Source organism: Glycine max, chromosome 7, assembly GCF_000004515.6.
Source record: "Glycine max cultivar Williams 82 chromosome 7, Glycine_max_v4.0, whole genome shotgun sequence".
NCBI lineage: Eukaryota > Viridiplantae > Streptophyta > Magnoliopsida > Fabales > Fabaceae > Glycine > Glycine max.
In genome coordinates, this window is record NC_038243.2 from 18,336,543 (window position 1) to 18,408,631 (window position 72,089).

The following is a 72,089-nucleotide window of genomic DNA, read 5'->3' on the forward strand; positions in this document are numbered from 1 at the left end:
AGGAGGAATTTTCTCATTTCTTCTTTGGATTGCTATTTGATATCCTTTGATTTCCTTTATTTCTCAGAAATTTATTGAATATTTTCACAAAAAATCTGAAATCATCATCTTCTTCTATTTCATTCAAGTCCTCTTTGTCACTTTCTTCTTGAATAGAAGATGATGAGGCTCTGAGTGCAATTCCTTTTTTTTTGTCATTCTCTTCATGTTGATGGAGTATCATAAGTTCCATTTCATGTTCCTAAAGCTTTCCAAAAAGATTTGCAAGAGACATGTTAGTAAGATCTCTTGATTCTACAATTGTTGTTACTTTTGGTTGTCATTGCATGCTTAAACATCTCAGCACTTTGTTAATGAGATCTTCATTAGGAAATATTTTTCCCAATGATGCAAGATAATTAACTATATGTGTAAATCTCTTTTGCATATCTTGCATGGTCTCATGTTGATTCTTCTAAACAGTTCATATTCATGTGTGACAGTGTTTATTCTAGATCTCTTAACATCAGTTGTGCCTTCATGTGTAACTTGTAATATATCCCACATTTCTTTTGCATTTTTACAATTTGAAACTCTAAAATATTCATTCATGCCTAATGCAGAAGTGATTATATTTTTTGCCTTTAAATTGTATTGAACCCTTCTTCTTTCATCATCATCTCATTCTTCTCTAGGTTTTTCTATGGTTGCATTTCCCACTACCATTGTAGGAATGAAGGGACCAATTTTAATGGCTTCCCATATATTTAAATCTATGGCTTCTATAAAGATCTGCATTCGGGTTTTCCAATAGTGATAACTCACGCCATTGAAAACAAGAGGCCTATTAATAGAATTTCCCTCGAGAAATGGAAAGTTAGATGAGGCCATCATTATTCTTGAAGTTTTTAAACTTTAGACAAGAATCCTGCTCTGATACCACTTGTTAAACAACTGGCTTCAATAACTTAATAAGGCGGTGAATTAAGTTTCACAATTTTCCCACTAACAAACTTTAACCCCCCCCCCCTCTTTTAAATGATAGGCTTAAAATGCAGAGGAAGAAACAATTAATTTAACAATGTTCTTTTAAATGCGTAAGATAAAATTGATTGCAATAAAATAGATGAAGATAAGGGAAGAGAGAAATTTGCAAATGTTTGTCCAAGAGTTGTTGAGATAGCATTTGGCAATGAAGTTCTCTTAGAATATCTCTCTCTTGCTTTTTGAAGTCAGACGCACATGTATATAGGCCCTTTGTGCCTTTTCAAAATGGTTTGAAGAAATGTGTCTTTTCAAAAAGTTTTTTCTGAAATTCTTCACTGGTAATCGATTACACAGTTATGTTTTGAAGGATCATAACTTTTTAAATTGAATTTCAAGAGTTCCGTTGCTGGTAATCGATTACACATCAATGGTAATCGATTACAGCTTTTAAATTCAAATTTCAAAACCCTTCTAAAAGTTGTTTTTTCAAAATTGCCTTCTGGTAATCGATTACACTACATGGTAATTGATTACCAGAGCCTTGGATGTCTTGGAAGCCAAAAGCTTGATCTTGAATTAATCTTGAAGCAATGCTTGTTTGATTATTCTTTGGCATCATCAAAATCATGTATTCATACATTCACATTCTCCCCTTTTTTTATGATGACAATCATTATCAAGTGAATTCTTTTCGACATCATCAAAACTTGCATGATTCACATTCTCCTCCTTTTTTATGATGACAATCATTATCAAGTACATTCTTTTTACATCATCTAAACCTGCATGATTCACAACATACTCCGAGCAAGTGGTGGAGCATATGGTAGAACAGGCATAGGAACTTCATCATCTGATCGGTTACCTACCACATCTCATCATCATCATGTGAATGTATGTATACATGATTTTGATGATGCCAAAGAAGAATCAAAGAAGGTTGCTTCAAAGGATAAGCAATGCTTTAAGATTAATACAAGATTGCTTCAACAAACAAAGCCTTGTTTCAAGATTCACTAAAGATCAAGCCTTGTCTCAAAACAAAGTGTTTCCAAGACATGCAAGGATCTGGTAATCGATTACCAGGCAGTGTAATCGATTACCAGAAGACAAGTTTGAAAAATAGCTGTTTAAAAGGGTTTTGAATTTGAAATTTGAACCTGTAATCAATTATCAGATGTGTGTAATTGATTACCAGCAATGAAACTCTTGAAATTCAAATTCAAAATTCATGACCCTTCAAAATATAACTGTGTAATCGATTACCAGAAACCTGTAATCGATTACCAGTGAAAAAATTCAGAAAAAGCTTTTTGAAAAGACACATCTCTTTAAACCATTTTGAAAAGGCACGAGGGCCTATATATATGTGTGTCTGATTTCAAAAAGAAAGGGAGAGATATTCCAAGAGAACTTCATTTTCAAATGCTCTCTCAACAACTCTTGGGCAAACACTTGCAAATCTATTAAGAGTTCATCCAGGAACTTTAATTGTAATATCCTTCTCTTAAAGAGAGAATTCTTCTTCTTCTTCTTATTCAAAGAGATTGATTAAGGGACCGAGGGTCTCTTAAGTTGTAAGGATTCCTGAACTCAAGGGAAGGGTTGTCCCTGTGTGGTTCAGACTTTGTAAAAGGATTTTTACAAAGAGAGTGGAAAATCTCAAGTGGGTTGCTTGAGGACTGAACGTAGGCACAGGAAGTAGCCGAACCAGTATAAATTGAGTTTGCATTTTTCTCTTCCATTATCTCATTTATTTTATCGCAATCAATTTTGTCTTACATGTTTAAAGAACATTATTAAATTGATTGTTGCTTCTTCTTCTGCATTTTGAGTCTATCATTTAGAAGGGGGTTAAAAATTTGTTAGTGGGAAATTAATTCACCCCTTCTTAAGATAACTGAGGTCATTTGTCTAACACATCATCATCACCATCATTTTTCTTCTCACACCACCCTCTCTCATAATGATCATTGGCACCACCACCAACACTTCTCTTCTTCTTCTTCTTCTGATCCTCCCATCACTTTCTCATCTTCTTCTTTTGTGCTAATTCAAGACATAAACTTTGGTGATCCTTTCTCAACCATGAGAGATCCCTTCCTTCTGGAGCTTGACACGCCTTCAGCTTCTGCCCACTTCACTGGTGGTGCCTTGGAATTAGAAGTAGCTGTAACTTTTGGTTCTGTTACTAATAATACTACTACTATTTTTGCTATTGCACACAAGATTCTTAAGGAACATGACAACAACAACATCAGAAAGGCCTTGTAAAAACATATTCTCAAACATGATTCAGATCTCTCCCAATGCAAAGTTACCAGTCTCACCATATAATTTTGCTTAGATTTATATATTGAATAATTTAAGGATTTGATTTGTTTGTTATAAATTTATCCTAAGTAGCTTGAGAAAGATTATCAGCAATGGAAATCAAATCAACTCCATCAGTAATGGAGTTGGTCCATTCCAGCCAAAACATCTAAGGCTACACGACCCTCGTAAAAAATGACCTTATACATGGAAAGCCTGGCTCTAGCCACACCTTTAGCATAGCCAAAGTAAGAGGCTCCATTAACATAGTTGCCTGCAACTATTGAAGATGTGTGAGTTCCATGACCTGAGGTGTCTCTAGTTGAGTTCATGTTGATTTTAACCTTTGAATTTGCTGCAATGACACCCTTGTTGAAATATCTAGCTCCAATCAGTTTGAAGTTGCACATGGAAGTGTTGAAGTCCTGTACTTCCTCACAACTCCCTTTCCATTTGTTTGGAATTTTCTTGGTCATTCCATGATCTTTGAAGCCTTCACTCTCTGGCCACACACCAATGTCAATAACACCCACAATCACATCCTCCCCAAAATTTGAGGCATGCCATAGGCCACTGGAAGAGTCTAGGGAGAGAAATTCAGAAGTGTCAGTAGTGTCTATGGTAACATTTCTGTCTGGATATGCTGCAACAAAGCCATGAGTGTTCTTATTAGCCTTTAACTCTTCTGAAGATAGTACGACACTAAAACCATACTTCGATCAATATACTTACGAATCATAGCTACAACCTTCTTATTAAGAAGCTCTCATTCATTGTCCTTCTCCCCCCCCCCCTAGCTTATTCTCGTGGGTGATTAGCTTGTACAAATCCTTGCAGAACAAATGGTCTTCCATCATCGACTTTCAATAGGAATAATTTTTTGCGATTAGCTTGAACATATCTCCATCATGAGTAACAAATTCCTTCATCTTGAATCACACAAGATAACAGCTCCCTCCGAACTAGGCGAGCTCCGATACCATTGTTGGGAAATACTAGCACTATTTCCCTCTCTGTAGACTCAAAATAGACACTTAATAGAAACGAAAAAGCAAGAATAGAGAGTAGAAGAATGACACCAAGAATGTTTAACGTGAAAAACCCTTTCAATGTGAAAGGTAAAAATCACAGGATCAAGCTAGTAAATATCTCTCTACTAAAAGTAGGATTATAATAACTCTCTCAATACAAGAGAATATCTCTCAACGTCACCCAACAAAGATGGTTTACAATTTCTCTCAACTCTCATCAAGTGTGGTGGAAACTAGAACTATTTTTCTCACTATCACTCTTGCTTTACTTCTCTATAGATGGGATGAGATGGATTGCTCCAACTCTTCACAAGCCTCCCTATTTATAGGATAAGGGTGTGACTTCCTTCAAGAGTGAGTGGTGGATGTCAATAAATAAGTTACATTCACAAAGCCTCTTGTAACTCTAATCTTCAATTTCTTAAGAGGAGTGGTAAGTCTCAAGGTCAAAGAAACCAATTCCAAGCCCTTGGAAAGTATTCCACAACTTCCTACGCATGCTTTGGAATATGCTCTTCAATTTCTCATGTATTTGAATTTACATATTTATTTAAATGTGAACCAACCTTAATTATGGAGGAATTTCCTACAATATTTACTAGTGAATGATGATACTTACTTGCATGAAAATAAAGAAAGAGAGAGAAGAACCTGGTAGGTTGAAGTTGATGCGCCAAACACAAAGTCAGGAGGAACTCATCTTTGTGTAAGGTATAAGCAACAGGAAGAAGAGCTGCCAATGGTAATTGTACAAGACCAAAGACTTTCAACATTAAATGCATATTGTGTGTTTTATGCTTTATGTTTTGTTTTGTTTTATGACAATCAAACTCAATGTTTATGATTCTTTGGTGTTTGTTCCACTTTATTTACAAGTAAATCATCATTTTAGTCAACGAAAGTGTAAGTATATAATGTTATCATAATACATTAATAGTCTCCTAAATTTAAGAAATTTCAAATAAGTTCCTGAAATACACATCTGTCAATCACATTAGTAACTTCTTTTTAAAAAGTGTCACTTTAAGTAATAATATTAGCATATGCTAGATATCAAAATGTTAGTAATTAATTATGTTTAAGAATTTAGATAAAACAAATAAAAATGTCAAGACTTATTTTTAAAAAATATTTTAAGAACTAATGCATGACCCTTAAAAGTGAAAACTGCATGTGATGATATCATATTCTAAGGCATCTAATATTCTCTACAGTTAAATTTTAAAGTGCAGCACAACACGGATCCTCTCCAGATGCGTCCAGTCTTGATATCAACCCTTGTGAAGTGAGAAGTTTAATTGACTAGACAGGTTTGGACGAGTGTTGGAACTGTATTATACTACTATTATTCATGTTTTTCAATTCGAATAAACCCTGGCAATGCACGTTGGACACCTCATGCTATTAAATATCTAACGAGAGAAAAAAAAAATATAGATACAAACATAGGATCAATAATATATTGTGATAGAAAAAAATTAAGGAGGAAATAAAGATGTTGAGTGAATCTTTAAAATAAGACTTTTTTTTAATAAAATTATATGATTTTGTAAAATTATATATCAAATTAACGTAATTTGAAAATTATTAAGAAATCACCTAATAGGTTAATATATTTTTTATTAGTAGGAATTAAATTGTGTCAAACAGTTTATAACATTCATATATTTCATTTAATCAAGTGAATTAGATTTCTTGCTGTAAAACTAATTACTATGCCCTTAATAAAATGCAAAACATGTAAAATAATTTTTTGTAAAACTAATAGAATAAGCCTCTACGATGCACGTTTTAATTTATTTCCCCTTAATATATTGTCAAACCTTTAAAATGATTATGGTGAAATTAGTAGAATAAGCCTGCTGTGTGATGATACACGTCTTATAATTATAATTTTAAACTGAAAAAAGCAATGCCGCGGAATAAAAGAGGACCAAGTGGTGATTAGAATAGTCTCTGATGTTCTGTCAAAAAAAAATAAAAAGGAATGGTCTCTGAGGAAGACCTCGTGTATTATCACCAATACTAATTCTATAACTGCAAAATCCTTCAACATCAAACCTCTATGCTTTTCTTCTGTCTGCTGTCTCCTGTTTTAATTTCGGACAATCAAACACACATGTTACTGCTTTCTTAGGATTCAGTGTTTATGCTTTTGAGTTTTGTGGAATGCAGGAATGGTATATGCTACTTTGTTTGTTTTTACAGTGGAAAAAAATGTTTTCATTATTCATTCCATAATTACGTATTATGTATGCATAATTACGGAATGGGCACTCAGTTTTTTTTGTTTTTTTTTTTTTTTTGGATTATCCGGAATTATAACTAGATCCAAGAAAAAAACAAAGAAACAAAGGGTATTTTTGTTCATTTGGATTTCCTATAGGGTGCAGGAAGCAAAATGTGGGATGCAGGAAGCAAAGACCATTTTAATGTTGTTCAAGGCTCAAGAGTGGGTGGTGGGTGCAAGGGTGATGGTGGCTCGGTGAATGTTCAAGGAGAAGGTGGTGGGATAGAGGAAGAAGAAGGATAGAAAGGACATGTTAGAAAATTTGGTGGTGAATCAAGTAAACAATAGGCTACGTTAAGTAATTTTTCTCACATTGTTCCAGCTTGTAAAGAACAAAAGCAGGCAACTTCTACTCAATCCGACAAAAGTAAACATTTAGTCCTTGTTCTGACTTCTGACTAAAAGAAACCTCACTAGTCACTATTTCTACCTTCTTCATTGACCCAAAAAAAAATCTATTTTTCTACCTTCTATATAAGATTAAGATTGTAAGCAAAGAAAGTTAGAGGGAAATTTGTGTTACCTACAATTGGAAAATTAGCGTAATGGCTTTAGGTCAAATCCATTTTTCAAGCAACAGCTTAATCAAAATTCCCTCAAATTGCAAGTGATGGATTTCTTTATTCATTATTCCCTATTTTAGTAATGAGTTCGATGTTGATGCTGAATTATAGTGGAGGTTTCTATAGCTTAATGATTATTAGTGATTGGCTAGGTTTATTTTCGACTTCAATGCTTTAGGGTCACCCATTCAGGATTTGTTGAGTTGATCATGGATATTGTACATGATAATAATTTGAATCAACACTTTGATTGTTATTAATTTAAGAATGTCAATTTTCAGTTGTACGGTCTGATTAGGTTAGTGCAACCACTGTGTATTAAGTTGTAATGTCAATTTCTTAATTGGAAACCTTTTCAAAGCCAAGATCATGGGTGGCTTTCATCACTATGAAATTAATTTCAAAGCTGTTAGAGCCTCCAATATTAGGGTTGGTTCATTCATTGCTGCTTTGCTACTTCTCTGGAAGGTATTCTCACGTTCTGCCCTCCAACTTTCCCACAGAAACAGCTCACACTTCACACTCTTCACACCCCACTTTGTTAAACCATGATCTTCAATTCTTCATAATTACCTGCTCTTGAAAATGAATAATTTTGTATGTGACAAGTGGTGTGTATACTCGATTAGACCAATAAAAATTGGCTAGCATGCATGTTACTACTACTTATTAAAGGGATTCATTTTTCTTGTCAGTGACTTCACCCATATTGAATGGATTAATTTGGCACGTTTTGAAATTACTAAGATCTGCACAAGGAAAGTATGGGGACTCATTTTTCTTATGTAGTGTATTATTTATAACAGAAAAAATGTTATAACTTCATCATGTATTGAAATTTATAAGCTGAAATATTCTGAATCAGGCAATTAATTATTATTTTCTGATATAGTAAAATAAATCAGCCATCCCCTCAATTTCAAAGTGAAAAAGATTATCTAAGAAGAGTTATTTGGCAAATCACTAAATCATGTATAGAAACAAATTCCTATTCCAATACGGTCAAATTCAGCTATATAAGTTTCCCTTTCAAGGTAACTTTCAAGTACATTCAAATAGTGTATCTCACCTACTTTAAGTCTCCTACGCAATTCAACCCCTAACCCTCTATTTCTTTTTAAGAACTTTACTTAATCAATTACAACTTTGTTTGTTTGCTTTATTTCCATACCCTTTTCTCTCTGCTTACTTCATCTTAATTAAATTGGATCAATTATGTCACTCTTGCAACTACTTATTTTTTCCTCTCTCTCTCTCTCTGTCCCTAAAACTCAATTGAGTACATTTGAACCATCTCTTCCCCTTTTTGCATAAAGGTAAAAGTTCTGAAGAAATCATACAGCACTACAAAGAGTAACATAAATATCAATTTCTACTAAAAAGAAAACACAAGGTCTTTTCTACCCAAATTTTCTAGCATTTAAATATTGACGTCCAAATCTAGCTAGCAAGGATTTGGAAGGAATAGAATAGCAAAAAGGTGAGAAGGAACAATTTTTCAAGATTCCTCTAAAACCACAAAAGGACAAATGGACATACCGGGAGCCAATAAAGAAAAAATGTTGCCCATGCAACTAATAGTTGCTATCAAAAAAACAAAAGGATAAGTTGAGTATTGAAATAAGAACATATTGGAAGCTATCATGTCTCACTCAATATTGGAACAACCTTGCATAAATCGATATATTGTGTGTATAGTGGAAGAACAAGATTGCTGGACTTATTATGTGCTACAGAGAAAGGCATGTTTGGGTAAAGAGGAATCACATCCAAACGTGGTTTGTGATCTTAAGTCTTAACATTCTTGTTTGGTAGCTGTTTGTGTAGAGAACAACATTCAATTGGTGAACATGATTCCTCCTTTTAAATGGAGAATGATAGAGATTCATGATTATATTAGGTGTATAATTTTACTCAAATACCATAACGACTTGATTTAATGTCATCGTAATATAAAAATTTCAGATAATGACTTTTTATAAAATATCCATATAATTTAAAGGGTTCCCTTTTTCAATGCTTATACAAATTCAAATTTTCAAAACAAATTATATTATAAATCTAACTCAATCTTTCATTTGCATGAATTCTGATTTACATTGCAAATACTAGTAAGGGATTCATCAACTCCTATACAATAGATCTATGTGTGAGGCATACACAATGCTTATTCCGTACATCAAAAAGTAGTGCCCAAAAAATGGAGTAAGACACAATTTAGTAAAATAATCATTTGGGACCAGCATCTACTTGATGGTGTAAACAGAACTACTGATTATTGAATATTCAAGGAGTCATAAGAGTGAGAGACAAAAACTTGACAAGAATAGTATATTTCCCACCAAATGAATATTCTACAGGGTCTACTTGATGATGCAGAAACTAGAAAACATGATGTATGGCTAAATGCATAGCTTCCTCTACCTGGCCAAATTGTATGAGGTGCCAAAGATGTTAGCCTTTCAACCCATTCCTTAACCTCCAGTATCTTTTTAGCATTTTTTAGTCATGCCAAAGTATACTATGCTTTAACTTCACTCCTACTCAAAAAATGCATAAAACCTCCCCCTCTAAACCCTTTGTACAATGTCATCATCATTCTGTTGTGTTGAGCACCACTTCATTAACTCTTTCTTCTCACCGTTAAGCTCCATTACTCATCCCCCATGATCCCTTCAGGAATAATGAAGTATCCCAGAGGAAAGCTTCCTCTTCCCATCATTGTCATCACAACATGTGTTCTTGTTTTTGTGGCTATCTTGTATGTAGAGAGGCTCAGTTTCCTCTCTTCCAAGTCCATTTTCAAGTTCAAACCATGTCCTAGAAAAACCACCAAAACAAAGTCTAGTAAGTCTGCTTTACATAAACCACAACATCTATCTCACCTTATCTCATATTATATTCCTTTTTATGTTTTTTGTTTATCAATTTGATTCTAATGCAATGATATCTCATATTATGATTGTCCTAGTAGGTGACAAAAAAGCAGATGAGGAGGTTGTGGTTGTGAATGCATCAACATGGATTGATGACAGGTTTGATTTTGACCCTGAGGAGTGCAATGTTGCAAATGGGAAATGGGTGTTTAACCATTCAATAAAGCCTCTCTACTCTGACATAAGCTGTCCATACATAGATAGACAATTTTCTTGTGTCAAGAATGGGAGGAATGATTCTGACTATCGCCATTGGGAGTGGCAGCCAGAAGATTGCACCTTGCCACGGTAAGTTCCACACTCCAACATGTCAATTGTAATTGAAGAATTTGTTTTAAGTATGTATACTTTTTGGTCATAGATATGTATGTTTAGTTTATAAAACCTACATTCTAAAATAACTATTTTTTGCAGTTTCAACCCAGAGCTAGCCCTCAGAAAGCTTCAAGGGAAAAGGCTGCTATTTGTGGGGGATTCACTGCAAAGAAACCAATGGGAATCTTTTGTCTGCTTGGTAGAATGGGTCATACCTCATAAGCATAAATCTATGCAACTAGGAAGAGTTCATTCAGTCTTCACAGCCAAGGTATTGATACATGCGTTGAATATATTATGGTCAAAGATGTTGACTCAACTCAATCAGCTCTTAAAAACAATACTTAGATGCAGTTTTCGGTGTTGTTTTTCAATTAAAATTAGAATTTTACCTCGGTGATCTGATTAGAAAACAATAACAAAAGCACATGAAATTGCATAAGTTTTTTCCTTAACTTAATCATAGGCTCTACCGGCTCTTAATTATGTAATTGATACTAACACAATAAAAGCTATTACTAGAAGGAATTCTTTCAAATAACCGCACTAACTCTTACACATCATGCTTCTTTTTTGGAAAACTCAAGCTCATTATTTTTGTATCTGTGCTTTCGTAGGCTTACAATGCAACTATAGAATTCTATTGGGCACCATATCTTGTGGAGTCCAACAGTGACATTGACATCATAGATATAAAGAAAAGGATAATAAAAGTGGATGCCATAGCTGAAAGAGCCAAAGATTGGACGGGCGTGGACATCCTTGTTTTCAACACCTACGTATGGTGGATGAGTGGTATTAGGATCAAAACAATGTAAGCTTTCTTGGATACTCACTACTAAATCAGCAGCATAATATGTGTGTCATTCTTCTTCTGTTGTTCATGACAAGCATTCAACAGTCTCTTGCAGCATTTTATCTTTAGCCAAAAGCAAGATAACATGCCTAACCTCTAGTTTACAAATTTCAGATGGGGTTCATTTGCTAATGGACAAGAAGGGTATGAAGAGTTTGACACCCCAGTTGCTTACAAGTTAGCTTTGAAAACGTGGGCCAACTGGATTGACTCAACCATCAATCCAAACAAAACACGGGTCTTTTTCACCACTATGTCACCAACACATACAAGGTCTCTCTATCTTAAGGAAACCTTAATGAAGTTAAACTTTTTATAGCAACAACTTAAGCTATAAGTTAAATGTGTGTTTGGATTCACGTTGAATCATCTAAAATCACGTTGAAATTACCATCTAACTTGATTTTAGGTGAAAATATTCATATGCTTAGTTCCACATAAATGAATTGATTCTAAATCTAAAAAATAGATTTTAAGTTGAAGCAATTTAGGTAACTTATGCATTGGATAAAAAAATTTATACTAAAGTTTACTATTAACTTACTATTAGAACAAAAATCCAAACATAAATTAGATGACTTCAAAATCAATTTTTCATGATAAGTCAAGTGTTGTTCTTTGCTTCATTTATGTCTCTAAGTAAAATGTCTCAAGATTGTAACAAGTCAAATGTGTTGCTTCTCAGAAGCCAAGACTGGGGCAACATGGAAGGTGTGAAGTGCTTCAATGAGACAAAGCCAGTGAGGAAAAAGAAGCACTGGGGCACTGGTTCTGACAAGAGAATAATGAGTGTGGTGGCAAAAGTGACGAAGAAAATGAAAGTTCCAGTGACATTCATCAACATAACACAGATATCAGAGTACAGAATTGATGGACATTGTTCAGTTTACACTGAAACCGGAGGGAAATTGTTGACTGAAGAGGAAAGGGCTAATCCACAAAATGCAGATTGCATACACTGGTGTTTGCCTGGAGTTCCTGATACGTGGAATCAAATACTTTTGGCTATGTTGTAACAAACAAATATATATCTTGCACAAAGATCCATGCCCCTTTTTTTTCTTAACTCTTGTGACATGAACATGTCAACTATTTGGTTTTGTGTACATTCAAGTTGAAATGCCATTTGTGTGATATAAACATACGTGCATCATGAATAGAGTTGACAATAGAATACGTTGTGAAACCAAAAAGGGTCACATTGTCACCATGTTACATTTATACATACATAGTCATCTGACATCTACACAGCCAACCTCTGTTGTCACTGTGAATGCAAGTGAAAGGAAGATCCTGAAATTCCATAGCTTATGACCTATTGTCACAAGTTGTCCCCGTCACTAAATTTATTTAAAATAAGAAAAAATGCAAAACTATATTTTTTGTGTAAAAATCAAAAGAGTTTTTCAATGTGATCTTTGGAAATGAGTTTGGATTTAGGGCATGGTTAAGAAAGATGGAAACTGAATAAATCCCATGACAACATTGATATATCCATAAAATGATTATTTTATAGTAATTAAATGTACAAATATTAATAACTTTAAAAAATTGTTTTAACCCAAAATGAAATAAGAAATTCAATTAAACTAGAGAAGAATAAAGATTTGTAAATTTAATTTTAGTTTGATAGGAAAATTCTCTACTCCACTTACAAACACTTATGTTATGCTTAGTTTAGAGTATAAAAATAGATATGATGAAAATAAAAGAATTTTTTTAAAATTAAAATAAAATATAAAAAGTGTGAATCTCATATATATTCACAAAATTTCTCTTCTATTTTTTTTTCTTCTCCTAAATCAAAGACAGACTTAGGATGATTTTGATTACATAACTATGTGTTTAAACATTTTTTTCAACCACTTTACTCTAAATCGCTTTTACTCTTTATGCTCGGAGAGTTGTGGATCATAATAAACGAGAAGTTACTCCCCCAGTCAATTATAAATGGTTGTGGGTGGTTTGACCGAGTTACTAATATTCGCTAGACGCACGTACCACCTGTATCTTTTATTAATCATTTTAATAAATTACAAAAAAAATATTTAAAGTTAATAATTAACTATTGTAAAATATATAAAATTATTTATCTTGTAAATTTAACTTCGTCTAAATTAAAGCAGATTACTGGTAAAATATTTAGCACATTCATTCTAATATAGTAATATATATTTTAAGAGGAGTGATAAAAACATGTTATCTTTAATTGGTTAGAATGTATTAAAAATTACAATAAATAAATAAAAATTGTGTTTAAAAGAGTGTGTCAAAAAAATATATTCCTAGTATTAGAAATTATTATTTTATCCAATTAGTTAAAAACTAAAAACAAATTAAATTCCTAAAAATATATATTAAATTTGTATAGAGAATAAGAACAAGGTTAAGCTAGTTCTTAGGTCTCTATTTGTTGTTTTTAAATAGGTATTTGGACTATTTTTATTTCCAATTACATTCTTAAACTTCTATTTAGTTTTTAATTGGATCCTTTTGTTTAACTGTTGATTATGAAAAATTAATTGTCTAGGTCAATTGAGTGAGTCCAAAGCAAAGTTGTTATTGAATGTAACGGAATAGGCTTGTGAAGAAATAAAAATAAAAATAAAAATACCAATACAAACCTAAATAGAAGGTGACAATATTAATTTTTGAGTCATTACTCAATTCCGTGTAGTTATTTATTGTAACTACAGTAAAAATTAATTAAAAAATTAAATATTAAAAATAAAGACTAAATTAAAAAATTAAAATAATTCATGCACTCATAAAAATTTATCCTAAAAATCATCCAAATATTTTAGCGTTTCAATATAATGTCAAGAAGTGTAAGCACCAATATAAACGAAACTCAACGCTCAGTTTATGCCCTTTCGCCGCCTTATTCTGATTCCAGAAACATCTTCAATCAATCTCCCCTCGTCTCCTCTCAATCAAGGTTTGCGATTAATTACCCTTTTCAATTCTCAGCTTCGGATTTCTGTTTTTCTTCTCCAGTTTCTTCGCTTTCTAGAAAAGAAAACTTAGGGATTGTTGATAGCTACCTGAAAAGTTTTAATTTTCGGGCGATTTTGCGTTTTTTTATTTTCTGGGTAACGTTGGAATCGCTTGCAGTTTGAAGCTGAGAAATAATCATGGCCGGTGGTGCGAATTTCGTGCAGAGGGTTCTCTCTTACGTGGTGAATGAAGTGGTTGTCAATGGTCTTGCCAACAGGTACGTACGTGATGCAACAACTTTTTAATTTTATATTTTTTAATTTTTATAATTTTGTTTTTGATCTATGCGTTTGATTGTTGAGGTTGTATGCTTCCTTCTCTGGCTGTCGGAAATTTCTGTTCTGGGGATTTTTCAGTTTTTTTTAAGTGTCTCCTGGACAACATGGTTGCACTGTAAGTTTAAGGTGTTTGAAAGGTTTGCTGCATGGGCACATATATTCCTATGATAATTGGTAATATGCGTTTTGTTGTATTAGTTTTTCCTGTGCTGATATTTAGAAATTTTAGCTAGATTTTAATGTGGATTGTACATGAATCATATGGTTGCGTTGTGTTTTTTAAGGCAAAACTTAGTGATCTCTACGGCTTGAGAGCAATTAGTTTCTGATGGGGTGGAGAATATCCTTGGTGGAAAAAAAAATGGTTGTGTTGATTGGAGCAAACATATTTGTTAAGATTTTTTTTATTGCCGACACTCTGATTTTGGATTGACGGACTCAAACAAGAGGAGTAAGAGAGACATGGAAAATTTGGAAACCTTGAATCAACCATATTTGTGCCTGTGCTTGAAAACTCCCCATAGGATGACCCAGCTATAATATTGCATTGATTAGTAGAATTAACTTCAATTTCTATGTTTTGGAAGTATTCATTAATTACAGAAAAGCTTGACATCAGGTTTGTCAATCGTGTGCTATTATAGCATCTTAACGTTGCAGCCTGTTAATGCTACAGGTTGTAAGCATTGCGTATTTTTTTATGTCGTGCCCACTGCTGCAGCCAATAGTATGATTTATGCCCAGGGGTACAACCCATCTTTGCCCTCATTTTCCATGCTTTCCAACCCAATTTTTCCCGTGATTTTCCCTCCCTTTTTTTTTGCATCTGATGGGCTTTATTAATTTTATAGTTGTGTTCTTGTTCAAGATGACTTGCTTCTTTGTTAAATGTTTATGCTGAGTGTTGTTTCCTGTGAAGGCATTTGAGTACAGTTATATATGCATGCCATCAATCCATTCAAGATTGCATCTTTCTAGTTTCTAGGGACTGTTTGATTCTTTTTTGTTTTCTTGTTTTTAAGAATTATTTCAAGGAAATATTTTATAGAGTATAAATATTCCTAAATTTGTTTGATACTTTTTCTGAAAACAAGTTTTGAATGATCAAGGACACGCATCGTCTTCTGAAATGTTTTCCCATTCTACCTATCTATTTCTCTTCAGACATATTCTCCTGGACAATCTCCTCATGGGAGTCTATGTTATTTGAGGCAAAGATTGTAATCCAACTCAAACTGTAAATCTCCTACTGTATGACACGGAATGCTTTTTTCTTTCCACTGCACAACTTTATGTTAATGCAGAACACCCTGTCCTATTGAAAGGCATTGATCCCCCTCTTTAGTACATTGGTGTTGTTCGGAGTTTGTCTGAAGGCTAAGGCTTAGGCTTCATGAAGGTTGGAAACCTTTGTTTTGTTGGCAGCTGTGGGGAACCAGTGATGCATGCAGAGGAAAATGTACTGGTTGGGTGGGTTTAGGTGGGAGTAGAGAAACAAAAACAACTAAAATGTGCTCCCTATTTTTTTAGTCTAAAAGTAATTATGGAGGACAAGTTTTCAAAATAATCAGATAAAAAATATGTGCAGCCAAAAAGATGTTTTTTCATTTTTTGGTTTTTAAAGGTTTTTTTAAGAGAATAATAATCAAGCAGGTCCCTAGTCTCCAATCCATGATATGCTTCAATTATTGCCTTGTGAATTCCAAATCAAGTACACATTTTTAGAATGCTGGTCTATTCAATGTCCAAGGCGTTCCAGCTTTTGAATTATCCATTTTAATTTACACAAAATTCTTTTACCCTTTTAGTTCTTGTTTTTTTGTTTACTGACATTATTATGTTAATGTTTCATTGTGATTTCACAGCCCTGCATTTCAGAGGTTTGCAGTGAGGACATCAAAAAGAATTGGAGATATTTCTAACAAAGGTAATAGGAGCAAAATGATTGTCTTTTGATGTTTTATTGACCATGTGAATAGATCAGTTTCACACTTGTGTTATATATTCCGGCAGCTGTTCAGAAGAGGCAGGAGCTAGCTGAGCAGATCAAGGACATCTCAAAAAATATGGAGGTTGTATGCTGACAAAACTAATATTTAAATCAGCTGTTGACAATGTGATTATCATCATTTAACTTTTCCTTCTTCTTTTGTTGCTTCCAGTCATTCAAGAACCAGTAATTTTGGTATTCTTGCTACATTGCTGAAGTTAATGGAGTCCTGATTTTCTTTAGCCAAAGATGTTGCTGGTGACAAGGCTGGGTGTTTGTAAATTTCTTTTGTTGTAATATATTTTGGTTCTTAACTCGTGATCTCAAAAGTTGGGATGCAAGGGTTTTTCAGTTTGCTTGGTGAACTGAAAACAGGATTAGGAGGATATTATTGCTAGTTTACGATACTATCACTTTGCCACCAATATTAGTTTGCCTTATTATTTGAAACTATAGAGGACGGATTATTACGGAATAAAAATGATACCTTTTACATTCAATTTGTTCTTCTAGGGAATTATATGTGAATTCAGGGCACAAATAGGCCTCTTGCCAAATCATTTGTAAGCGACTTCTTTCACCAGCATGTTGTCTAGAATTGTTACCTTGTTTTTGCATACGTTTCTCATTTAATTTCTCAATAATTTATGTTGGGGTTGAATGTCATTAACTCATTTTTAAATTTCCATTCAAGCTTACTGTCGAAATATGAATCATATGGATCCATTTGAGTTAAAATATTCACACAAAAAGAAAATAATAAGAGTCATACAAATTTAATATTTTTTTTGTAAAGATACAACTAAGATGATAAAGGCACAATTGTGTGAAATGTTTTAAGTGGTGAAATTTTTTGTATAAAGATATTTCCATATGGATCCATTTTGCTTAACTAGTTCCTCTTATTATTTTGTGTGTTAAAATTTTGAGTGGTGAAAAGTGTTGGATAGGCCACTTCTCTTTTACGAACTAACAATTGGCTGAAATGGCCAGGCTATACTTTTTTTTTTCTTTTTTGAGAAACAAGCTTATGTAAATTTCAATAATAACCAAAGAAGCAATATAAAGAGGAATACGCTGAAAAAGTTGGAGACTAGGAAAAGGTGTTACCGGGACATGAGTCACACCATTAGTTTGTCTCCTTATATAACTAATATAAAAGGTTTGATTGATTAACAATAAGGGCTTACACTTATTTAAAATGTTACCTAGCTCAGAAACATCTTTAACAATGCCATTTATTTTATTCATGACAACCTTAGAGTCAAATTTAATTTGCAATAAGAACTATAAGGTTGGTTGGTAAGAAGTAAGAGAAGAAGAAAAAAGATTCTGCTTCTTGTAGCCCCATTGAACTTGTAGCCTGAATAATGATAGAGCATTTTTAATTTATTATTTTTGTATTTTTTTTAGTTTATTTGAACCTTTCTTTGACTCTTAGTTTTTCATCTTAATTCAGTATTTCTTTTAGATAAATAATTGAACTTAATTGATGATCATTGTTTACTTTCAGACTTGTACTTACTTGATATATCTGTCTTGTGTAGGACCTATAGGATGTTACAGAACTCCAAATAGAGCATATGAGTAATCCCTAAAAAGTTAATGAAAAGAGCTACAATTTTGTGAGAACCTTGCCGCTTTCAAGCTCATTTTAGGCTTGGAAGTTAAAGTCTCTGCACTTGGATTTTGTATTGTGAAGTTTGGGCCTTTGTATTTTGTAATTAGCTTAATTAGAGAGATTAGGTGGGTCTAATCAGGGCTTGTCCATTACTTCTAATTAGTTAGAGTATATATTAGTTTATTTAGTGTATTTTTAGCATAATTGTGAAATCCAATTTGGTCCAGTCAGACAAATCGGTCCAACTTAGACCCGGTGGTCTAACTGGGCCAATTCCACTATTGAATTGGTCACACAATTGGATGGTCATGCAATTAACTTGGCCGGTTAGGTCACCGGACCTTAGTTAAACTGGTCCAACATGACCAATTTTACAAAAAAAAAAAAATGGACTATGTCATTTTGATGCCTTTATTATTATTATTATCAATTATTATTTTGAATTTTGAAGTATGGATTAATTTTTTTACTCAAATAATGTTAGTTATATATTTATATATAATAAATACATATATAATTTTAAATTTTTAATATATATCAGGTCAAACTGGGTCAATTACTGGTTGGACCATTGGCCCACTATCTTGATCGGATCAAGTTTCACAATTATGATTTTTAGAGTTAGTTAGTTAGTGAGAGTCACTTTCTATAATAAACACTTTTTAGAAACTTCTAGTACAAGTTTTAGATAAAACTCTTCTTTCACTTGTTCTTTATATTTCTTCATCTCTTCAACTTTATTCTTCTTCTTTCTTTTTCAATTCTCGTTGTTCTTCCATTTGTGATGATCGTTGAAGACTAAACAACTAATCATTTCAATGATTCACTTCAAGCAATGATGAATTTGAGTTTTGGTTAGCAATTTCGAATTCTGTTGTAAATGTTCATCATCTTCTCCAATTCTATTTTCGTATTTATGATTATGAATATGTTTAGGATTGGAAATGAATTGGGTAATTAATTAATTTCTTAATTTGAATCCTAATTACAGATTAATTGAATGATACTTCAATTTGATTTGTGATCTCAATTTAATTAGGGATTAGTTCAATTGAATTACCTCTAATTAGATTGACTGGACCTTCATAATAAAATCATCATCTCTAGAAAACTATGATAATTCAAATTGCTTGAATTTGGTGAATTTGATTGATGTTCCTTAAATCTATTTCATAATCCTGTTAATTTTGTAATTTTGTTTCTCAATTTTAATTGCCTACAAACTGCTCGATGAAATCCCTTGCTCGGATTTATAAGTGAATTGAAGTTCGAACCATATTGAGTTGTGTCTCTAAATCAACCTACCTTATTTCTATATTATAAAATTATTGGAATCCTAATTTGTTTTGAAACGATTCAACATCATTATCAAATAACAAAAAGTAAACTCAAGGTTTCACCTTCTTAGACGTCAAAACAAGGGTTCCTCCACTTAGACCTAGCAACCATTACATTTCCTTACCTCTATCTGATGCACACCCAAAAATCAATACAATTCAATTCTTTGAAGAAAGAGACATCAACATTACATTCCATAGTACCTAGAGGTGGTGGTGTCCAACGATGTTGGTCATTGAAAGGAGTATGATTTTGAAAAGAGACATTATCACTATTAGTCCTAAATCACTGCTGATGAAAAATGTCATGTTATATTTCCTAGTTTTTTTATCGTATTTCCTAAATTTTACAAATTTTTAATTTGTATTTCCTAAATTTTACAAATTTTAAAAATAAAAAATGTAGAATTTTAAGATTCATTGGGTGATTACACGAAGAAAGAGAGAGGAAGAATCTTATATTCAAATCTCTCTTTCTGATAAAATAATAACAATTAATATTTACCCATAAAAAATATAAAATTTATAATAAAAACATAAATTTTGATTCTTCATAAGGCCATCATATGGTTCAAACATTTTTTTGGTAATAACTTATATAAAAATATAATAAAATAAATTTATCTTGTAAATTAAAATTCACTTATTATTTAATTTTTATAAAACTATTTATTTTATTTTAAAAAAAACTCGGTATACATAAATTAATTTTGTTTACGATAATAAATAATTTAATTGATTTTCTTATATGAAAGTATTTTTCGAAAAACTTATTTAATGGACTCTGGTAATGAACCAATGAGTTTATGATATTTTAGTAAATTTTAATTGACAAAAAATATATTAAAAAAAGTGTGATTTGACGAAAAAATTTGTTTTTTTTTTTAAAAAAAAAACATTATTAAATGCAACTTGAGGAAACATTCTCCAACTACTAAACCCTGGTCCTTTGTCTGCGATGGTTTAAGGTTAAGGTTTTCACATAATTCCTCTAATGGCGTACATCGTATCCAGCAAGGTTAACCAATTTCGCTATTCCACGCGCCTTCTCTTCTCACACCTTCTTCGCCATGGCAGACCCTCCACGCTTTTACCACCCTTCTCTTCTCATCTTCAACCACTCCATCACCCTCACCAGGTTCACTTTCCTTTCTCTGTTATTCACCCCTAAAGAGAGCAACAAAAAAAAAAATTCAATTTTTACACATAAAGTCCATTGCTTTGATTCTATCTATCGTTCTTCTTCTCTCACCTCAATTGGGTCAGCTTCAATTCTCATTGGGTGTCACTTTCTGTTGATTTTCTAGGTTGGGAATCAAGGTTATGGAAATGGGTCGTTGGGGTTGTGCCCAAGGCTTCTATCTTCTTCTTCTTCTTCTGATGCTTCTGCTGCTAATGTTAGTGGAGAAAAACCAGCATTGGATTCAGATCAATCTGCAAAAGATGGTTCTGGCAAAGAGAGAGAGTCTGGGAGTGGAGGAGGACAGGATCAGAAAAGTGATGCTGGGAAATCTGTTCGTGGAGGGGTGTGTATCTAAAATTATTATTGTTAGCAATGTGGTTTTTCTTCCTTGAGCATTTTTTTTTTCAGTTGATGTGAATTTTATGTGATGGGGTTATTTGCAGCCTGTTTCTTGGTTGAGCTTTCTCTTGTTGGTTCTCACTGGAGCTGGACTAGTGTTCTACTACGACAGGGAAAAGAAACGACATATCGAAGGTAGATTACTATGGTGAGTTTAGTTTTTTTGTGGTTAGAAATGTGGTGGTGTCGTTGTTAATGGCATGTTTATTGTTTGCTTATATTATTGCTGGTAGTTTAGTTTGTGCATTTTGCAAGATGAATGTATATTTTTATGTAGTTAATTTCATAATAAATGCATATTTTAATATATAAATTGTATTAAATTAAAATTCTTAATAAATAAACATCTTTGAATATATAAATTGTATTTGGATTTACAACAAACAATTTAAATTGTGATATAAGATTATCTTTTATGAAAAAAATTTAAAATTTAAAATTTAATTTAGAAATAAGATATAAAAGAGTAGATCAAAAGGAATAGACAGTTAAGAAAGTCAAGTTTAAAGTTTGAGATGGTTGAGAGAATTCTTTTGGCTTGTTGCTGGAGTAGTACGTGAAATGTACATCTAAAGGAGAGAAGAGAATAGAAGTGAGAATGTCTAATTGAGAGTAGAGAGGGATAGAGTTTCATTATGCAAGTTATGTATTTTAATTTATAAATTTATAATAAAAAAGTAGATATGTATCTTTTTGAGTGGTTGTTAAAAAAATTGTGGCATGTTTCTTTGTGTATTTGTTAGAACATTATTAGCCAGGTCGAATCTAGTTTGAGGGTGAAGTTTGTGTACAGCAGTACAGGATATACAGTGCCACATATTTGGGTTTTATGGGTGGCATGAAAACAAATCAGATCAAATAGTCCTGTTTCCTGATGCATTTCAATTTGATTCTGAGGTACTGTGATGTTTTCTTCTTCCATCTATTGATTCAACTTTTATTGCTGCAGGGATACGTACTAATACGGAGGCTGTTAAGCAGGGACCTTCTGCAGGAAAAGCTGCAATTGGGGGTCCATTTTGCCTTATCAACCATCACGGAAAACATGTAACTGAAAAGGATTTCATGGGAAAGTGGACTTTGTTATATTTTGGCTTTACTCACTGCCCGGATATCTGTCCAGAGGAACTACAGAAGTTAGCAGCTGCTGTTGATAAAATAAGTAAGATTTTGTAGGTGATTTGTTGGTGTATGTCAAGCTAAGTTTCATACTATACAGAGCAAAATATGCTATTTTATTCTCATTATAGTGGCCATTGAACAATTAAAATACCAAGTGATGTCTGAAATAACGAAATTCATGAGATGTACAGGTCTGGAGTGTGGTTGATCTGTTGAGATTCAATGGGATAGCGATGCAAATGACATTGGAAGTGTTTGTTGTTCTTGGCAAAATGATTTAACCAATGGCTGTTAAGAAAGCACATTGCAGTTTTTGAATCTTCAAGTTTTGTTCTTGTGATAATGTACTAATGGTAATCATATCCATGTCTCTTTTGGTTCCTTGCAGAGGAGAAAGCTGGAATTGAAACTGTTCCGGTTTTTATCTCTGTTGATCCTGAGAGGGATACTGTTGAACAAGTCGGTGAATATGTCAAAGGTGCTTGGCATCATACTTCTTAAATTACTTTTATGGTCTATTGTGTTTGTTTCCTATTTGTTTTTCCTGGATGCGGAGGGGGAGGGGGGATACATAGATTGATTTATTATATCAGTTATTGAATTCTAAGGTCATTGTGTTAATTTATACTTTTCAGAATTTCATCCGAAGTTAATTGGATTAACTGGTAGCCCCGATGAGGTCAAGAATGTTGCTCGTGCATATCGCGTTTATTACATGAAGACAGCAGAGGAAGACTCAGATTATCTTGTTGATCACTCCATTGTTATGTATGTAATACTGTTTGTGCTTCAATAATACGGCATTCTGTTTTACCAATTGCTCTTGATGCTGTATGCTAGTAGTCTGTCTATGAATTTGGAATCTTGATGATTGGAAATGAAATTTGCAGATGATCTAATCTTTGAAATATTTCAATGGCAAGGATGAGAGTAGAAATAGTGGAGGTAATCTCCATAAAGTTGTGAATAACCTTTCTTTGAAATATACCCATCATGACTGACTGTTAACTTCACGTGCATGCCATGTACACATGTATATCCATCTTATTTAGAACTTAGAAGTCTATGATGGTCCTAGACATATTTCAATAACTTTTGACCATATTGAATTAATAGAAAAATTGAACATTTCTAATAAATTTCCATTTGTGTTTCAGTTATTAGTGTCATCATACCAGATATTGGATATTTTGGCTATTTGTTTAGCTATTAGCTTGCATAGCCAGATAGTTTCAGTGTCCTGATTTCCCCTATCTATTGACTCTCTGGTTATGCTTATGCATTTGCAGACATGTAATTGTATTTGTAAATGTAATTGCATCTGCAGGATAATATTGTTCTAATGAAGGATGTTTCTTGTTGCATGATGAATACTAATTTGATAATATGGTTATTCTTTCCAGATACTTGATGAGTCCTGAGATGGAATTCGTAAAGTTTTTTGGCAAGAACAATGATGTTGACTCACTTGCTGATGGTGTTATTAAAGAGGTAACGCAGCATAAGAAATAACCTGCACAACCAGGCTATTGATACCCTCATTTCTTTATCGTGGAAACGAAATTGTCAATGAATTTTGGCCTTGTGGTAGTAAACTACACCAGCATGTCTGGTTTTACAAAGCAACTTATTGGTGTCATTGTTTCAATGTTGTTGTTTAGCATTGTGCTTGAATTATTTTTTTTGGTGATATGTTATTGGTGTATTTTGAGATGCAACAACATTACAATTGTCATGTTCAACATGCCTTACATCAGAGGTGGCATCTATAATAAGAAATACCATGGTTTATATTGATGATATATTAAATTACGATCTTTCTACAGGGAAGAGCTTACAATTAAAATGAATCTGATTGGTTTCCTTTCTTTCATTGGTAGCAATACCCTTTTGAATGTTACACTCTCCATCGATCATTTGCATGAATTTATGTATGCTGGTTTAAATGTGGCTAGTTACAAATTTAGGACAACTTAAATTAGCTAAAGTTCGAATAACTAAAAAATGATAAAATAATTTGAAGTCACTGTTAAGCTACGCTCAGTGTATCCTATTGTGCCTTATTTTTCACGCTCATTTATAGCGTTTGATGGTTTTGCCTAGCTACCCCTAACGTGCATGATGATGTCAGCCCCAACACTCTTTTCACCCCCTGCGTTAAGGTTTCCTACTGCTTCTGTGATCCTTCCTTTTCACCTTGTCTGCTTTTAAACGAATTTTACTTTATGGTTGAATCTATCACATGCAAAGCATATTTGGTGAAGCATTTCATACTCGATATGAAAGTTTGTGTCTCATCACTTATACTTTTTGCACCAAATGCTTGGGTATAATATAACAGTCCCCTGGAATGTATTGACGTAAGCCTGTCAATTTTTTATTCACATTTCCTTCTATTTCTTTTTTCCCATGACATGATAGTTGAAATAATCCTAACTAGGTTGACACCTCAACAAACATGAGAGGCATACACCAATCTCACGATGAGACATAAAGCTCTACAAATACCATAAATACTTTATTAATTCTTTCAAATCAGTTTACTTAATTTTTTATTAAGTGTAATTTATGTTTCTCAATTTTTTAAATATCACAAATTTCTCAAAATCAGCTTAGGAAATAAGTATTTTCAGCAACTTAATGGTTGTTTTTTCTTGGAGTACTTAATGGTTGCTTTTATATATATATATATATATATATATATATATATATATAAACCGTCTCATTTTTTTATTATTCAAAAACCGTGTCTTTTTAAAAACAGATAATATATTATTGACCTAATTGCATCTTTACTCTCAACTTTTAAATTTTTGACGAATTTTATCAAAAAAAGAATTGAGAATAAAAAATACAACTGTGTTATGAATAGAAAGACAAAGGGTAAAATTCTTAAATTTTTTAAAAGATGAGATGAAATGCATTAAATTAATTTTTTGAAGTAACATATATAAAAAAACTAAGGGTAAAAGTATTATTAATTCACAGGTTTCTATGTAAGTACTTTTATGAGAAGAAAATAAGAAAAAAAAATCATGAGCTAAAATTAGTTATTCATTAGTTTTTCATTAATTAATTTTTAAGATGTCCTCTCATCTAACTATTTATCAAAACTCGTTTCAAGAATTTTTTTTAAAATTAAATAAAAATTAGGAATATTTTAGTAATTAAATGAAATATTATTATATTTTCATCCAATCACAAACTAATGATTTGCAGTTGATTAATGTAAGAATTTGTACATTCATAATTAAATATAGGATTTTTCAATTAGGGTATTGGTTGAGGAATTTTAAATAGAAAATTTTTATATTGAAATTTACTACATTCAAAATGTGTTGGAAATCATACCAGAGAGACATTAATGACAATTTTTTTAATGATAACTTGGTGCCTTTAAGAAATAAGAAGGTTAAATATATACTTGGATTCTTGAACTTAATTTGTAGATCCATTAGATTTAGAATGGACTTAATTAAGAAGGTTAAGTAAAAAACTAAATTTGGAGCGAGAATCGGGTCAAATAGAACCCGGTTTGAGTCAGCAGTAACTGACAATTGTCTTTGTTTATTCCAACTAGTTTATCACTACCACTTAAAGGATCGATAACCCGTGTCTTTTTCTGTGTATCCAAGGCATCTTCAAGCTCTGAATCTGCAATGGCTTCTCTACTCAACATGGTTTCGGTTCCACCAAGAATATCACCAACCTCACACACCAGAATCGCTTCGCTTCAAGCTCGACCCGTTTTGCCACCCTTTTCTGTCTCATTTTCCAGTAGGTGGCTCACACCACCTCTTTCTGGTTGCTCTTTCAGTCAACTCTTGTGTGTTCTGAATACCCTTTTGGCCCTTCTTTTATTTCCCCATCTTCAATGTGCTAACCAATCATGTTCTAATAGTTTCTTAGCGACCAAGATGGTCAAAGTTGCAGTTTTTATGCTTTTTTGATGTGGCTTGTTTCAGTGGATTTGAAATTCTTGGTGTTTTTATGGACATTGCAGGGAGGAGACTATCAATTAGAGCAACAGAAACTGATACCAATGAAGGTGTTTTGGTTTTTTTTTTTGGTTTGGTGGTGCTGCTCATTTCCCATTATTTTTGTGTTTCTCACAGAATTTTTTTTTTTTGCCCCAATTGGTGGGGTGTTTAATTTGAGCAGTTCAATCTCAGGCACCGGGTGCAGCGCCATCTAAAGATGGTTCAAGCTTCAATCAGCTTCTTGGTATCAAAGGAGCTGCCCAAGAAACAGTGAGTCTACCTCAACTGTTCTGCAATTGCAATTTTCTTTCCATTATCTGATGTAGATTTGTTGATTGCGTAACTACAGTCATAGAATCAGTCTAAATTCAGAGAATTGCAATCACTTGATTCCTTGGGCAGAAATTTTGCTTTTGCGTGCTTGTGTGTGTTTATAGCAGTTCATGGCTAGCCAAAAAGCCTTATATATAGTCCCCTAAGTGATTGGGTAACTACAGTCATAGAATCAATCTAAATAAAGAGAATTGCAACAATTTTATTACCAAGTGACAAGGTTTCAACTTGCAGTTGCGGTTATGATTTTGTTGCTCTATTTGATATTGTGAAAAATTGCAGGCAAATGTCATCTGAAACCTTTCCACGTGATTCCTTGGGCAGGAATTTTGCTTCACAAGTCAACTAAGAACCACTAAATTAATAAATTTGGTGTTGGTTTAAATTGGTTGATGAAAGTATTATGTGTCTGTTTTAATATGTCAAAACGTAATTACAAATAGTGCTTACTATTAGCAGAGTGTAGTACAAGGACAAAGTGGCATGAATTAGATCACATAGTGAACTTTAACTATTTGCTTTTTAGCTTACCTTAGAATAGCCTGGGTTGCTTCCATAAACTTTTTGGGTAATCTCAATCTGCAAAGGCTTAAAGTAGGTGAAGACAATAGGTTTTCATAATGGCATATTTAGCAATTGATAAACTACTTTATATTAAATAGGCACTTCCTTCCTTTGAAATCAAGGTTTGCAAATTTCTGTTAGACACATAACTAACTGGCTTTCCAAATGGCTATTCCGTTTAACCCGTGAAATATGTAAGATACGATTGAACTGATTGAAGGGTTGGGAAAAAAAAGTGCCATCATTTGCAACTAAAATGGTGAACCATGCATGATGCATCATTGGTAAACAAGCTGATATGAATCTAAATTCCTAAACTGATCTTGTAGGAAATTGTCTTTATATTGTTATTTGCAAACTCTTCCAAAAAATTTGCTGACTTCACTGGTGCACTGTATATTAATCTGAATATGTGTCTTTTACAATCCACCAATGCCCATTAATCTATTCTTATTTTCGTACACATTATTGAAAATTTATTTTAATATTTTGAGACATGGTAAGCTTGACTTTGGTTCTAAATTACTAACAATTACATTTGCAAGTTTATATAGCTTTGTAAAATTATGCAGTTACCAGATAACTGTAAATTAATGCAGTTATTAGATAACTTTTTTTTAAAAAAATATTGTGTTTCTTAATTGATTGGGTAATATATGGTGCAGAATAAATGGAAGATTCGTCTTCAACTCACAAAGCCTGTCACTTGGCCTCCGTTAGTTTGGGGTGTAGTTTGTGGTGCTGCTGCCTCGGGTACTAAATTCTATCAACTAGCATAATGTTAAAACTTGACATGCATTTTCACAAAAATGTTTGGTCCTTCATATTAATGTGATAATTGTTTACACATGTTCAAAGTTCTATATTTAATGCTCCATCCTTCATGGTATAGAATCTTATATTTTATTTGAGACAACTTCTTGAAGTCCTCAATCTACTATGATCTCCGGTCAGGAAATTTTCATTGGAATTTTGAGGATGTTGCTAAATCAATTGTGTGCATGATGATGTCCGGCCCATTCCTGACAGGATATACACAGGTAGTGTTTTTTTCTTATTTATATAAAGTTTTGCCAGCTGCTATTGGATGGGAATATCTCACTGACATAAGTATAACTTTGAATTATTGGGTTGTTAATTTTTTAGACTCTGAATGATTGGTATGACCGAGAAATTGACGCAATAAATGAACCTTATAGACCAATTCCTTCTGGGGCAATATCTGAGAATGAGGTATGTTGTAAACCTGAGACTGAGATGCCTTTTCCAGTTGCCATGTTTCATTTTTATTGTTTTACCTTTTGCTCAAAATCTTGCAGGTAATCACTCAAATATGGGTGTTGCTGCTTGGTGGTCTTTCTCTGGCTGGTATATTGGACATATGGGTGGGTACAATACACAATAGTCTCATGGTCGTTTTTTATCAGAAGCTTGATTGGTAAAAGTATTCTCCTTTACAGGCAGGGCATGATTTCCCTATAGTATTTTACCTTGCAGTGGGTGGAGCCCTACTGTCTTATATATATTCCGCGCCTCCTTTAAAGGTAGTTTTTTTTTTTTTTAAATGTCCTGATTTTTTCTTTATATTTTCTATTTCTCTTGCTTATTTTGATCATTTGACCAAGTTCTACATTTCTTTCTAGTTAAAACAAAATGGATGGATTGGAAACTTTGCCCTTGGAGCAAGTTACATTAGCTTGCCATGGTGTGGTATCTTCTACTTCGATAAACTCTAATTGCTATAGATTTAAACTGTTATCGTGGTTATGCACATGTTTTCAGTTAATCCTTTGGTTATTTGTATACTGAGATAAATGAGTTGCTGAGCAAGAATGGTTCTTAGCTTTTATATGCAATATGCATGGCCAATATCTTTTTTTTTACAAAATATTTTTGTATAATATAATTAAAATATTAAGTGGGTGGGCCATGGTGGCATACATTACTACATCTACTTTTCCCAGACACCAGCAAGTGGAAGCCAGCTGCACTACGCCGCCCTTTTTATACAACTAGAGAAATGTTAGCATACTTTTAATACACTATTATCGATTGAAATTTATTGGCAAAACACAATTTTGTAGCTCCTACATATTTAATGAGTTTCACTTATTATTTTTTAATTTTTAATAAATTTTAGTCAATAACAATGTGTTAGTAGCACTCCAACAACAATTAAGCCTTTCTCCACTTGGTAGGATGGGCGACATGGAGCTCTTTTTATAATATATTAAATATTATTGCTTTTGGATGGCATTTTACTTTTGGAATGTGGCAATTATTGCTATAAAAGCATAATTGGGTTAATCCTACATTTCATCAACAGAGAATTATGATTAAACTGATCCTTTTTTATTTACTAATAAGTGTTAAGTTCTATTTTCTGGACTTGCACTGTATCTCAGAAGATCTTGATTGGTTTCTTACTGACAGGTGGGCAGGTCAGGCTTTGTTTGGAACTCTTACACCAGATATAATTGTTCTCACACTCCTATACAGCATAGCTGGAGTATGTAATATTCTACATGGCACTTTGTTGGATATGAATATGATAATATGCCAAATAAGAATGGTTATTAATACTGTTGTTGTATCACATTGCAGTTGGGAATTGCTATTGTCAATGACTTCAAAAGTGTTGAAGGGGATAGGGCTCTAGGGCTTCAGGTCTACTCTATTGTCCTTTGCCTTTCAATAAGAGTACTCTGAACTCATTCATGTTTTAGAAATTCTAATCATGTACAGTCATTAAAGTAGCTTCTACTGACTTTTGTATTGGCTACCTTCTTTGAGTAGTCTCTTCCAGTTGCTTTTGGTTCTGAAACTGCAAAGTGGATATGTGTTGGCGCTATTGACATTACACAATTATCTGTAGCTGGTAAATTTTGATCCCTCAAATATATACAAATAATTACTCTATATACAAACAAAACAGTTAGAAACTTATCACCATATTTACTTAATCATTATCCTTGTCCTTGTTTATTACTTGTAGTTTTGATTTTTGCTTTTATCTTTTGTCTAAACCATATTTGTACTTGGTTATAACCAAGATGGCCATTTTTTATTTTGTCAGTCACAGTTTGTAAAGTTCTATCTAAACTTAGGTCTCAGAAAAACTCTAGCACTGGTTATCATAAATTGTTGGCATCAGCATGACTGGTGATTTCAAATTGACAAGTAAAAGCAATATTATAATCAACACCGAATTAATATTGGAAACCAGGTTTTTAGGATAGGTTACGAGGATTTTGTGCTTTTTTTTCATATGATTCATAATTCAGTATTTCTCATTATAAATCATTATTTTGTAACAAGAAATGCAAAATGGATTTAAATTGTAACATATGGTTGCAGGATATCTACTTGGGGCTGATAAACCGTTTTATGCGTTAGCTTTACTTGGCCTAATAATTCCACAAGTCTTTTTTCAGGTAAGTACAGAATTGCACACATGTTAAAATATTGTATACAATCATGTGACTGCTGCATACTCGCTAAACCGTTCTTTCTAAATTTATGTTAGCATCTCACTGGTTCTTATCATCTTGTGCCTTGCAGTTCAAGTATTTCCTCAAGGACCCTGTGAAATATGATGTTAAATATCAGGTACATATTGACCTTAAATTTAGCTTCTAAGCATAACAAAATGGAGAAGTGGCCAAATGAGCAATGCCCTATGACAATGACATCTTTTTAGAGTAAATTATTCTAAACTAATTGAACACTCGTGTTTGCAGGCTAGTGCACAGCCATTTTTGGTGCTTGGTTTGTTGGTTACTGCTCTAGCAACTAGCCACTGATCTTTGATGTGCAAAAGTTGCCAAAGGGGCATTAAATTCATAGAATAAAGATGAAGGGAGCCACCGGTTAGAAGGATAAGAGTGGCTTCTCTTAGGTACCTGCATTCAAGATTTGTGGCATAGCTTTTGTTGGCCACCCTACATTCAAGGAGGAGTATGACCTAGGCTTGTCCAGTATTGTGTTTTTTTTTTCCTTATCTTGTTATCCTCTTTTCCACTTGTTCAAGTTTTGATTATTTTAGGATGAGAAGGGGTTTCTTTTTAGGAAGCTTTAAAAGACAATAAATTGTACAAAGGGTAGACACATACATGTTATTGTTCCCTTGAATCTGGGACCCTTATGTTTGGCCCATCATTGATTTGAGATGAAAACGTGAAACTTTAGTTATTGTTCTCGACTCTTCATCCGTTCCACCACTCACGTTATTGAGTTCATTACAGAATTCATTTAACATGTATTTACACAACTTACAAACAACACAAAACTTGATTTTATTGCATGATGTCCATTCTTCCACATTGATCAAATTTATACACTACTAAAACATGCCTTGATTGTGTAATATGTATCCGGCCTTTCAATCTCATTAGTTTCTCTCTACCCTCCTTGTTCCTTATATTCTAAATTCAACTTCCTTAAGACCACTCTTAAAAGCTGCTTGATGGAACTCAAACGTTTAAAAATAAGAGAACATGTATTATAAGTAGTAAAAGAGTCTCCAGTGATAGTTTAACACTTCCTACAACACCATCATGATAAGCATGATCCATTTCTTGCCCTAAGATAAAGACTACCTAAGGTTCCTAAACCTAAATTAAATACCTACCCATTCCTACCAAACAGGAGCATCAAAACATATATTTTGTAGTACTAGTCTCCTACACATATTCACTACTACATCGAAACACATATTTGCTAAAGCAACAACATAACACTACTTGCTCAAACATGCTTTATTTATTCTTAAACTTAGACTCATCGATGTCTATGCCTTCTTCTTCAGCACGCTCTACACCAGACTTGTCCATGGTGCTGAGGCCTCCTTTGCGTCCCATTTCTTGGTACCCTTCTCTCCCCATCTGCTCCTTCCTCGTCTGCCCTCCTTTGGTTCCCATCTCATGATACCCCTCTGACCCTAGCTGCTGTTTCCTCGTCTGCCCTCCACGGTTCCTTCCTACAAATTCATTCACATCATAAAAACTCATTTTTTATAAAGTAAACACAAATACTTCAATGAAAAAAATTGACAATTAACATGTATGTTCTTGATAAAGGAATTTAGTTCAATTGGTTAAACAAGATAGGCGAGTGTTATTATAAACGTAAACCCCTTATCCCTTAATACCTGTATTCGCCTGTATCTGATTCCTACATATATACGAGTTATACGAAATATAATTTGTAAAACAACAGATAGATTTTAGTGATTTAGGAATATAAATGCACAAGTGTACTTGCAATCGCTACAAGTGCAATTAAATTGTGATGATATATAGCAGCAAGCTGCTCAAATACGTGACTAGAAAAGCTAATCAACATGCATTCCCTATTATTATATAACCATTGAATTTGAAATTTATGGTTTAAGAAAAGACATATTAAATAGTTAGATTGAAATGGAAACAGATCCAACAACTAGTTCATTTGTGCTTGCACAATTGGTGCGCATAAATTGGGTATTAACCTGTCAAACCGATTGTTAAGGAAATATGATTCAACAATCGTATAGTTTTAACGGGTAAAAAATAAATTAGACAATCAATTCATAGCGATTGGGCATAGAGCGAGAACTTAGGATTTCTCTTCTCCTCTCTCTCTTTTCAGTTTGATGTCTTTCTTTCTTTATTTTTTTAATTGTGCTCTTATGATTATGTGTGAGTAATCTACTTATTTTAGGATTGAGGCTAATGTCACTGAAGTATATAGAGATTGAATAATGATAATTCATCTTATTGAAAGATATACAATCCATGAATATTGTCTTCAGACTATACGGGACAACAGTTTGAAGATTCCATCATCAAATGACTATTTGACTATCTAATGGAAAATTTGAAGACTATTTTCATCTCAAGATCGTTGAACATTTTTCTATAATTGCATAAAACGAAATCAATAAAGTATCAGAGTCAAACTTTGGACACATAACAATCTCAAGTATTATGTTTGACATATAAAAGTAGACATGACAATATATATAATCTTGCAGATAATTAAAGTAAGTTTATTACATAAAAGAATGGAAAAATCTATCTGCTTTAAAAATAGTACAATGACAATGTTTAAAATAATTAAAAGCACGATAAATAGATCCAATTTTCATGATTGTGTAATTTTTTTCGCAATTATAATAATGTACTCAAATTACTTTTCTTTGCCACTTATTTCACGCAATGACTATAAATTCAATATGTTTGCAGAAAAACAAATAACAAATTCAATACATCTAACTATTAAATCATGTGATATTTTCTTGATGATTATGTCTATCTAATTTTAGATAAAAACAAAAATTTATTGGTATGCAATTTTATAATTGAAAATGTTACAAGTATACCAATAAATGCTACTAGCAATATTTTTAGACAATTATGAGTGAATTGAATTTAATTAATTAAGAGAAACCTACTAAATTTTATTATTTACGATAAAATCTTAGTAATAATAGAAAATTTTTAAAAGAGGATATTACTAGCAATTTTTTTCCATTTTAGTGCTAATTTGACAACTGATTGGCCAAAAGGGCAGTATTTTACAAACAAACTACTAAACTATGGCTCTTTTGAATCATTTTACCAAATTGAGGCAGTGAACACTAAAATTCTAATCTGACTAGAGTTTCCTGTTACATATCATTTTTTTTTCCTTAAAAAAACAAAGTTTATTTTAGGTTTAATTATCCATTTAATTTTTATAATTTCCAAACTTTTCCTTTTTAGTACCTATAATTAATAAGTGAATTTTTTAGTCCCTAAAATTTAATAAATAAATTTTTTTAATTCCTGGAATTTACATTTTAATTTCTAAAAGGTGTTTGAAATTCTTAATTCTGTTAGTTAAAGAATTCTAACGATAAATTTTTTTAAAATTAAAATATAAACTTTAAGATTAAAAAATTCATGACCATATACATTAAAATTAATAAATTTAAAAGCTTATAGCTAGATAGTTAAACCTTTATTTTATTAATGTTAGGTGGTGTTCATTTCAGACATTAAATTGTTAATAGTGATATAAAAAAATGTTATTAACATTGCAGTGTCTCACATGACATTAATAAATCAAAATTTAAAGAAAAAACTTAGGTAACACTAAAAGCTCTAATCAAAATGTCAAACGGTAGTTTTCCAGTGTTGTTTGTCTCCTTTTAGTAAAATAAAATATAATTTTTGAGTTTTATTTGGTTAAAATAAACAATAAATAAACACACCCCTTTCTTTTTAATTATTTGATTTTACTGTTGTTATAATTATAATTTTTCATTCACTTTCTATTCATTTTTATTTTTATCCAAATAAAATTGGGTGTTCATAATACATATATTTGTAAGTTTGGATAGACCAACTTATGTGTGAAGGCGTATTCCTAAAAATTGGAGTTGAGTGTTTTATATACGACTATTTTCGTTCCCTTGTCAAGAAAATAAAACCGATAGATATTAATAAATCAAAATTCATTTTTTTTTTAAAAAAAAACTTACGTGATACTGAAAACTATAATCAAACTAACAAATTTTTTGCAATAACTCTCTCAATTTAATAAAATGTGTCAAAAGAGTCTAGCTCCGAAACAGCAAGAATTTTCTGAAGTTGAAAAACAAAGCTAACAATAACGTTAAGCAATAACGCATGCCAATTTAACAAAAAAGTGACGTGTATCAGAGTATGTGTGTGTCTCTATGGGACTAAAAATAAAATACGTATAAAACGAAGCGCGTTTAATATTTGGGTGGTCTCATATTTGAGAATTTTCTGAATCAATGTAGGATAAATAATCATTTTTATTTTTCAATGAGTAATTTATTAATAAATACGTCTTTAAAAGATAAAAATACAAAATTTAATTCATGATATAAAAGGTGTGACAAATATATTTTTTTTCATCCTTAATAAAGTCGCTTACGTGGTACAAAATTTATCACTTACATGATTGTATTGTCAGCATAGGGACATACAAATATATTCGGAAGTTATTAATAAATTGTAACTTATTATTATTATTATTATTATTATTATTATTATTATTATTATGTGTTTATAATTTACTGTTATTCGTTTAGTACTTATATAATATATTTTTGAATTATTTTTTAATATCTATATTATTATTATTTTGATTTCTTCGTCAAACCTTAATATTTACTGTTAAAAAAATTTTATCTTATATTTTATAATTTTATTAAATTTCTACTAAATTTCTTACTTTTAATTTTTAAAATTATTTTATATCCCAATTTCAACTTAAGTACTCTAATATTTAGATTAAAATTAATATGTCAAGTGTTTCGAGTAAAAAAAAAACAAAACGAGCACATGACCAAATTTATTTATTTATTTTTTATAAATAATACAATCAATTATTTTTTTTAAAAAAAGTCACAGGAAATTTAAACTAGATAGAACTAAAGTAAAATTATAAGTTTTTTTTCTTAATCAATAAAATGTATATATATACCTCAAATATGATAAATATGCCTTTATATTGATACAATTTATGTTGGTAATTATTTTAGTGACAAATTTATCCTTTAGTGCCACGTAGGTGACTTTATTAATGGTGACGGATGAAAGTTAATGACAATATATATTTGTCGCACATTTTACACTTCCAAAAATTAAATTTTATATTTTCATCTTTCAAGTATCGTATTTGTGAACGAATTATAGGGACAAAACTAAACTGATTGTTTATCCATCAATGTATTGTATCATATGGGGTCCCATCTCCTATGCCCCTATTTAACAAGACATAAGAGCACACACCAACGAACAATTCTCAAACAGAAAAGCACTTATTCTCATATCAGGGAAGCCAGAAGCAAACATGCCTGTCCCGAATTCCACTCATTTCACTTCAATGAGGTTAGTACTTAGTGTAGTTTTGTCTATAACCAGTGTTATTAGATTTGTCTAGGTCCGGCAAATTCAACCAGTTAGACCGAAAACTGGATTCAAGGCCGAGCTGATACAATTACTTGATCGTTTATGATATTAGCCCAGTGATACGTCTTCAACCCAGCGTTTGAACCGAATAAATCGGTCCGGTTCGGATAAAATTGTTTATAAATTATAACTACTCTATTACCACAAATATGTTGCTATATGTTCTTTCCCATAACCTTATTTGACGATGATTCTAGTATTCTGCTAACTTACCATTTCACCATCTTTTACAAGCTTCATTTGCACACCCTGCTAATTATTTTACCCGATTTCTTCTTTCTATTGTTGACCAATTTGATATTTTTGGTTGTGTTTGTGTTTTCAATCGTATTCTGCATTGAGCTTCATTTATTTCTAGCAAAACTGCATCATAATTCTGGTATGTCTAACTTTTTTTTTAATCTTTTGTCCCTTATTGAATGTTCTTAGGGACCAAGTGGACAATTTATTCAAGGAATTGAAAGAGATCCATGACAAATTCTTAGCACTGATGATTTCCTTGGTTGCAGCAAAAAACAGTGACACGGGAAATTCTTTGTTCGCAAAACAACACAAGCTGATGATGTCTTTGGTTTTGGCCCTTGTTCTTTACTCCTTCTTGGCTACGCTTGGGACAATACTTCATACACATAATTACCGGAACACAAACCTTCTTCTTCCTATCATAACATGTGCTATGCTTATGTTGGGAAGTGTTGTTTCAATTCTGGCTTTGAGTTTCATCTCAAGCACCCTTGCTTGGATGACTTTGGCCATCTGGGTTGGAATATTCACATTGATTGCTCATGAGTATGGTGCTCTTAAAAAAATTAAGAATTGGATTAAGGGTCACATCACATGGGACTAAGGTTGATGCTTCTCTGGAGAAAGTACCATTGGCAAACTCTGATTCTATACTCTGTTCACATGGAGTTAAGAGTTTCTCAGTTCTGTTGTATTTTGTGGTTGTTATGCTTTTTCTTTGTTTTAGTTTGAGTTTGGATCCTAGATTCTTGATTCAGGAAGCATCTGTAGTCGAATTGATGAAAGTAACTCTTCTTTGTAATGCTTAGTCGATTTTTATTTTATCTAGCTCTTTGTATTATTAATGGAGTAAAGAATGCCAAAATGGTTGATTTTGATATTATTTTTTTTATTAATGCTCGTGTATATAAGCTTAACCGTCCTAAAAGTTGAAGAAGATTGAAAAATAGAAACAGAAAAAGAAAATTGATTTTGAAAGAATTAATATTAAAAAGTTGATTTAAAGAAAATAATACTGGATATAAAAGAATTGATTTTATTTAAATAATATAACAGAATCATTGTTGAAGTACAGGTACATGAAATCCTAATCACATATTTAGACTTTCCTAGTTTACTACTGATGCAAATGCCATTCATAGTTTGACATTCCTATTAAATCCAACGTTTCTAAATTTTTATTTGGCAAATTTATATTTTTTAGTCTTTTAAGTTTAATTGCAATATTATGAATTATGATAACCGAATATGTATAAAAAAATGATAACGGATTTGTGTACGTGTTACTGAAAAAATTGTTAGATTTCCTACTGTGTTGTTTATTTTATCAAAATATATCCCAACAATGTTTTTTTCCTGAAGTGTTCATATCATTTCACTAATAAGAACATTAATATAATCAGTTAGATTATCAAAAGTTTTGGGACTAGCATAGAATTGAGACGTCCTTGTAAGACAATTCATTAACAATGTTAAGAAAAAGTTGTCAAATATGATATTTTACACCGTGTGAATGCACCTTCCCATTTTTTTTTACTTAATTGTGATTTTAATCTCCTTTTAATTCATGATCTACTATTTTGATCATTTTTTTTTGCAATTTTATTCTCTAAATTTTAGAAATCTATAATTTTGATCTACTCTTAAATTTATTTCTACATTGATCATTTAACGGTTGATTAATTATGTGTCAGTATTTTGATGAGGTAGAAATTAATATTTAGTAATTAAATTAAATAATTAAATAAAATATAGAAAATAAAAAAAAAATATAAAATTGAGTATTGAATCAAAATGGCATATTTTTAAAAATTTGGAAACTAATATTGCGGAAAAAATAAGGTTCAAACTTGTTAATAAAAAATTAAGGGAGACTAAAATTATAATTTATATTTTTTTATTAAAATCATTAGTCATTAAATATAAATACACAGTGCAGTTCCATTAAACACTAAGTTTAAATTTTATTATTAAAAAAAACTGGCATTTATGGTTATCAATAACTATAGAACCTAGTTTAAAACAAGTCCTCCGAACACAAGAATAATTTCGTGAAGTTGAAAAATGAAAAACAAAAGTTAACATTTACCAATAATGCGTGCCTAATTTACAAAAGAGTTTTGTTCTTAATGAGCTGAGTAATAATGACTGTGATGCATATGTGTCTGCCAGAGGTAAAATAAAATAAAAATATATATATAATGAGTGATTTTGTTTAAACTTATAATAAATAATTTAAAAAAAAATAAAAAGCGCTTATTTAATAAGCATATAGTCATAAGATTTGTTCTTCAAAATAATCAGAAAACTATTTATTTTGAATAGAAACAATTTAGACAAATAAAATATAAAAAACTATTTTTCATTAAAATAAATACACAAATAAATTTAAACAAGTCAATATCTATAAGGAAGCACTTTTAGTACTTGGGGGGCCCATATTTTGAAATTTTGAGTCAATTGTATTCTTTGGTTTCCCATATCATCAGCCTCCATATTAAACATTCAACAGTTTAACACCAATTAACAATTCTAGCTCAAACGGAAAAGCACTCTATCTCATCTTAGGAATAATTAATAAAGTTCAAATATATAAAATTAAAAGAAACAAAATATACATATTCTAATGTAATTTTTTAAAATGAGAGATGTCTCCTGGCTGTAATGTATATCTGTCACTGCTTTCTATTATTCACCAATTGAACATTTTTTGTTTCTAGCAAATTAAGCTGCATAATAATCTAGTATGTCTAACTATTCTAAAGTTCAAGTTGACATTCAACAAGAACTGGAAAATTTCTCAAAGAAAGATTTTGTGACAGTGAAAGAGAGAAATCAATTAACGATGGCCTATTGGTCTGTTTGGCATAAAACACGTTTAAAACGAAAATGTTTAGAACGTTGGGAATAAAGCAGAAAAGTTGTCAAACTTTGATTTTGTTAGTATTTGGCTACTTTTCATTCTAAGTTACCAACAACTACATATAAATACTCTCATCGTAGCTACATCAATGAACCACTCTCATTCCCTCAAACAAAACCGAATCATTTGTTCACTGCTCAGAAGTTTAGCAACTAGGAGTAAAAAAGAAATCAAGAAAGAAAAAACAAGACATGTCTGCTATGGATTCCATTCACTCCACTTCAATAAGGTCAGTAATAATCAGTATATAATTATTACCACTCTATATATCCCAAAAAATAGTTATTCATGCCTTTTACATGCCTCACTCACACACCCTCTTCATTTTTTTTAATTTCCTTTTTCATAAATCTATTTTGTCTTAATGAATGTGGTTAGGAACCTATTCAAAGAGTTGTCAGAGATCATTAACAAATTCTCAACACTGTTGTTTGCCCTTATTATATCAACATACTCTTTGTTCATGAAATAGCCCAAGCTGATGATGCTTCTGGGTTTGAGCATTGTCGTATACTCCTTCTTGGTGATCATTGAAACAATACTTCAGAAACATAACATAAATCTTCTTCCTTTGATAACTTGTGCCATGCTTATTGTTGGAGGTGCTGCTTCATTTCTGGCTTTGAACATCATCTCATTCACTGTTGCTATTATCACTTTGGCCTTGTGGGTTGGAATTTTGACATTGTTTGTGTATATCTATGTTGTTCCTCAAAGAAGCTCAGGGTTGCTGCCTCTCTAGACAAAAGCAAACTCCGTTCACACTTGTTTAGTGTCATTGTTTCTCAATTATGCTTTGCTTGGTATTTTTTATGGTTTCCTTTTTTTATGATGAATTTCTACTCGAGTCAGAAAGAATCTATTATTGGATTGATTGAATAAGCTTAATGGAGGGTGCTCACTGCTCAGTTATATTTCCACTCAAATGTTTAAATGAAGATATGAATGCAAAATTGATGTCAGTCAAAAAATAGAAATGATGGACTTGAGGTAAATCTCACACAAACACAAATAAATGGTAAATCTGACTTCTTTACGGCAGAAATCATGTCATGTAACTCGTACTTAACTTTTAGTGCAAGTAAATTTGAGTAAATGATGATTATAGTTTAATATATGGTTGAATTGTTGAAATTAATTTAGGCATACATTATTTTGATTCACCAATCCTACCGAGGGATTGACCACATTATTTTGCATTGACTGTTCATTTATTGAAATTTCCTGCATTACTGGCCTGACAGGTTGGGATACCCAAAGCATCCCCAACTCAAGTCAAAATCACATTGATAACTTTCATTAGTAGTTTTTAACATGGGATTCAATTTTGATATCATATGATTGGGCAAAATATTGACCATTTCATGATTATTATAATCAATATGTTGTATAAACATTATTAAAGTATCATTAGAAACTCCAACCGAAATCATATTACTATAACTTGTTATCCTATCTTAAGTAGGAACTCTCAAATTTCTTAACTGTTTAGTACTATTCATGACTACTGCCCCCAAGTTTTCAATGCCTATTTGTTCTTTCACTAACCATGACAGGTGGCATGACAAGCTGACTTTGAAGCATGGGCATACTTAATTGTGGGATGTTCATATCACCAAAAAATTGTGACATACTTCGCAGTAAAAAATGATGGAATATTGGTATTTGTTATCGTACTATTTTGTGGCAAAGTGATCTCGACAAGAGATGTCTAAACCTGCGAATGTGTCACATTTTCGTCTATTATACATTACTAGAAAAATGTTTTTCTACGATGGTTATTTCGGACATTCTACATCAATTATTAACCGTCATGTAACCAACGTCGTAGAAAGTACAACATTTTCTACGACGGTTCTAAGCTAAAAACCGTATTAGAAAAATATATTTCTAAGACGGTTATTCAGAGAACCGTCTTAAAATCTATATATTCTAAGACGGTTCTTCATAGAACTATCTTAGAATGTATTTTTTTTAAAATATATTGAGGATTCTAAGACTATTTTTCAGAGAACCGTCTTAGAATGCGTTTTTTAAAAAAAAATTAAAAACTATTTTTTTCCAGATGTATTCCTCACAAATGAATAAAAAATTCAACTAAAAAAGTAACAACACTAGAAGTGGACATCTAACTGATTTGCTGTATTTTCTTTTACCATGACATGCAACAAAGTAAATAAGTAATCTTATTCGTTGAGCATAATACAAAATCAATAAATCTAAATCATTCATGCAATGCCTCACATCATAAATCTAACTCGTTTTGATGTTTCAAGTGCTATGAGTTCTGCTATTCCAGTGCCAGCTTGCAACCACAAACCATACAATTCATCCACAAGGACATGGAATATATAATAGTTATTTGTAAGGAAATGTAAGTGAACAATTCAAAGTTATCTGAATATCTGATGATGTTCAATACTCTCTTTTTATTCAACACCTTTGTACTAACAGGAAATGATTGAACTTTCTTATCTCCAAGAAACAATGAAGAAGGACACATGGTATTAACTTACCTCTCTAGCACCAAGGAACAAGAACATGTGATCAGTCAAGTCTCCCCCAACCAATTTCAGAGCTGCAACTAGTCCTGCAAGGACCACTGACGTTGTTCCCTGAAACAAAGTGGATAGGATATAAGGGATAATTATCCGTTACCAAATTGAAAACAGACATTACTTTACTTAACTTGAATATCATCATTAAAGACCAACCAAATAAGTAATCTTATTCGTTGAGAATAATACGAAATCAACTAACATATAGAGGAATCAAATTAAACTAAACGCTTGGGAGATATTGATGCCAAAAAATAAACCTAAGGTACATCACAAGCTGCATGTTTACTCATCTTCAATTTGATGGAAGACCATTTTCTGATTTTAAAAATAGACTTAATTGGCCTAAAAAACTAAACTTAGAAAACCAAAATGGCACATAATTAATTTAGATTAAAAGAACCAAAAGTACTCGTCAATTGCTTTATTGGAGAACTAATCAAATAAGTTTAATAAGTTTTATTTATTACCCTGGACTAATGAAATTGCTAAATTTTAATCATTATATTTTAAAATAAAAAATATTTTTATATCTATTTTTAAGTAATAAAAATGTTTAATGAAATATAGTATTTTTTATTCTTAAATTATTCGTCATAGTAGCTAACAATATAAAAAATCTTATTCTATTCAAAATATGAAAAAGTATTTACTATTTTCAAATAATTAAATATTTAATAAATTATATTTTTACTTAGTAATTAATTATTATTGTTTGGATGGTCAGCTCTTTTGTTTATTATAAAGAGTTTTTTCTGCCATTGTCTATCAATGGTATCAATTTTGAAAATTTGATTTATATTTGAATATGATATTTTGAAAGCAAGTTTGATTTTATTTAGTTGGTAAATAAGATCCAATAGTATCATTAATTATTTTTAGAAATAAGATTCAGTTAAGTGTATTATAATAAAATATATTGTTTTAATTTATAAAGAATAATAAAATATTTTTCGTTTTGCAAATTAATCTTTCAGAAATATACTATCAGAAATTGGATGGTACTTAAAACACATTATTTACATGGAATATTTTGTAAATTATTAATTTACTTATGAAATGATATTATTTTTTACAACATTCAATCAAACCCTCTATGTTTTTAATAAAAAAAATTAAATTAGGAGAAGATATGTCTTTTTGTATGGTTATAGAAGACCATCAACCCCACCAAGAATTTATAAAGTTTAATTTACATATCCTTATCAATAAGAAAAATATGAGAATTGAATTCACCATTTGGACCCCAACAAAATATGCCCTTTTGTAGTTACTACTGCAAGCCTATAAATAAATAGTTACTTACTAGTTACTTGGATCCCATTCACCATTTGGATCCAAGTCTCAGCAGATGCATTTGTTTCTCGAACACTCCCTCCCCCACTCAGCACACCCTGTCCATCAATCATCACATAACTTAATGTATGTCACCTCCATAATAGCAAACACTATTATGCCCCTTATATTAAACAAATCATACTCTTAGATAAGGAAAATAAAACATTACTAACTATTAAGCATAGTAAACTATAGTATAGCATATAAGGCACTAGTATTTGGTTAGAGTTTGGATGAGAGCAATTTACCAATGAAGTACTTCTTCATCACTTGAGGGGTGGAAACACGTCGTTCATACAGACAATTACAATTGGAATGAGTAAATAATATACAACAACAACAATAACAACGCCTTATCCCACTAGGTGGGGTCGGCTACATGGATCAACTTCCGCCATAATGTTCTATCAAGTACCATACTTCTATCCAAATCATTATGTTCGAGATCCTTTTTTATAACCTCTCTTATAGTCTTTTTGGGTCTTCCTCTGCCTCGAATAGTTTGTCTTCTCTCCATCTGGTCTACTCTCCTCACTACATAGTCTACCGGTCTTCTCTCTACATGCCCAAACCACCTAAGTCTATTTTCCACCATCTTCTCTACAATAGGCGCTACTCCAACCCTCTCTCTAATAGCTTCGTTTCTGATTTTATCCTGTCGAGTCTTACCACACATCTACCGCAACATCCTCATCTCCGCTACACCTACTTTATTCTCATGTTGGCTCTTGACCGCCCAACATTCTGTTCCGTACAAAATCGCCGGTCTTACCGCAGTCCGATAAAACTTTCCCTTTAGCTTGATCGGTACCTTTGCATCACATAACACCCCCGATGCTTTTCTCCATTTCATCCATCCTGCTTGAATGCGATGATTCACATCCCCTTCAATTTCCCCATCATCCTGTATTACAGACCCAAGATATTTAAACCGTGTGACTTGAGGGATAATATGGTCTTCTATTTTCACCTCTGAGTTAGAAACCCTCCTTCTTTTGTTGAACTTACATTCCATATACTCCGATTTGCTTCTGCTTAGGCGAAAGCCATGTGTTTCTAGAGCTCGTCTCCAAGTTTCCAACCTCTCATTCAACTCCTCCCTCGACTCTCCAAGGAGGACTATGTCATCTGCAAAAAGCATGCATCTCGGCGCTATCTCTTGGATTTGTTCCGTGAGGACATCCAGAATTAAGGTAAAAAGGTAGGGGCTAAGGGTTGACCCTTGATGTAAACCAATTGTGATGGGAAAATCGTCTGACTCTCCACCCTGTGTCCTAACACTAGTCGATACCCTATCATACATATCTTGGATAGCTCGAATATATGCAACCCTAACCCCTTTCTTCTCTACAGCTTTCCACAAAATCTCTCTAGGCACTCTATCATACACTTTCTCCAAGTCAATAAAAATCAAGTGCAAGTCTTGTTGGGCCATGCGATATTGCTCCATCACCCGCCGTAATAAATAAATCGCTTCCATGGTCGACCTTCCCGGCATGAAACCAAATTGATTCTCAGTAACTTGAGTCTCCTTTCTTAATCTCCGTTCGATCACTCTTTCCTATAATTTCATGGTATGACTCATGAGCTTGATTCCCCTATAATTTGCACAATTTTGTATATCCCCCTTGTTCTTATAGATTGGCACTAACGTGCTTCTCCTCCATTCCTCCGGCATGCGTTTTGACCTCATAATTTCGTTAAAGAGTTCGGTGAGCCACTCAAGACCTCTATCTCCAAGAGTTTTCCACACTTCAATAGGTATGTTGTCTGGCCCCACCGCCTTACCATTACTCATTCTTTTCAACGCTTCCTTTACTTCCTGTTTCTGAATCCGACGGTAGTACTTATAGTTCCGGTCCTCTTCTCTTGTGTCTAGACTGCTAGAGTCATATCCATATCCATCATTAAATAAGTTGTGGAAATACACCTTCCACCTTTCCTTGATATCTTTTTCATGCACTAAGACTTTGCCTTCTTCATCCTTAACACACTTTACTTGATCCAAATCTCTAGTCTTCCTCTCTCTACCCTTAGCAAGCCTATATATAGATCTTTCTCCGTCCCTGGTTCCTAGAGCTTGGTATAGTCCGTCAAAAGCTTGGGCTCTTGCCTCACTCACCGCCTTTTTGGTTTCATTTCTAGCTATCTTATACTTATCCCAAGTTTCAGAATTTCTACACCTAGACCACTCCTTGAAACACTCCTTTTTTACTCTAACTTTGCTCTGAACATTTTCATTCCACCACCACGATTCTTTACCCCTAGGTCCAAAACCTCTAGATTCACCCAACGTCTCTTTAGCCACTTTAATAATCTCTTGGGACATCTTGTTCCACATATCATTTGCACTTCCTTGTGATTGTCCACACCAACCCTCCCATATCTTTTGTTGGAAGATTCCCTGTTTCTCACCCTTCAAGTGCCACCATTTGATCCTTGGTGCTACCATAGGACTTCTTCTCTTTGCCCTATCTCTAATTCTTACATCCATAACCAAAACTCTATGTTGGGTAGTCAAGCTCTCTCCCGGAATAACTTTACAGTTCAAGCAATACTTCCTATCAGACTTCCTGATAAGGAAGAAATCTATCTGAGAACATGTCCCTCCACTTTTGTAAGTGATAAGATGTTCCTCTCTTTTCTTAAACCATGTATTGGCTATAGAAAGATCCAAAGCCTCCGAAAACTCCAAGATGGATTTACCCTCCCCATTCATCTCCCCTAGGCCAAAACCCCCATGCACCCCCTCAAAACCTCTAGCCACGCTACCTACATGTCCATTGAGATCCCCTCCTAGGAAAACTTTCTCTCCTTGGGGTATATCCTGAAGTACTCCTTCTAGATCTTCCCAAAATTTTACCTTAAAGTGTTCTGCTAACCCAACCTGAGGTGCGTACCCACTAATAACATTAAAGGTGTCCTGTCCCACTACCAATTTTAAGACTATGATACGATCTCCTACTCTTCTTACATCCACGACATCCTTCTTCCACTCCTTGTCCACAATAATCCCTACCCCATTTCTTGATCGGATTTTTCCCGTATACCACAGCTTAAATCCCGAGTTGTCTAATTCTTTCGCTTTTTCACCTGTCCACTTAGTTTCTTGTAGGCACATAAAATTGATCTTCCTCCTCACCATAACATCCACTATTTCCATAGATTTTCCAGTAAGTGTGTCTATATTCCATGTACCAAAGCGAATCCTCCTGTCATGAACTAGCTTCTTTACCCACACCCGTTCACGAAAATGTGGGAACCCTTGCTTACTTTTCACTACATCCGGGCGGCGATGCAGCGGCTCTTGCTCTTTTGACACTGTACTCGAGCCATACAGCGCGTTGCTTCCGGGCAACGACCTAGCATTCACATTATTACGTAATTGATCCATGTCATAGAGATTCGACAAAGTTTAACGTTGGCTGTCGAAAGCCTAACACAACCCTATCCTTTTATTCGGGCTTGGGACCGGCTAAGAATAGCAAAGCTACCCTAGACAGGATTTGGAATGAGTAAATAATATAAAACAAATTATATTATATATTTGAAAAAACTGAAGCTTAACGAAACCAAAAAAAGATGTAAATTATATAGTCACGTCATTACATTAATATCAAAGAGGACTTAATATAAATTTAAGTTTTTATATAATACACACAGTAAAATGAATCTATCTTTAGGTAAATAGCAAAATAATCTAATACTCGAGAGAGTGTAGGTTTGTAATTAATAATTATCAAGAATTTCTAGCATTGTTTATGATTGATTAAAACTTAGCATTAGAAATACAAGTACTATAAACAAAATTCGCAACTGACCTGGTTGTTTCCTTGTAAAGTATTGGACACATTGCCCTCTACAGTTATGGTTCCAGGACCATTTTTTTCTTGCTTCTGGAGAGACTCAGACTGATGGCTTGAAAGAGGGTGCAGAGAACATTGTAGATGCTGCTGACTACTCTTTTGAATTTGTTGCTGTAAAAGACAATTTACTATATAATGAATACTTTGGGGAAGTCCAGAGGCAACAATTTCTGATGGAATACATTCAAAGTGGTGGAGAAGTTAATCCAAATCAGGCACAGGTGTAGGTGTCTAGGTGATACCTTAAGGAACAAAGAGAGTCAGGATGAGGCAACACTGAGGAACCAACTTGAGCAGGTGACATGTTATCAGGAATTAAATCACCTAGTATGGAAGTAGGAGATTATTCAAGCTCCAACACATGCAAACACATGATCACTACAAAAAAGCAGTGTTTTATATGTGCTCATCAACATGACACCTCTGAAGGAACGTCAAAGTTTCATAGAGATAAAATTTAAGTTTATTTTTTTGGTAAAATGAATATAAAAAAATCAAAAGGATAAGTTTTTCCTTCCAAGAAGTATAGAAATTGACTTAAAGCCTCTAGAAGAATGATGAAAATAAGATAAGTGATGATTAATAGCTTTTACTTTTTGAAGCATAGATTATATTTTTGTATTAGTAGTTAGTACTTAGTAGCTTACCACAAGAATCTGAGGCTTCACGTCAAGGCCTTGCAGCTCAATCTTATGGAGTAGCTCTTCCTCTAAGGCCCTTACTTGATCAAGAATATATACCACCTGTTAAAAAATAAAAAAAAGCCCCAGCCTCATTGAAGTTATTCAATAAAGAGTATTGTTACAAAACCAGAAAAAAAATGTCATACTTTTGACCATGTTCAGCTATATTCAAGAGTGGTTGTTAGACAAAATAAAATCATTAAAAGATTTAGGAACAAAGTTTTTTACTGCATAGCTTTTTCTTAAATGAAATCATTGAATAGGAGAAATTCCCACCTGGCCTCCGGTGTCTGGCAATCCTAGGACAGCTGCTTGGCCAAAGTATCCACGAATACAGAGGATAACTATGTTGAACATATTTGGAAGCCTGCTGAAAAGTGATTCCAATTTCACTAGACCTGCTGATTCTAGTAAAACTATATTTTTCAATAGAGAATAAACAGAAAATATTGGACATTCACAATATATGCCCTTCTTTGGCCTCACCAAATAATTATCATACAAGTTCTCATTTTTCAAATTCAAAGTCATATCACTCAAGTCAAGAATGTTTCTGTCAAAGCACTGCATTGGATTAAAGTGAAACATAAAAAATTTCACTTTAGATAGTAGAAATATCCATTCCGCTTTGCTTGTCACAGGTTAATTTGATTAGCTTACTTCACGTAAATGTGAATTTGATTAATACCTAAGAGAAGACAACAAACAAAATTAACATGGGAATTCCAATTTCAACGTAATGTCCAACATGAAAAAATAAATAATGCTAGTCAGTATGAGCCAAAAAGAGATTAATTTGTATTGTTGACACATGGGTTACTGTTATATACCACAGGGAATCCTCAGTCAAATAACCCAAAACCAACTAAAGGCAAATATCCTGTAAAAGGAAACCCAGATTGAATAACAGAAATTACCTAGTGCTTTAGTCTTTGACAATCAGACAGTAAATCCTGCATAAAGATGTTGCCATTTATCATCTCTTCTAGCAGCACTGTGTTGCCCTCCTAATGATGCAACTACTGCCCTAGCATGATTTGCAAACCACTCAGATGCATGAGATAAAAAAATGATCCAGAAAATGAAATGAAACCATTGACTTACCTACTTATGCTTTCAAGTACAACACTTTCTGCTTCTGGTACTAAGTTAGAGCCTTCAGCAAGCAGCCCTGTAATTCGTTACACTTGTTAATACACTGCAAAATATAACATTTAGGTCACTCCAAATGCTGAGGATGATACATAACATTAGAATATAAAAACTCTGTCTCATTTACATATTTGTCAGAAACCTGTAAAACGGAGGAAAAAGAGAAAGCTTTATCAATAAGAAGCAAGACAAAGCAATCACACTCACATAAATCCACAGTCTGCTTAGTATATAATTCCAGTAACTCTTTCGTGCTCAGTGGAGTGTACCTGAGAAGGATACCAAGCACTAAATTTTATAAGCCATGATGAAAGTTACAAACCAATCATCTAACATTAAAGTGCATCATCCCTTGATATTATAATGTCTTTGTAAAATTTCATTTAAGTTGGTACAATTTTGAATACATCTAGAGCTGGACATGTAGCAAAAAAAGATTTTTCTCAAAAGTGGTAACAAATTTATGCAAAACTGGAAACAAGATTCATATGTTATTGGGCAGAAGATTCATATCGATAATTAAAATCACAAATGAACTCAAGATACCCAAGACCAGTTGCTAGCTTTCGGGCCCCCTTTTTGATTGATTTCGGTTGAATCACCAACAAGATAGATGGATGTCCCTTCCAAAAGTTGTGGAGATCCTGCAATAAGTGATTCCCAGGACTCCATGATGTCAGGCCATCTCAAATCAGGGTCCTGTTTCTTGAAGTTCACAACAAGTTGATCATCATCTATATACCTGTCCAAGTCAAACAAATCAACTAAGAAGCCAAAGACTAGAGCCAAATTTTTTCCAAGTACTTTCAAATGCAGAAACCAACCATATTGTTTCGGAGGATTTAACCCTATCAAAAAGAGGATTAGTTTCTATGAGTGTGATGGGAGATCCTGGCCGCAGAATGATAGCTAAAGAGGTATCATTTGTATCAACCGATATATCTCTAGAGCTTCGGACATCCAAACCTCCTATGTTTAATCTTAACTCCATCATCCAAATTTGAAGGCATTTGAGTCGTCAAGCTAATGACGTTAAAGAAGCGCAACCCAAGATTTCTTACTTTATCTCTCTTTTAGTTAATCGCATTTTGTTTCTTTTAGGATAGTTGTGTTATTTCTTTATTTTGACTTTATGCATTTTGATTTCAGCAATTTAATTTCAGTAGTTTAAATTTATGCGTGAATAAATAAATTGCATGATAACTTGAGAAATGACAATTCTGAGTTTGTTTTGAAAGGTCCAACACTTGAAAGGCTACTAGTCATTGGAAAACACTGGTCTTGAGAGCAAAAGTCAGATCAAGGAATGAAACATGATTCACGGAAAAGGAAAGGTTAGCTTGATGGAATGAAGACACATCTGGTACGCTAATACTGAATTAATCCCGGTGAGAGTGTGACCTTAATTGTGAGAGAAAATGCCTGTTTTTAAACTCTTAGTTTTGCATCATTCTTGGACTGTTAAAATTAGTTACTTAAGGTGGATATGATCAATGCCATGTTTGCTTTATTTCACCCACTCAGCCAAAAAGCCAACCCAACATAATTTTATCCCTTGCAGCCATATTGAGTCGAAAGAATTATAATGATTTATTCTGAGTAGAACCCTAAGCCAAGAAATTGATATTCTTGATCTTGTGTAGGATTCTAAGAGAGCAGTAGGGTTCCAAATGATAATAAGGCCTTAATTTGGGGGATTTTGAACAAATGGGTAAAGTAGCCAAGGAAATAGCACACACTAGAACACCTCTAAATAATTGTGAGCCCATTGTTATTATTATGCATATTATTGAAGAAAAAAAGAAAAAAAAGAGAAAAAAAAGGGAAAAAGAAAAAGAATATATATATATATATATATATATATATATATATATATATATAATAAAAAGGGCCAGAATGAAAAAGAGAGGTGTCAGTGGAAAGTGCTAAAGGCAAAAAGGGGCTTAAAGTAGGAAATAGGTCTTGGCAAGAAATCAAATTTTTGAAATGCATGCTCTCTTATAATCTTATATTTTGAATTTCCAAGAAAAATCATGATTCTTTGTTAGTCAGGCCCCATTACAAGCCATAGAAGTCCTTAGTGATCCACCGAAGGTAATTTAGGCTAACCTTAACTGAGATGAAGTACAAAACTCTTGAGTTTTATCTACAGGTTGTTAAAATTGCAAACACTTGACCAGACACTTGTGAGCAGAGAGAAACACCAGCTTTGTAAGGATGTAAGGCAAGCCGGACCTGTTGGAATTCCAGATAATTGACCTGTTTCTGCTCTTGTGTTTATGCTTTTATTTTAAGATCATGACAGATGCAAAGAGACCAGTCAAAGGATCAAGGAATTGAAGTCATGGAGAGTGTTGGAATGCTTGGAACTTACTTGAGAAAATTTTTGCTTAAGAATGGAATAATTTTATTTGCTTGGGGACAAGCAAAGTTTAATTTGGGGGATTTTGATAACTGCTAAATAATTGTATTTTGATAGTAGAAAATTAGTCAAATATTGGCCTGAAATTAATTATTTAGCAGTTATTTGTGATTAAAAGTTAGAAAATTAATTAAATTGAATTTTTGGGTGCAGATATAAAAATTGGAGGTGTAACAAGCACAAAGGGCAGAAAAATTGAAGAAAAGAAGAAAATTTGAAGAAGGCCCAACCCAATACGCGCGCTCAGCGCGCGTCACGGGATAAGCGGGCCAGGAAGTACACGCGCTAAGCATAGGGTGTCGCGCTAAGCGCGCCTACGAAGGCCCAAAGCCCACTTCAACAGGTATAAATAGAGAGTCAGTCCAAGGGACAGAACACACCACCACAGAACCCCCTCTCCTAGGGGTTTCATTTACTTTCTTTCTTTCACCCCCTTCTCATTGTAAAGCCCTCATGACCATGAGTGGCTAATCCCCTAGCTAGGGCTTGGCAAGCCTAAAAAGCCAATGATGTATGGAGCATTTCAAGAGTTATCAATAAAAAGAGGAATTCCCTCCAGGTTCTTTATTTATTTACCGTTCTTTCTTTTTACATCCTGTATCTCTGAACTTGCTTTCTGTTAGGGTTTAATCCACTCGGGAGAGGGTAAAGCCTAATTAGGGGTAAAGAATGAATACTTGAATCTGTTTTAAGGGTTAGGCCACTCGGGAGAGGGTAATGCTTAAAAGAACACTAAAAGGAGGAAATTATCGGGTTATCTTTTAGAGGGTTTTTCTTCCAGTTTCTTTTATCTGCTTTTCTTTCTTGCTTATTCTGCATCTCGGATTTTGTTTTCTGTTAGTCTTTAGGCCACTCGGGAGAGGGTAAAGCCTAATTAGGGATAAGGAATGAATGCGTGAATCGGTTTTAAGGGTTAGGCCACTCGGGAGAGGGTAACGCTTAATAGAACAATTAAAGAAAGAAATCATTGGGTTAGCATGACTTAATGCCTCAATGCCCATGCTTTAGCAAACATCTAGAATGTAATCTTAAGGCATCTTAGTTATTGAGTCTTCGCAAATGACATTTGGAAGATAGGAAATTAAGGTAGGCTTGTCATCATGAGGCATCAGGGGCAAGTAGATGGATAGATGTGGGGCAGAATTAGTTCACTGGTATTGATAACAAACAAATCCAGAATCCATATATCTAGGCTAATTAGACTTGTCAGGTTTTAGCGATTTTAATATATAGATTTTATTCCATATTTTTATTGTTGGTTTTTCTTAGAAGTAGTTATTCCTTATTTTACTGTTGGGGTTTAGGAGTAAGTATTTAGATTTAGTAGATTTAGATTTTATTTATTTGAATTTCGTAGAAGGAGTTATCTTTATCATATCGTAATTTAAATATTTTATCTTCTATTTTGATCTTTCAATCTTTTATCTTTTCTTTTATCTTCTAATTTTATCTTTAAATATCTTATCTTTTCTTTAGTTTATCTTCTATCTTTCTTTATCTTTTATTTTAAATTCTTATCTCTTGCTTTTAAATTGGATTTGCATTAATCTAAGTACAAACAAAGTACCTGTGGATTCGACACTCGGACTTCCGAGAACTTTACTACTTGTAACGATTTGGTACACTTGCCATGTGTTAACATCCCCCTGCCGAAGTGTCAGTTGGTCTGTGTCGTCATGACATAGGTAAGTATACACATGGCTCAACTGATTTCTGATGCCATCCACTATTTACAGGGATCGCGCTCATAAGACACCCAGTGGACCCAGAGAAGTCTAACAGGGCCCTGGGGTTTCCAACTCTGGTTACGGGCCTCTGTCAGTCCTATAGGGTGTCTGTCCCCCCTAGCAAGGTCATGCCATCGTGACATAGGTAAGTATGCAATGACTCAACTAATTTCTGATGCCATCTACTGTTTGCAGGGATCGCGCCCGCAAGACATCCAGTGGACCCGGAGAAGTCCAAAAGGGTTCTGGGGTTTCCAGCTCTGGTTACGGGCCTCTGTCAGTCCTACAGGGTGTCTGTCGCCCCCAGCAAGGTCATCAGACCTCCCATCACCATAGCCCTTGTCAAAAAGTACTACGCCCCCAGGCAAGCGTAGGGCGAGGCACCACAACAGCCTGGGGACAGTCAACAGTGGGCAGCAGACGCACCGCCACCACCTCCAAAGTCCACCTCAGCTCATCTACAAAAGCTGGAGCGTTGCCTACGACACGTGGCCGACCAGCAGGTGGCCAACCATCGGGGCAGGTACGAGCAGGTACTAGGCCCGTGATCGACAAGTCGTCATAATGTGTCCGACCCAAGACGTTAAAGAAGCACTACTAGGAGGCAACCTAGAATTGGCTACAAAGAAGCTCCCCGCGAAGCAGTCCAGGAAGGGAACCATTGAAGAGGGTTCCAGTGCGGCCCCACAAGCCGACACAAGCTTTGACAAACACCAATTCCAGAGTGCGGAACATCAGTAGCATTTCGAGGCCATCAAAGGATGGTCATTCCTCAGACAGAGATAGGGGCAGCTGAGGGATGATGAATTTTTGCACTTCCTTGGAGGAGGCAAAGCCATACAACCAGGATCGCCAAACTTGCGATTTATCCTTCATTACTGCTTTCAGTTATTCTGTTATTTCCCTTGTGATTTGACATCATCTGCTTCCAATTATTATTTCCATTGTGATTGAACTGCACATGCAGTTATCTGTCGCATTGTGAGTAATTTACCACTTTTGGAATATGGTCGTACTTACTTTACGATGATTTGTCTAAAACGCAAAAATGTGTGTAAGTCTGGTGTACTTTCGTTCACACACCTTTTTCAATAAAATGTAATCTCGGGTATCAACCGTGCCTAGGTTACGAGCTATTTTTAATCTTTTAAAAAATGGCCAAAACAAAAAAAACAACAAAAACAAACAAGAACAAAAAAATATATTTTTTTGACTAAAAAGCCAAGACGCTTTCGAAAAGAAAAAAACTCCAGCTCTTTCTTTGAAAAAGATTCACCGATCAAAACACAAAAGAGTTTTTGTTGAAAAAATGTGTTACACATGAAGGGTGAATGCTGTGAAAATTTTCCCGAACACCCAAAATGGGCTCGGATGAATGCATGAATTGACAAAAGGGCATGTGTTGGAAACACTGGGTTGACTTCAATAGGAAAAATGAATCCTGAGCCCTAGTGTCACATGACCACAAAACTTGATGCTTGAGTGTCCACATAGGTGCATGCATGACCAGTTTTGCATAAAATTTCTGAATCATCATTGTTGCACGCGTGTCATGGAAATAATGTGGGACATTCCTTTATCTCTGAACCGCTGGTCAAACCAACACCCTGACATATATCATGTCCAGTCGTTCTACAAGCTTTAAGCCAAAATCCCAACTCGCCCTAAACCTTGACCCGGGATGAGAATTTTCATCCTCGCCCTCGGAAGAAAACAAAAAAGAAAAGAAAGTTCTCGATCAAAGATCGAAAGAAAACAAAAGGAAAAAAGAAGGTTCCCGATCAAAGATCGGAAGAAAACAAAGGAAAAAAGAAAATCTCCAATCAAAGATCAGAATAAAATGAAAGAATTATACAGAAGGGTCTTCGGACCAGACAAATATCCAAACAGTACAGAATAGTCACAACCAAATAAGAAAATAAAGGAAACCACGATTGAAGTGGTCCTCTCCCTTTGATTGCCAACCAAAATCTTGTGCGCTGACGACTTTCTCGCCCCGCATTAAACAAAAATAGAAAAGGGGAAAGGCCAAAACACTTAGAGCCAAATTTCTCACCAAAACACCATTCCCGAAAAAGTCCTATTGATCCATGATCACGCATGTAATCTTTGATTTGATAGTAAATGATTTGCAAAATTAAGTCATGACATATCTATGGTTTGGAATTAGGATAAAACACTTACATGTGTGAGATTGATACACTTCAAGTGATTTTCTTCTATTTTGTTGGACCCAGTGTTTCCTCTAAATGGTTGTTTAGAAAGGAAACGCTAACATCCAAAATCTCATTTGTGGTTATGAGAAAATTTCATCAGCATACTCTCTTTCCCCAATAAACACATTGTTTTCTCTAAAAATTATATGTTGCTCTGATGGGTTGGAGGTTTTGTTTCTTTACTAAAGCATGTTCACATTTTAGTGAGAGAACACCGAGACTATTTTAGTCTCACACTGTTTAGCAAGAACTACGTAGGTCTGAGTTCCTCATCACAAATTGAGGATACATAGGAGCAAAAGCCCCGTTTTTGTCAACCACCCCTCCTTTTGCTATCATGACCTGTGAGTCCGGTGGCACGCGGAGACGCCATATACGGTAACCCGCACACACCTTTTGCTATCATGACCCGAGAGTTCGGTAGCATGCAGAGACACCTTATCGTTATCCGCACCTCGTCATTAAGAGACCCTAAGTCCGATTGACAAGCAAAGGCCAATGTGGTCATCTGCACCCTTTCCGAAGATGTCAACATCTTCCGGTAGAGACTATTTTAGTCTCACATCGCTAAAGAACTACATAGGTCTGAGTTCCTCATCCAAATTGAGGATACGTAGGAGCAAAAGCCCCGCTTTTGTCAACCACCCCACAGTTTTGTCACCCTGACCTGTGAGTCAGGTGGCATGCGGAGATACCCAAGGGTTATCCGCACCTTTGTCTACTAGAGGCAAGCGAGCCTGTTGATCGAGACTATTTTAGTCTCACACCTTTGTCATCCAAAGACGGCAAGTCTGATAACATACAAACATACCCAAGGTATCTGCACCTTTGTCAACTAGAGGCAAGCGAACCTGTTGACTGAGACTATTTTAGTCTCACACCTTAGTCATCCAAGACCGCAAGTCTGATGACATGCGGAGATACCCAAGGGTTATCTGCACCTTTGTCAACTAGAGGCAAGCGAGCTTGTTGACCGAGACTATTTTAGTCTCACACCTTAGTCATCCAATACCGCAAGTCTGATGACATGTGGAGATACCCAAGGGTTATCCGCACCTTCGTCAACTAGAGGCAAACGAGCCCGTTGACACGCAGAGACCAATGTGGTCATCTGCACCCTTCTCAGAGATGTCGGCGTCTTTCGGCCGAGACCGCGAAAAAGTCTCACCTTTGCTATCGTGACTTGAGGGTTTGATAGTGTCGCAACGTGCCCTTCGCGGGCGAGCGAGGGCGAGGCTCACGGGTGCGCTTTCCAAAGGAGGAAAGATGCGCGGAGTCACCACCAACGTTTATTTGTGGAAAACGTCGGAAAAACCGAAGGAAACCGGTCAAAATGAAAATTCTAAGTTCGGGAGTTATATTTACGTTTGAGGAAGGTATTAGCACCTCTTACGTTTGTCTCAAAGGACAACAGCCTATTTTTTAGAATTTGTGGAATTGCGTTATCTTAACTTTATTTCTTTTTATTTTTTTTTTGAGGTCGACAAAAGCGGGGCTTTTGCTCCTACGTACCCTCCTTTGGAGAGGAAATCAGACCTACGTAGTTCTTTCTTATGCGTGAATCAAGTGATTCTTTTTACTTGAAGGGTGATCATTTTAAGGCGTTGGACCTTAAAAATGATCCATTTTACTTAGCAAGAAACTGAAATGATAAACTTTCAAAAACCTATTTTTGTGGACGAGCTTGACTAGGCGAGTTGATTTTAGCCTTAGTTTCACTTTAGTTATTAGTCAATTCAATTAAGAATGAGAAATCCCAAAGAGAAAACGTCCGATTGATTTTCCGCTTTACTTTACTAAAAGGTATTTTTTTTAATTATTATATTATTATTTTACCTCTTTTTTTGATTTCCAACTTGGTTATGGCACGACCGAACGGTCGGAATTCATTTTAACCAAAATTAACGGATGATACAATTCAAACGATCGGTGGAAATTTATTTTATTTTTAGATTAAACGAGAAATGACTTAAATAAATGGCTTAAGCACGTCAAAAGGGGGTATAAAAAGCGAATGAAAACGAGAATAAAAATATATGAAACAAAATGTGGACCACCACGGGTTCATAGAATGAATTGAAAAGCTTGGTTTGAGGTACTTACCCGTTGAAGACTGAAGGAAACGAAGAACGGACGATGAATCTTGAAGAATGATCGAGAATCTTCGCGTAATTACTCACGGAAACATTACGGAAATGTTACGGAAGCGCCTCGGCTTGGATTTTCTTCACGGAACTAATTTTCCTCAGCTATTTCGAGAGAGAGGGAAGTGCCTAAGGTGCTGAACCCTTTTCTTCTTCACTCCTCCCTCTATTTATAGCAAAATGAGGGAGAAGCTTGCCACCCAGCTCGCCCAGGCGAGCAAGGTTGCTTCCTCCAGAAGCAACAGCCTTCTGGAGGAATCTTCTGGAGGGCCCAAGTGGGCCTGGTTTCTATTTGCACCCCCACTTTTACTAAATACACCCCCTGCCTTTTTTTTTGTAATTCTTTTTTCGTAATGTTACGAAACTTTACGAATTTCGTAACGATACTTATTTTTCTTCCGCAAGGTTACGAATCCTTACGGATTATGTATTTACTCTTTTTTAGCTTTCGAAGAAGTTACGGAAACTTACGGATTGCGCAAAAACACCTCTTTTCGACTTCCGCCACATTACGGAATTTCACGGATCGCGCAAGCTTGCTTCCTTTAGATTTCTGAGACGTCTCAAGACTTCATTTATTGTGCAACAAAGGACGTCAAGTATCTCAAAGCGGCTAACCAAAGGTTGCATGTCATCAAGTAATAATCCCCGGACGAAATTAGGGTATGACAGTTGCCCCTCTTTACTTACCTCTCATCGGAGATAAGAGGAAAGCAAAGATAGGACACTGATTTCGTCCGTCTTTCCCTTTTCGTGATGACGACTCTCATCTCTACTTCTTCTTTTTTCTTCTGCACAAAACAAAATACAAACAACAACCAGAACAACGAATATAATACACATATACACATACTTGGCGAAGGAACCGATCTGGAAAACAACAGAATAACGTGCTTCCCAGTCACCAGAAGCTTCGCACTTGATAATGGAGAACACATGAACAGCGCTAGGCAATGACATTCATGGTGCTCTGAACAAAGGTGGAGTATGGAGGATTGCCTTGAGGGTCCGCACTTAGGCAATCATGAAACTCAGCTCCAAACTCGAAAGTGGAGGACACATGAACAGCCCTAAGCAATAACATTCATGTGGCTCCAGAAAAGGATGAGAATGGAGGATTGCCTTGAGGGTTCTCTCTTAGGCAATCATGGAACACAGCTCCAAACTCGAAAATGGAGGACACATGAATGACAACGCAATTCATTCATGTGGCTCCGGAAAAGGATGAGAATGGAGGATTGCCTTGAGGGTCCTCTCTTAGGCAATCATGGAACACAGCTCCAAACTCGAAAGTGGAGGACACATGAACAGCCCTAAGCAATAACATTCATGTGGCTCCGAAAAAGGATGAGAATGGAGGATTGCCTTGAGGGTCCTCTCTTAGGCAATCATGGAACACAACTCCAAACTCGAAAGTGGAGGACACATGAACAGCCCTAAGCAATAACATTCATGTGGCTCCGAAAAAGGATGAGAATGGAGGATTGCCTTGAGGGTCCTCTCTTAGGAAATCATGGAACACAGCTCCAAACTCGAAAATGGAGGACACGTGAATGACAACGCAATTCATTCATGTGACTTCGGAAAAGGGTGAGAATGGAGGATTGCCTTGAGGGTCCTCTCTTAGGCAATCATGGAACACAGCTCCAAACTCGAAAGTGGAGGACTCATGGACAACCCTAAGCAATAACATTCATGTGGCTCCGGAAAAGGGTGAGAATGAAGGATTGCCTTGAGAGTCCTCTCTTAGGCAATCATGGAACACAGCTCCAAACTCGAAAGTGGAGGACACATGGACAGCCCTAAGCAATAACATTCATGTGGCTCCGGAAAAGGGTGATTGGCGGGACCGAACGGTCCACCGGGTTTTTCCACCTAAAAGGATAACATGCTTTTTGCAAAGAAAAATAAATCATTCGCGAGAGCACCACATCTTAGAGAAACAATATACTTGTGCCAAGGGTAATCTTCCTTGTAACCGAGAATGAAGAGTAAGATGTCAACTTCTAGCTTTCAAATGAACACGCAGGGGAAACATCGGACTAAGCTGAAAATAAATCACTCATAGTGTATAAGACTCACAAGGCAAGTGTTTTATCCTATTCCCAAACCATAACTGCACCATGACTCTATTTTGCACGCGACTTCCTATCGAATCAAAGATCAAACGTACGATCACTGACCAATAGGATTTTCTCGAGGTCAGTGTTTTTGGAGAGGAATCTGGGTGTTTCGGTCTTTTCCTCTTTGCTCATGTGGGGTGGGATATTGCCAGTCAAGAATGATTATGAGTGGCAATCTGGCTTTGAAGAATTTCTGTCTTCTTTCTTTCATTGATCGAGAATCGCTTCTTTTCCCTTTTCACTTCTTTTCGATCTTTGATCGGGAATCCTTCCTTTTCTTTCTTTTGTTTCTTTCTTTATTTTCATCTTTTTCTTTTTTTCTTTCTTTCCATTTCTTCCTTCAATTTTCCTTCCCCATCCCTTTCTTTGGAAAATCGGGTTTTAACATTCCATTCGCTCTCCCTTGAGGAGATTTCACTGTCCTTTGCTTCGGGGGAAAGGAGGAGGATTCTTTGGATAGGCCAAGGTTCAAAAAAAGTCCAAGGTTGTGTTTCAATGGGTGTCAAGGTGTCGCTCTCGGTCTGAACTTCCGTATTATTCCATAAGGCACGCGTGACAATGATGATTTGAAAATAACGTGCAAAATTAGTCATGGCTACAACCAGGTGGGCACTCAAGCATCCCGTTTATGGCATTGTGATACTACGGTTGGGAATTTACACAGACAGACCCAACGTTTCCAAGTTATGTTCTTTCATCAGTTCAATGAATTCATCCACCCTTATCTTGGTTCATTCTGGAAAATAAACTCTTAGCATCAGTCCCTTGTTTCCAGAAGATACGTTTGCTCTTTACGAATGATTTATACTTCTTAACTATAACATGTCGAACTTTGCGGTCTTTCTTTCTTTTTTTCTTTTTTGTTTTTTTTATATATTCACAAAATTATACACCTATGGTCTTCTATGAAGGAATTTTCTTTGTATATCTACACTCTTGTACATAACAAACTCTTTCTGTACATGCATGGTGGCGGCGGCGTCCGCGGCCTGTGGTGCATCACCCTGGACCTGTCTCTGCGTGCAGTACTTCTCAATAAAAGCTCGGGTGATGGGCGGCCGAATCACCTTGCTAGGTGCGACGGGGACGCCGAACGACTGGCAGAGTCCTGTGATCAAGGCGGGAAATCCCAGGGCCCTGTTGGACTTATCCGGGTCCAGAGGGTGCATGGTAGGCGCCATACCTGCAAATATATAGATGGCATCAGCAATTAACTGAGCCACATGAATGCTCATCCGCGTCAGGATGGCGTACACCAGCTGACACTTCGGCAGGGGGAGGTCGGAATTATGGTCGCTGGGCAGGATGTTGCTGAGCAGCAAAGTCATCCATATCTGAGTCAGGGTGGTCATGTTGGTGCGCATGATCCGCAACCGTCTCCCGGCAGCAGTCCGGGCAAAATCTTGCCCCGGTATACATAGCAACTGGGCGATGGCCTCCTCATCGAACCCATCGGACCGGTTCCTCCTCTGGCCATACTCATATTCCTGGCCCTCTTCCAACACTAAAGGATATCCCAGGAGCTGGCCGATAGCATCTGCATCAAACGGGATCCACTGACCCCTAACCCAAGATCTCATATCACGCACGCCCTCCTCTGTAGGCCAAGCGTTGGCATAAAATTCGAGGACTATGTCTGGATCGAACTTGGCCATGGGAGTGACCAGTGATGCCCACCGCCGGCGAACTATTTCTTCCTGGAAATCGGTATACTCATCGTCCCTGAGCTGGACGCGTCGCTCCCGAAGAAATGACCATCCCTTGATGGCCTCGAAGCGCTGCTGGTGTTCAGCGCTCCTAAAGCGGTGACTGTCATATTCGGGAGCGAAACTGGTTCCTTCAGCCGCTTTATCCTTCCTGGATCTCTTTGAGGCAAGTTTCCTCGGGGCCATTTCCTGCGAGAACAAACATTTAGAAGTTACTTTTACAAGATAACACTTGTCTTAACGCAAAAATGTCATGTTAACCCCTCCGGTTTAGAACGAAATCATGCGCACGTTTAAAGTAGCACATTTACGCACATGCGTATGTGTAGAATATCCTACTATTTATATCAACATAGAGGCCATCCAACACATTCTAATTGTCATACATATATATGCATTTTGGAAAGGACACACATTCTCACGCTTAAGGCATTGCGTCAAAATTTACACTTAACTATGTCCTAAACACTTGCTATCACAAACTACCTACACACACTCAAAATATATATACCATACAAACTTTCATTGTTTCACATACACTTACGCATATTGGCAAGATATATAACATTATGCACATACTTGCATTCAAAAGGGAATCCCGTGCTATCATACATTCATTTAGGAAGGGACCTCAATATTCCTTCACCCTTTACAAAGAATTTCATGCCCTTTATATTTACACATATATCTACACATCATTGAAAAGCATTTCCCACGTTACTTAGGTGCAAAGTACCAATCATGGGGCAGCCCAAATTCTTACAAACAAATCCCTATTTTCATGCTTTTCTAATCCTAAAACCAAATTTTGGATTCCTAGCCATAAGCATGTTTCCTTGCATTGAAGCTACAAGTTTGGGTTCCTAAGCTTGGAATTGCATTTGAACACCTATTTTGAATCTCCTATGTTGTACCTACATACATAAAAACAGCCCCACCATCCCAATTTTTACAAAATCATATTCATACACCATTGGGGCATCTCACCGAGCACTTGGTGAGCGCATGTTTGGACATGAATTGCAAGAGAAGGGGAGCAATGTGGCATGCCCCATTGCTTAAGAATACAACCTAGGCCTAAGGCCTTTTCATTCAAATCCTCAATTCAAGAAAACAAGCACCAAAGCAAACCAAAACTGCCTCACAAATATAAGCATGTTCTCACAATTTAAGGCACCAAAAGATGAAGAAAGCACATCAATGGGAAGCAAAAACATCAAGGATGGAATACTTACTTGTTGGAGTGAATTGAAACACCAAAAATGAAAGCAAAAGGCAACCAAAAGTGGCTTGAGGGGGCAAGAACTGCAAGCCTTCGTGTTCTTTCTTTCTTGAATGAGGGGGGGGGGAGTTTTTGGATGCCAAAACGTTCCCCTCCCTCGTTTTTTATAATTTGGGTGCAGGGGTTGCTCGCCCAGGCGAGCTAACCTGCTACCCTTTTTTTTTTTTAGGGGAATATTAACCATGTCCCCTCCTCCCTTACGGGTTAGCGTTTTGCCTAACTTGAACCTACTTAAGTTAGAATTAGGTGTTGATTACTTATTTAAAACAAACAATAGTAAAAGAAACTGTGAACGCAAAGGATACTGGGCTGCCTTGCAGCGACGTCCTATGCTTTTTTAGCGCCGGGTAGGGGTGGCGCTTGGTCGGTCGCGATCCTATCCTTCATTCGCTTCCATCCCTAAGTACCTGCAAGTACAAGCCAAATGATATGCGACCAATCGTGACCGGTCATCGTCTTACCTTGGTTGATTCCCGCAGTCAACTTGTCTTGACTTCTAACTGTGACCTGAGACGATTCTGCTCCTTGCTATCACAAGATATGCATGTGCATGTGCATGTATGAATGTTGCTAATGCGATGATTTTATTTTAGTGAAGGCTGGTTAGGTTCAATTTTAAATAAGCGTTTGGGGCACCCCATACACCGAGCGAAGAGGGCTCATGCCTATAACAAATCTAAAACACAAAGTTTGAAACCAAAGGGAGGACTAAAACCTCGCCCAACTTTTCCTCTTTTTAAAAGAACAAGAACAAATACAGAGGAAGGGAATCTCTGGAGGAAACCAGGAAGAACAAAAAACTCAGAATTAAAAGAACATGCAACGGTCCCCTCGATTGCCCCAGATTTCAAGCGTAATATTGTTTAACTACATCGGAGTTCACGGGCGAAGGCAATTCCTCGCCATCCATGTGGGTGAGTATCAGAGCACCCCCAGAAAAAGCTCTTTTCACCACGAAAGGTCCTTCATAATTTGGGGCCCACTTGCCCCGATTATCTTTAACAGCGTGGGACATCTTCTTCAACACGAGGTCCCCCTCGTTGAACTTGCGCGGGCGTACCTTCTTGTCGAATGCATTCTTTATCCTTCGGTGATACAAACGCCCGTGGCTCATGGCGGCCAAACGCTTACCTTCAATAAGGTTAAGTTGGTCGTAGTGTGCTTGAGCCCATTCTGACTCTTCTAGGCCTGATTCTACCATTATCCTCTGAGAAGGAACCTCTACCTCAAATGGGAGTACTGCCTCCATCCCATAAACCAAGGAATACGGCGTTGCCCCAGTAGAAGTTCGCACCGAAGTTCTGTACCCGTGTAGGGCGAAAGGCAACATCTCGTGCCAATCTTTGTATGACACTGTCATCTTTTGAACAATCTTCTTGATATTCTTATTCGCAGCCTCTACAGCCCCATTCATCTTTGGCCGATAAGGGGTAGAGTTATGATGCTGGATCTTGAAGTCTTCGCACATCTCCTGCATCATCTTATTGTTCAGATTGGTGCCATTGTCAGTAATGATCTTCCTGGGGAGTCCGTATCGACAAATCAGCTCCTTCTTTATGAATCTAACTACCACATTCTTTGTGACATTAGTATAAGAAGCTGCTTCGACCCATTTGGTGAAGTAATCTATCGCCACAAGAATGAAGCGGTGACCATTCATCGCTTTGGGCTTGATGGCCCCAATGACATCTATTCCCCACATAGAAAAAGGCCAAGGGGCGGACATAACATTCAGAGGATGTGGCGGAACATTGACATTGTCCGCGTATGCCTGACATTTATGACATTTCCTGACATGAGCACAACAATCGCTTTTCATGGTGAGCCAATAATAACCGGCCCTAAGAATTTTTCTGGCCATAGCATGCCCATTGGCATGTGTCCCAAAGGAACCCTCGTGGATTTCCTCAATCATGAAGTTCGCCTCTTTGGCATCCACGCATCGTAGGAGGGTCATGTCGTGGTTTCGTTTGTACAGGATGGTACCACTTACAAAGAAACCAGTAGCCAATCTCCTCAACGTCCTTTTGTCATTGTCAGAAATCCCTGGTGGGTATTCTTTGTTCTCGACATACTGCTTGATGTCGAAATACCACGGTTTCCCATCCCGCTCTTCCTCTATTGCATAACAATATGCCGGCCTGCCTTGGGATTTGAATTCGATGTACGGCAGATCCCCGTGTGGGGCAAGTTGAACCATGGATGCCAGGGTGGCTAGTGCATCAGCCATTTGATTCTCTTCCCGAGGTATGTGGTGAAAGGAAATATCGTCAAAGTACTTGGCTAACCTCAAGATGTGAGTTTGATAGGGTATCAACTTCGAATCCCTAGTTTCCCATTCTCCTTTCAACTGGCGTATCACCAAAGCTGAGTCTCCATACACCTTGAGTAGTTTTACATCAAAATCAATGGCCGCCAGAACCCCGAGGGCGCATGCTTCGTACTCGGCCATATTGTTGGTACAATCAAAACCTAGCCTAGCCGTGAAAGGAATACACTGATCATCCGGGGATACAAGGACTGCCCCTACTCCGTGGCCCAAAGCATTTGATGCCCCATCGAAGCAAACAATCCATTTGTCTAGGTCCTCATGCGTTCCCTTCTCTTCAAACAGGGCCATGATATCCTCATCTGGGAACTCGGGGTGCATCGGTCGATAATCCTGGAGGGGTTGTTGGGCCAAATAATCCGTTAAGGCACTTCCCTTTACCGCCTTTTGGGTGACGTAAACGATATCGAATTCAGATAATAGTACCTGCCATCTAGCGATTCGTCCCGTGAGGGCTGGTTTTTCAAAGATGTATTTCACGGGATCCATTTTGGAAATAAGCCACGTGGTATGGCTGAGCATGTACTGCCTAAGCCGATGTGATGCCCATACCAGAACACAACATGTCCTTTCCAGCATTGAGTAATTCATCTCACATGCGGTAAACTTCTTGCTCAGATAATAGATGGCTTGCTCCTTTTTCCCAGAATCATTATGCTGACCCAACACGCACCCCATAGACTCGTCCAACACGGTCATGTACAGAAAAAGAGGTCTTCCTGTTACAGGTGGCATGAGCACCAGGGGATTCGCGAGACTCTGTTTGATCTTCTTGAAGGCCTCTTGGCAGTCACTGTTCCATAGGACCGCTTGGTTCTTACGTAACAGTTTAAAAATGGGCTCACATGTAGGGGTGAGTTGCGAGATAAATCTCGCGATATAATTCAACCTGCCCAAAAACCCCCGAACTTGCTTCTCCGTGCGGGGTTCCGGCATTTCAAGGATGGCCTTCACTTTCTCGGGATCTATCTCTATCCCTTTCTGACTTACGATAAATCCTAGCAGCTTCCCCGACTTCACCCCAAAGGTGCATTTGGTTGGGTTTAGTTTTAATTGGTATTTCCGCAACCGTCCAAACAGCTTACGCAGATTGACAAGGTATTCGTCCTCAGTCCGAGACTTGGCAATCATGTCATCTACGTAGACCTCTATTTCCTTATGCATCATGTCATGGAACAACGCCACCATGGCACGCTGATAGGTTGCCCTAGCATTTTTCAGTCCGAAGGCCATCACCTTATAGCAGAACGTTCCCCATAGGGTGACGAAAGTGGTCTTCTCTACATCTTCGGGTGCCATCTTTATTTGATTATACCCCGAGAAACCATCCATAAATGAGAAGAGGGCGAATTTGGCTGTATTATCTACCAATATGTCAATGTGTGGCAGGGGAAAGTTGTCTTTAGGACTGGCTCGGTTCAAGTCCCGGTAGTCTACACACATTCGAACCTTGCCGTCCTTTTTCGGGACTGGGACAATGTTGGCCACCCACTCCGGGTACCGTGCCACAGCTAAGAAACCTGCATCAAACTGCTTCCTTACTTCTTCTTTAATTTTTAAAGACATCTCGGGTCTCATTCTTCGTAACTTTTGTTTAACCGGAGAAGACCCAGGATTCAAAGGCAACTTATGCTGCACAATGTCGGAATCCAGACCGGGCATATCTTGATATGACCACGCAAAGACATCTTGATACTCTTTAAGAAGGGTTATCAAGCCTTGGCGGATAGGCATGGTCATACCGGTTCCTACCTTTACTTCCTTCTTTTCCTCTGTGGTCCCCAAGTTTACCAATTCGGTTTCTTCTTGGTGAGGCTTCATTTCACGTTCTTCCTGAGCGACCAGCCTCTCCAACTCTGGTGACAGGACGTCCTCTTCCTCTTCCTTGTTTATCGTTTGGCTTATATCTCGATCGAAATCGATTGTCAAACCCTCGTTGTTAGGTTCCTCAAAGAATCGACCCTCACATCTATACCAAACAAGACAAAAGAAACAAAAACATGCAAAATGATATGAGAAAAGGTGGTACTGCAAGAACAGATGAAACAAGATCTCTTTGTTTATTTAATAAGGTAGGTTTCACAAAACAAAAGAGGACGGAAATCTATAGGCTCTAATTACATTGAATCGGCGGTATAGACTTCTGACTGGCTTATCACGCGCCAGTTCCCCACTTGGGAATCGGGGTGGCATGGTTGCACAAAACTTGGTGGGTCTTGAGGGAACTCCTCTTCTATCGCGGCCACCTCCTCCCCGGACACCATTCCAGCGCTGGTGAAACACTGGCTAATACGGCCGGGCCATATCCTATCCGCCCGAAATCTTGACGGCACGTTCCTCCTCCCCGGCATCCCGGGTTCATACCCTAATCCATATTTGTATGGATTTCCCTTGATATCGACCACGTCAGCATTCCCGAGGCAGTCCTTGCCTAGACCCATTCTGGGCTCAAATCCGTTCTTAAGCATAACACGCGCCACCATTCCTGAGCATAACAGAGGCGCAGCTCACCACCTCAAAGGATTGGAAAGTCGTTTCCAATGATTCTTCCGCCGCTTCCACGTACGGTGCGGAGGAGGGGCAGCTCACTAACATATCCTCTTCACCCGACACTATCACTAAAAGTCCACCCACTGCGAACTTCAATTTCTGGTGAAGCGTTGAAGGGACCACTCCCAGGGCATGAATCCACGGTCTTCCCAAGAGGAAGCTTTAGGCAAGATTTATATCCATTACTTGAAACACCACATTGCAAGTGTGGGGGCCTATCTGAATGGGGATGTCGATTTCCCCCATTACTTCCCGCCGAGTACCATCAAAGGCCCGCACCACCATCGAGCTCGGTTTTAAACGTGATGCACTAAAAGGAAGCTTTTCCAAAGTGGTCTTCGGCATTACATTTAAACTCGATCCATTGTCGATAAGTACCTTCGCGACAACGTGGTCCATACATCTCACCGACACATGTAGAGCCTTGTTGTGTCCTCTCCCCTCAACGGGAATCTCTTCTTCCGCAAACGCGATGTAGTTGTTGGTGGTTATATGATTAACGATGCCTTCGAAACCCTCCACTGAGATATCATGTGCTACATGGGCATCGTTAAGAACCTTCATCAACAGCACACGATGAGGCTCGGAGTTTATGAGTAGTTCAAGCAAAGAGATCCTTGCTGGAGTTTTATTTAGTTGCTCGACTACCTTAAACTCGCTTTGTTGGATGAGGCGGAGGAACTCATGGGCCTCTTCCAAAGTCACTGTTTTTCCTTGAAATCCCTCTTTCTTTTCGGCTCCTCTTGCCACGGGAGGATCTACTTCCTTCGAGGGGGTGGCTATGTTTGTGGGCTCTTGGACCATGGGCGCCTTCCCTTTAGAGGGCAATTCCGCCGGGTGAGGGGAAGCGAACACCCGACCACTGCGGGTTACGCCACTGAGGCCGGTGATGTTGGTTACCTTAGCTGATAGGGAGTCAACTTCGGTTGCAACTCTTTCGCTGGATGCGGGAGGGGTATACTTCCACAGAACGGCCTTATTACTTTGATATGCAAATGGCGTCAACTTGGGTGCCGCCCGGGGGTATATGGGTGTGGAGCTGGTCCCTTTCCTAAAACATATTACTAGGGCCTTGGGGGTTAGAGGAACCTTCTTCTCTTCTGACTGCATGCAAATTTGTGGTTCTTCCCTCCCTCCTATGGACACTTCAAGCTGCCCGCAATCCATGAGCCGCTGAAGCAATTCTTCCACCGCGGGACAGGTTTCCATGTCATGCGACTCCCCGAGGTGAAATAAACATTCGTCCCTTTCATCTCCACCTTGGGGGACCATGCATGCTGCTTGCAGTGTTTGATAGATGAAGCGTCTAGAAGTAACCACTTCTTCTAACCTCTTTGTCCGTGATGGCCCGTCCTCTTCGACGGCATTCACGCTAGCCCCTCCATGACTAGCTAGCGGGTTGGTTTTAACATTTGGGCCTTCCTCCTGAAACGCTAGCCAGCCGGCACTAATCAGTTGCTGCACTTTATACTTGAACGGGATGCATGAGTCAATATTGTGTCTGGGAACTCCACTATGGTACACACACTTGGCACCCGGGTCATACCACTTGGGGTTGGGTGGCTGGAGAACCTTCCCGGGTATGGCCACCACCAAATGATTCTCCAATAATGAAGGTCATAACTCGGAGTATGCCATGGGAATAGGAGGGAAGTTGTCTTTCGGGGGCGGGTGCTGTGCATATTTATAGGTCGCGCCGGGGGCTGTATTATTAACTGGCCGGGGTGCGGTTGGGGCTGTGCGTTGGGTCGACGCTCTTTCTGCTGCGGGTGGTCCTTTTACTTGAGTCGGGAGGGAATTCCCGGCTCGGATTAAAAAATTTGGGGGACTGGGCTAGTATGAGCTTTGCATATTTTGGGGTGCTTTCATCCATGTTGGGGCGGTGGTGACCGCGTGGGCGTCTCCTTCCTTTTTCCTCGCGCCTACTGCTGGGGCTCTTCTGTTGTTGTTGGGGGCCATATTGGCAGCATATTCGAACTTGCCTTTTCGTAGCCCGGATTCAATCCTTTCTCCGGCGAAGACGAGGTTCGCAAAGTTAGCTGGCATGTAGCCTATCAGTTTTTCATAGTAGAACGTGGGTAACATATCTACCATAATTGTGATCATCTCCCTTTCCGTCATGGGCAGTACGACTTGGGCTGCGAGATCTCTCCATCTCTAGGCATATTCCTTAATGGACTCATGCTCTCGTTTAGTCATACCCTGAAGCTGGTTCCGATCGGGAGCCATGTCCGTATTGTACTGGTACTGCCTAATGAAGGCAGTTGCCATGTCCTTCCATGATCGGATCTGGGAAGCTTCCAGATTGGTATACCATGCTACAGCTGCCCCGGTCAAGCTGTCTTGAAAGAAATGGACCAACAACTTTTTGTCCGCAGAATACGCCCTCATCTTCCGGCAATACATCCGGAGATGCCCTTTTGGACATGTCGTCCCTTTGTACTTATCAAAGTCCGGTACTTTGAACTTGGGAGGGATGACGATGTTGGGCACGAGACATAAATTCGCTAAATCCGAGAATGGGTAATTGCCAAGGCCCTCAACTGCTCTTAACCTCTCTTCAAGCGCCTCAATCTTTCCCTTATCTTCCGCAAAGGGAACAGATTCTTTTACGGGTGTGGGTGAGGCCGGGGTATGACGGACTATGTTCGGCAGGGGGCCAAGATGGGTATCTCCTTCCCCATCGTCTTGCCCGGGATAGTCTTCATAAGGTGGGAGTTGCCCCTCAAAAGTAGGGGCTTGGCTTAAATCTTTCGGGGTGGCACGGGGGGTGAAGTCCGGAGGCAGGCCATAAGGATAAGCTTGCGGACTATACCTTCGACCGAACACGGCCGTGTTTCTGTCTAGGCCCGGATTCAAGGCGGGCTGCAGCACCGGCTCCGCTTCCCTAACTGTACTGGAGGCGGTTGTGGTGGCTTTATCCTTTATGGTTTTCTGAAGTTTTAACATGACCTCCGAGATGGAGCCCATTTGATCTTTTAAGGCCGATAGATCGGCCTTCATCTGTTCCTGCACGCCCTCTTCATTATCCATTTTTCTGGATCGAGTGTTATAGGGGTGCCTTGGTGTTTTCTTAGTTATGATGAAATTCCCAAAGAAATAAACAACGGTGAGTATGCCACCAAAACATGAGTATGCAAATGGATGATCGGAGCACTTGGATCCACCCCAAGATTTTTAGATAACATAATGAGTCCAGAACTTCTCATTTTATAAAAAGAACAAAGCTTTCATCTAGCCAAGATTATACAAAGGTGTTACAAAAGAACCTAACGATTCCTAATTATATGGGCCATCAAATCTATCATGTGCTGACAGTAATTGATTAGCCCATGGATCTCCTCGGGGGCAGTACACACTTCGGCCATGGCTTTTGCTTTGGCTAACATACGCGGGAGGTCTTGACTTCCATTTAAGGTCAAGGCGAACCTATCAATCCACATAGTCGCTTCTTGATGCAACGCATCAATCACCCTCCCTCTTGCTTCTTTTTCGGCATACACTTGTGCAAAATCCTCCACTAGCTTTTGTTCATGGGCCATGGACTGGTTCAATTCTTCCTTGTATTGCCCTAAGATAGCTAGCATGCTTCGCTCCGTGGCTTCCAAGTGTTGAGCCAAACTCCTTTTGGACCTCGCGCAAGCAACTAATTCTTCTTTTAAGATCATGCCATGCACCCGTGACCGATCTCTCTCCTCTCTTCGGAGCTTGAGCTCATTGTTACTACCCCACAATGCTCCTCGGAATTTCTCTCGGCCATATTCCTCCTTGCGGGCCCTTTTGGTTTCTTGTTCAAGGGCTTTTGTAGTGGCCGCGTTTTTCTCTTGTAACTCGGTGCACTCTTTCCGGATGTGTGTAGCAGCTGACTTGAACTTCTCCTTGGCGAGTCTTGTCTTCCCTAGCTCTAATTTTAGAGCTCAGACTTCTTCATCTTCCTCCGGAGCTTCGAAATTCTCCTCATCGATAACTTTCAATTTGGAGAGCCAATCTAACCCTCGCGCATGAATTCTTAGCCATCCATGATAACCTCCAATGACGCCATTTCGGATGCCCCTAAGCTCCTTGTCTTTCTTCAATGGATTCCTCCACGCCTTGTGGATTCTTTGTATAACCTTGAGACCTTGCGCGCCTAGATCCCTCACAAGGAAAGGCGAGAGACTTTCTTCGGTTGGCGCTCCCCTCATGGGATACCCTAGCTGTCTTATGGCGAGTGCGGGATTATAATTAATACAACCCCTAGTCCCTATTAGTGGAACATTAGGGTAGTCCCCACACGAGAAAAGAACTCCTTCCTTGCCTTCCTTCCAACGAGGAAACCAATTGATCGCGCTGCCCCCTATCCCAGCCAAATGTTGGTCCCAATCGACTCTTCCTTTTTCGGCGCATGAGCGATAGCTTTGAAGCGGACACGGGTGTCTCGTGTCTTGTCAGAATAGATGTGAAATCAACCATACACAGAGAGCGGGTAAACAACAGAGAATCCGTGCACTGTTTTTCTCACACCTCCGGTCAAAGGTGTTAAACAAATCTGCCAAGATAGCCACCACTGGACTTTCCTTGCTATGGTGATATGCGAGGAAAGCATCAATGGCGGCTAAGTCTACCAAACCGTCGACGTTCAGGAAGAGGACAACCCCAAAAATCAGCAAGGCTAAAATATCTGCAAACGGGCCCCACTTCTCTTGGCTTGCCATATCCCTTGCCTTACCTTCCAAGTATTTCCGAGGCAAGCCCACTACACCGTTCCGAGTTTTCTTCGTGCAATCCAACTCCTTCGCTGAATCACC

The 72,089-nt window shown here is 36.2% G+C and overlaps 5 protein-coding genes and 1 pseudogene across 7 annotated transcripts; 5 read left to right on the forward strand and 1 right to left on the reverse strand.

Moving 5' to 3' along the window:
* Positions 1–9,540: 9,540 nt before the first annotated feature.
* On the forward strand, positions 9,541–12,441 carry LOC100785873 (protein trichome birefringence-like 3). Of its 2 annotated transcripts, none has more exons than XM_003529115.5 (6): positions 9,541–10,010; positions 10,138–10,387; positions 10,514–10,685; positions 11,032–11,228; positions 11,385–11,543; positions 11,956–12,441. In XM_003529115.5, exons 1-6 carry the CDS (start codon positions 9,830–9,832, stop codon positions 12,284–12,286), a joined length of 1,290 nt encoding a protein of 429 aa, XP_003529163.1. In that variant the 5' UTR covers positions 9,541–9,829; the 3' UTR covers positions 12,287–12,441. The 2 variants fall into 2 exon arrangements, with proteins under 2 accessions (XP_003529163.1, XP_006583661.1); XM_006583598.4 differs by having other exon boundaries at positions 9,603–10,010; positions 10,135–10,387.
* Positions 12,442–14,049: 1,608 nt separating this feature from the next.
* LOC100786388 (uncharacterized) lies at positions 14,050–17,035 on the forward strand. The gene is made up of 5 exons (XM_026129248.2): positions 14,050–14,208; positions 14,385–14,484; positions 16,411–16,472; positions 16,559–16,617; positions 16,708–17,035. Exons 2-5 carry the CDS (start codon positions 14,405–14,407, stop codon positions 16,723–16,725), a joined length of 219 nt encoding a protein of 72 aa, XP_025985033.1. The 5' UTR covers positions 14,050–14,208; positions 14,385–14,404; the 3' UTR covers positions 16,726–17,035.
* A 3,389-nt stretch (positions 17,036–20,424) lies between these two features.
* LOC100786916 (protein SCO1 homolog 1, mitochondrial) lies at positions 20,425–23,999 on the forward strand. 2 transcript variants are annotated; one of them, XR_415172.4, is made up of 8 exons: positions 20,425–20,631; positions 20,801–21,019; positions 21,120–21,210; positions 22,025–22,237; positions 22,586–22,675; positions 22,833–22,965; positions 23,088–23,142; positions 23,601–23,823. XR_415172.4 is itself a non-coding variant. In XM_003529117.5 (7 exons), the coding sequence occupies exons 1-7, from the start codon at positions 20,488–20,490 to the stop codon at positions 23,707–23,709; spliced, it is 999 nt and encodes a 332-aa protein (XP_003529165.1). In that variant the 5' UTR covers positions 20,425–20,487; the 3' UTR covers positions 23,710–23,999. The 2 variants fall into 2 exon arrangements, 1 of the variants encoding a protein (XP_003529165.1); XM_003529117.5 differs by lacking the exon at positions 23,088–23,142 and having other exon boundaries at positions 23,601–23,999.
* A 1,824-nt stretch (positions 24,000–25,823) lies between these two features.
* LOC100787459 (chlorophyll synthase, chloroplastic-like) lies at positions 25,824–31,266 on the forward strand. Its single transcript, NM_001252704.2, is given in 15 exon segments — positions 25,824–25,974; positions 26,201–26,245; positions 26,359–26,447; positions 27,740–27,827; positions 28,029–28,114; positions 28,221–28,307; positions 28,394–28,459; positions 28,535–28,618; positions 28,718–28,779; positions 29,508–29,583; positions 29,679–29,741; positions 29,871–29,952; positions 30,432–30,508; positions 30,636–30,683; positions 30,815–31,266. Coding segments are annotated over 15 exon segments (1,134 nt in total). The 5' UTR covers positions 25,824–25,856; the 3' UTR covers positions 30,878–31,266.
* A 4,618-nt stretch (positions 31,267–35,884) lies between these two features.
* Positions 35,885–37,105, forward strand: LOC102661330 (uncharacterized). The gene is made up of 2 exons (XM_006583599.3): positions 35,885–35,959; positions 36,470–37,105. Exons 1-2 carry the CDS (start codon positions 35,922–35,924, stop codon positions 36,885–36,887), a joined length of 456 nt encoding a protein of 151 aa, XP_006583662.1. The 5' UTR covers positions 35,885–35,921; the 3' UTR covers positions 36,888–37,105.
* A 4,294-nt stretch (positions 37,106–41,399) lies between these two features.
* Positions 41,400–49,888, reverse strand: LOC100783030 (probable inactive shikimate kinase like 2, chloroplastic; annotated as a pseudogene).
* Positions 49,889–72,089: the final 22,201 nt, after the last annotated feature.

Coding starts and splice junctions, on each gene's coding strand:
- LOC100785873 (XM_006583598.4), top strand. CDS start 9,830: ATGATCCCTTCAGGAATAATGAAGTATCCCAGAGGAAAGCTTCCTCTT. Junction 10,388..10,513: donor GAAGATTGCACCTTGCCACG/GTAAGTTCCACA, acceptor TATTTTTTGCAG/TTTCAACCCAGAGCTAGCCC. Junction 11,229..11,384: donor GGTATTAGGATCAAAACAAT/GTAAGCTTTCTT, acceptor TACAAATTTCAG/ATGGGGTTCATTTGCTAATG.
- LOC100786388 (XM_026129248.2), top strand. CDS start 14,405: ATGGCCGGTGGTGCGAATTTCGTGCAGAGGGTTCTCTCTTACGTGGTG. Junction 14,485..16,410: donor GTCAATGGTCTTGCCAACAG/GTACGTACGTGA, acceptor GTGATTTCACAG/CCCTGCATTTCAGAGGTTTG. Junction 16,473..16,558: donor TGGAGATATTTCTAACAAAG/GTAATAGGAGCA, acceptor ATATTCCGGCAG/CTGTTCAGAAGAGGCAGGAG.
- LOC100786916 (XM_003529117.5), top strand. CDS start 20,488: ATGGCGTACATCGTATCCAGCAAGGTTAACCAATTTCGCTATTCCACG. Junction 22,676..22,832: donor AGTCGGTGAATATGTCAAAG/GTGCTTGGCATC, acceptor TATACTTTTCAG/AATTTCATCCGAAGTTAATT. Junction 22,966..23,600: donor GTTGATCACTCCATTGTTAT/GTATGTAATACT, acceptor TATTCTTTCCAG/ATACTTGATGAGTCCTGAGA.
- LOC102661330 (XM_006583599.3), top strand. CDS start 35,922: ATGCCTGTCCCGAATTCCACTCATTTCACTTCAATGAG. Junction 35,960..36,469: donor ACTCATTTCACTTCAATGAG/GTTAGTACTTAG, acceptor GAATGTTCTTAG/GGACCAAGTGGACAATTTAT.